Source organism: Caretta caretta, chromosome 3 (assembly GCF_965140235.1).
Source record: "Caretta caretta isolate rCarCar2 chromosome 3, rCarCar1.hap1, whole genome shotgun sequence".
NCBI classification, from domain to species: Eukaryota; Metazoa; Chordata; order Testudines; family Cheloniidae; genus Caretta; species Caretta caretta.
The window spans coordinates 81,682,054-81,754,142 of record NC_134208.1 but is presented as its reverse complement, the minus strand read 5'-3'; positions in this window follow the sequence as shown (position 1 = coordinate 81,754,142).

Sequence of the window (72,089 nt, the reverse complement as noted above, 5' to 3'; positions counted from 1 at the left end):
GTTGCCAGCCTCTTGGTTTTATAGAAGCCCCACTTGTTCCTTCACAAATTAGCTTTCTTCTAATTAAACCCCTCCACACAGCCTAAATCTCCCCCGTTTGCAGCTTAATTAGCTGATTGGGCCTGCTTGGCCAAATTGAGCTTTTGCTGGGCTGGTGTGGGGAGTACACCCCATCATAAGCGACCATGATGTAATTAAATTTAACATCCTTGTGGGGGGGGGGGGGAATATTAAAAAAAAAAAGAATCCACCACAGTAACCTTTAACTTCAGAAAGAGGAGCTACACAAAAATAAGGAAGCTAGTTAAATGGAAACTAAATAGCACAGCCAGAAGAGTGAAATGCCTGCAAACAGCACAGAAACTATTTAAAAACACTATAATAGAGGCTCAAACTAAATGTATACCCCAAATAAATAAATAAATCAGTAAGAGGACTGAATTTGTAGAGTACAGAAAATACAGAAATCCAGTCCCCACTGTAGTCAATGAGAGTTTTCCCATTAGTTTCAGAAGAGTCAGGATTTTATCTAGAACATTTGTCTTCCAGTGCCAAAATTAATGACATTTTATTAAACTTAATTTATAAAGGTTCACATTCAGACACCCTACCCTGACTCTTGTTGAATAGTACATACGATAAAAACTTCTTTTAGCACCATGTTCCTAATGCAATGTCCCTATAGTATTCCTAACAAAGTAAAATGTTTTTGAATTTCAAGCAATTTCCTGGTTTCAGAGTAGCAGCCGTGTTAGTCTGTATTCGCAAAAAGAAAAGGAGGACTTGTGGCACCTTAGAGACTAACAAATTTATTTGAGCATGAGCTTTCGTGAACTACAGATCACGTCATTGGATGCATTCAGTGGATGGAATCCACTGAATGCAGCTGTAGCTCACGAAAGCTTATGCTCAGATAAATTTGTTAGTCTCTAAGATGCCACAAGCAATTTCCTATTTTTGAGGGGTACTATATTGAATTCTTGCTTCTAATTGACATTCGGCAATGCTTCTGCTCTGGCACTAGTGTGATAATATCAGAAACCAAGAGAGCCTCTGAATGGAACTTAAATGCCAATATCTACCTATGTGTGAGTTTGAATATATAGACTTAACAATAACTGAAGGTATGTCATTTGTAGTAGGTATTTCATTTGCTGCTGTTGTAGTTTTAAACTGTTACTTTGGACTATGCCTATTTTGAGGGGTTTATAATTAAATACTCAAGGAGTTTACATAGTTGAGTGAATCATTCATGAGAGATAATTGATTTGTTGAAGTTCACCTCTTTTTCAGTTTGGAAAATAGTTCATGAGCATAATTTGTGTTTTAACCCCAATGACTGAAGATGGTTTGTGCTTGGCTCTCCTTGCAGTTAAATCATGTTAATGACCAGTTTTATTGTACCCATTGCTGAAACCCAAGGCCAGAGATGGTTTGCAGCCACATGCTGGAATAGTGAATGTGGAGGTTCTATGCTGTACAGCTGTGGCCTACCTGTGGGCTGGGGAGGTAAATTTCATGCCCCAATAACCATAGATTTCATATAAAATGTCTTTATTGAAAATAATATGCAAGGAGTGTCACAGCAATTCCTGCAACAACTAAAATAACTTGGATTTTACAGACATTGGCCCGGATTCTGCAATGATTTATGCATGGCCTTAATTTCATGCACTATGAGTGAATGGGACTACTCACACTGTGTAAAAGTGAGCATGTGCATAAGTCTTTGCAGGACCAGGGCCCTAAAGACAACAATGAAAGTGACAGAATATTTAGACTTTTGAATCTAGCCAAGAATTCCATCTTTTAATGCCTTGCTATTGTTTCTCAGCCTGTAAACCAGTTCTTCATTGGTGACAGCTGTGAGAATTTTGAAATCCATCATGCACCAGCAGAAATTTTTATGATGTCTATTGCATTGTGACATATAGAATTGTACAGGAAAAATGAATATGCAGTAATTTCTGTTTGTGAGGAAAAAATAGAGACATCTGAAGCAGGGATACACAAGAGAACCATTCTCAAAGTCACTGGAGAATTTTCATTTTGTTCCAACAGTTCATTCACATTTTTTTGTGCATCTTCGCAGTATTACTGTAGTTTTACACAATTCCATAGTATATGCAATAAGTCGTCATTTCCTCTATTATGTCTCCAATGGTCTTATGTTAATGATAAATTCTACCATTCTTAGAAGAATTGGAATGTTATGGAGTCCCCAGATATGTTTCCCAGACATGTTTCCATGGTTCTAATTTTTTATCCATCACATAGACAAATGCATGATAAACATGAGTAACAGAGCTAGTTATAACAGATGCCTTTGATATAAAATATTTTTCCCTGTTAGTTAGTGGGAGTGGTACTTCTATTTGTAAGTATTGATAAAAATTTGTATTAGGAAGAGTAAAATGAGTCCTGAATTGCTGAAATGATTTAAAATAAATTGATTTCAAGAGACTGACTTATAAATTAACATCGTCTATTTTCATTCATAGATATGTTTACATATAAGGTGGCTTGAATATTATGATTCGAAAACTGGTTTGAAGACGTAACTTTCCTCATACAAAGGAAGATGTTCTTGAAAAAAATATATATATACAGAGCCAAATGCTGAGCAACTGTGTACTAAGCAGCCAATCTCAGCATTTGGGTTCTTCACAAAACCATTGTGAAGGAATCCTCCTACTCCACAGACCAGAGCAGCTGATACTACATCATCCGATGAAGTGAGCTGTAGCTCACGAAAGCTCATGCTCAGATAAATTTGTTAGTCTCTAAGGTGCCACAAGTACTCCTTTTCTTTTTACATCCCTAAAAGCAATGATAGTGTCTGTGCTCCTGCACTTCTGCTTGTGTGAGGCAATGACCCATTGATATGCCTAGCAGCATTTTGCTCTTACTCTGCCTCTGACTTGCTGTTGTTTCATGCCTCCCAATATACAGGGAGCCCCCATAACCTATGCTGCACAGGGATTGCATAACTCCTATGCAACATTCCCTAACCTTGAATCTTTGCTCAATATGGGACCGTCCAAGGCTGTGGAGGGTGGGGGCATGATTTTCTCCTAGTCTATGTGTTTACACAAGCCATAGGCAATAATGTGATGGAATAGTGTAAAAGACATTCATTGAACTTTAGTGAATGACCATATTTCTATTCCTATTCATTGTAACAACAGCATCAAAAATAATGATGACAAATTACAGCTAAAGCACTGTATACTATTGTTATTACTATTGTTATTGATGGCAGCAAATATCATGTTAGCATAGCTCTGAGTAAGTTTTATGAAAGTGGGAAGGGAGTTAAAAAGTGACCCTTGATATAAATTTATCCTTAGTCAGATTTTGCAGACATGTGGAGTGGGATTCACCACTGTAATTCAACAGAAAAGCTGTCTTATTCTTACATATGGCAGGAGAGCAGAAAGCTTTGAAAGCTGTACAAGAGACTGAATACCAACAGCGTTATTAAGCTGTCTGATAGAGGGGATCAGCTGTAGCCTTGAACACCCTAAATACAGACAAGAGGTACATAAATAGTCAGAGATAACACCACTTCATATCAAGAGCCACTATTCAGTCTCACAAAAGAATTTCAACAACTACTGAGGGTCATTAAGTCTGAACTTCATTCATGCCAGACCTCTGATACCTCTTCAAATACTTATAAACATTCTCCACAAATCTTAGATTCTAACATACCTAAAATTAATGTTGTAAAAAAATACATGACCCCCAGAGTCGCAAGTGTCTTAGACACAGAATTACTGTTAGGCCCACTACTATTTTATAGATATTTTGGGGGATCAAACTGTGGGTTTCAACATTCTCTTCTTATATCAGGGACTCTTCAGGGCTTATTTTACACATGATGAAAGACATTTCTTTACCTGAGGCTAACTCCTTTGAACACAAAGAATCTCTGTATAATTTAACCACATGAGACACAGTCAAGAGATTTGGCACATTGTTTCAACCATTTGGATTGAAAGTCCTTGCTCCTAATCCTCCAGACTTTTTCTTGCAAGACCTGGCCCTATTTAGTTCCAATGAAAAGTGCTGTATTGTTTTATTGGAGAAATTTGATTTTTATAATCTAACTGGGCTGTTACAGTGGCATAAAAAACAACAATGTGGAAAAGATGCAAAGTGATGCGGGAGATGTCAGGTAAATGTAAATGGTAGAGGAATAAGAGAAGTATAGCTAAATAGAGAAGGGAGGATGCTGAGTGACAGAGAGATTGAGAGAGATGCGAATGCTGAAGTAATTAAGAACCCTTGATTCTGTTTAAATAGTTAAAAAAAGGGAAACATGTCTTTTTCCAGTCACAAGCAATTCTCTTGTATTGTATGATAGATGTAGATGGCTTAAAGCATCCAAAAGTACAGTTCAAAGTGTTTTTAAGCATTTTAGAGTACTGAGATCACTACATCAGATCTATTTTCAGAGTAGCAGCCATGTTAGTCTGTATCCGCAAAAAGAAAAGGAGTATTTGTGGCACCTTAGAGACTAACAAATTTATTTGAGCATAAGCTTTCGTGAGCTACAGCTCACTTCATCGGATGCATGCAGTGGAAAATACGGTGGGGAGATTTATATACACAGAGAACATGAAACAATGGGTGTTACCATACACACTGTAACAAGAGTGATCAGGTAAGGTGAGCTATCTAAATCACCTGAAAATGCAGAAATGTCATTAGAAGTGGGGGAGAGGGGAATCAGCTAAAACCAAATCCCATTTTCAGAATCTCCTTTTGCGATGAATGTCCTCTTCCTGCACAAGAAGTGTGGACTTTGTGTTATGTTAATTATGAATAATTATTTATCTATTTATACAGTGCCATAAATGTGCTTTATGGATGTAAATGGGTAGGAAGATCATATACAAACTGGGCGGGTTATGGAGTACTGTTTGCTTATCTGGATAACTGATTTTCTCCCCAGAAGACCTGTGCATCTGTCCCACTTCTCCAGTGTGCCAATATGTATTTCTTTCACCTTTTAAATATATTTATTGAAAATCCAGTGTGAATAATCCTCTGTAGGGGCACGATCTATAACCCATTGAACTCAACAGGAGTTTTTTGTCATTGACTTAGATGAGGTTTGAATGAGACTCTGTGTGAGAAGTGGCTTTAGTAATGTAATCTGTAATCCAGTGAGCATCCTAAAGATACAGTGCCTTTGACTGAAGCAAAAAAGGAACCCAGCCTCAATGAGAAAAAGGAATTAAAAAGATGTTGATGGCATTTTGCCAGCTGGGAGGCAACATCTGGTTGGCATTCTGATGCTTCAATGGCAGCTAATCCTGCTCTGAGCTGGATTAATTTTCAGGTTTTAAATATAGTCCCCATAGTCCACCCAGAGCCAGGATTTTGGCACTCGTGATGCAGATAGAAAGGACTAGGAAGGGGGCTGAGTGACTCAGTTACATAGCATTTCCATTTCCACTTGGGTCACTGTGACTTCAATGCTTTACTTGAAAAAAAGCCCCAGCTTTTAGATACATACTAAATTTCTATTTAATACATTTGACCCAACACTTCCCCTGCCCTCAAGCACTTTGGACAAGTAATAAGAAGTAAGAATATTGGACAGCAAAAAGTAAGAAAACTATTTAGAGAAATGTAAGGTTTTCTTTAGCCCCAGAGAGTGAGCTATCAGAGGTGGTTCTCAACCCCATTAAGAACAGATTAAAAATATATATATAATACACAGGTTCAGAAAAGCATGTCTATACATCTGGGTAGAGTGCTTAGATTATCCACAAATACAAAGTTTGTTTTAAAATTCAGATGATACATATAGTGCATAATCAGCAATAACCCAAATTTAGGTGAATAAATTTAACAATACAGTTTAGATATTAGCATACAAATATTTGGGTACATCACTCATGAAAAATTAGATAGAGAGTTGGTTGTGGAAAGCAAATATATCAATGAGTTAAGATTGTCCCTCAGTAATTGAGAATTTAGGGTAGATTGTCTGTTAGAAAATACAATCCATCAGGGAAGTATCCGACATCATGAGTTGCTATAGGATCACACCCTGCTTGCCTTATTCATGTGAGTATTCCTGTTGAAGGAAATGAGTTATATCTGGATAAGGACTGAAAAAAGGACCAGCATTTGGCCCTATAAAAAGAGTTTCAGAAGGGAAGACACGCTCTAAATATGGAACCAGGAGCCAGGAACTCCTGAGTTCACATCCCTCTGCTGACACTGACCCCCTCTGAGCAGGGCATGTAACTTCACAGCCTCAATTTTTTCCAAGATGGGTTGGAGGATTCATTCTTTAAGGCTCAGTTCTGCCATTAAGTCACAGCCCATGGAAGTGGTGTGGGGGCCAGTGCAGAGGCTCATTACCCTTCCAAGAACTTCAGATGGCACTGTGTGCACAATGCCTCCAGGAGCCGTAGGGGAGCGCAGTCAAAATGGAAGCCAGGGCTGTGTGCACTCTTGCAATGAGTGGCCGATGCTGCTCGCCTGTATGGAGAGTGTGCAGAGCCATGGCCATGCCCCTTCTCGGGAATATAGCAGCCATGCTTGACTCAAGCAGTCATTGCTCAATGGGGAGTGGAAGGAGGATGATTTTCTGTTTCCTCCAGTGCAAGGGTGCAATATGGGAAGTCTGCTTTTAGGGTTTAATTCAAAACCCTTGTGGATCCTTGCAGGGACCAGGTACAATCAATGCCTTAATGTTTGCTAATGAGTTCTGAAGATTGGAAGCACTAATATACAGTGTCTGTAACTGTGAGACCAAACCAAGAAGCATGAGACAAAAGTAAACTTCCTCAATATCCTTCTCTTTGGATTTGTAAAAACAAAAATACTGGTACAATTTCCCTAAAGAACAGCTGGCCAAATTGTCTCCTGGTGTAAATTGCTCTAGCTCCAGTGAAAGTCACTGGACACCTGTCAAAGCTTTGTCCCAGAATGCTCGCTTTTGCAGCCTGATAGGAATATAGTGCACAGATGCAATATTTACATATTCTTTCATTTGCATAGGGAAGAAGTGGACAAATAAAGGAAACATGCCACGTCTCACGTCTTTATATTTGTTTTCCATATCTCACGTCTTCTGAAAAATGACATGCCTGAAATGTTTTGCTATATCCCTCTTCTTCCTATTAAAAAAGAGCTGGAAAACTGGCAACTTTCCTCAACCACTCAGTGCACCTGCTGTTTACATTGAATTCCAACAGCAGTGGGGCTCCTTCTTTGGTCCACAGTGTTTCCTTCAGCAGTTGACACATCAAAGTAAAAACTCTGAAAGAGAGAAACAATGCAACCTATTGTTATAAGAAGACAAAATAAATCGTTTGTAGGATGAAAAACTGCTCTTAATTGGATTTTTGAAGTCAGAATATTGCTAGAAAGATCAAGCTGCTTAAGGTAATGTAAAGTGTGGCCATGTTGATAAAAGGTAATTCCTACAACCCCATCATATTGTCACAAGATGTCTTTTAACAGACTTATCCATAGCAGCAATGCATAACATGATTGCCACCTCTTAGGCCTGGTCTACACCTAAAACTTAGGTTGACCTAGCTATGTTGCTCAAGGTGTGAAAAGTTCACCCACCCTGAGAGATGTAGTTAAGGTGGTGTGATGAGATAACATGATTTTGGCAATTAATTGATCTTTAAATATTCATGGTAAATAGGCCCAATGGCCTGTGATGGGATGTTAGATGAGGTGGGATCTGAGTTACTACAGAGAATTCTTTCCTGGGTATCTGGCTGGTGAATCTTGCCCATATGCTCAGGCTCCAGCTGATCACCATATTTGGGGTCAGGAAGGAATTTTCCTCCAGGGCAGATTGGAAGAGGCCCTGGAGGTTTTTTGCCTTCCTCTGTAGCATGGGGCATGGGTCACTTGCTGGAGGATTCTCTGCTCCTTGAAGTCTTTAAACCATGATTTGAGGACTTCAATACTCAGACATAGGTGAGAAGTTTATCGCAGGGGTGGGTGGGTGAGATTCTGTGGCCTGCATTGCGCAGGAGGTCAGACTAGATGATCATAATGGTCCATTCTGACCTTAATATCTATGAAAAAAAAAAAAACACCAAGTATAGAAACTGCTAGGCTGATGGAACAATTCATCCATTGACTTACTGCTTCTACAGAAACAGAAAAACACCTTCTGTCACTGTAGCAAGTGTCTTGCTAGGTGCTGTAGCATTGCTGCACCTATGTCTCTGTAGCATTTGTACTGTAGACAAACTCGTAGTGTAACCAATTTAGTTATGATCATGTGACTTTTGCTTCCTGTTCAACAGTACCTAAATGCAGGAGCTAAAACCTCCACATTTCTTCCATCAGTATATCTACAGGACAGTGAAGTAGTGGATTTTAATGACTTATTCCTGTGATCCGGTTGCTTTGTTCTGATAAAAAAAAAATCACAGGCACAAAAATGAATGTGTTGGTCACTCCCTACTACCTTGATGCTGTGTGATGAGCCCAACTGCTAGAGAAAAAGAAACAGAGTAGGAAAGTCAGTCTAAGGCCAGGTCCACACTACAGACCTATATCAGTATAACTATGTTGTTCAGGGTGTGCAAAGTCCACACCCCTGAGTGACATCATCATACTGACCTAAACCCTATGGAGATGGCTCTATGTCGATCAGAGAGATTCTCCCAGTGACATAGCTACTGCCTCTTGAGGAGGTGGATTAACTGTGCTGACAGGAGAAGCTCTCCCATTGGTGTAGGAGCATCTTCTATGTTACTTGTCAAGGTGGTTTTATTTTGTTGGCGTAGCGGTGGCGTGAAATCGGCAGGAGGAGCATGGTTGTGTGTACTGCCCGTGCAGCTGCTCTGCTGTAGCGCTGTCTGTGAAGACAAGGCCTAAACTCCAGATCCACCAATAGATGATTTTAAAGAGTTTATAGTGTCCACCCTAACAGAGAGCCAAACACAGAATTGTTTATGCTGAATTGCAAAGTAACCTGATTAAATTAATGCATACTAAAGGGATAGATCTCTTAAAGAAACGAGTGAGTGAGAAATGTAAACCCCCAACTTTAATCAGTTTTTCTTATTGCTGATGCATGTGAAATATTGCTAACTTGTGTATAATAGCTACTGGATTTGTTCACATAATTGTTGCAATGCCAACCTAGTCCATTGCTCTGTGCAGCTCTTCAAAATACCCTTAGACTATAAAAGTCACTGTATAATATCAAATTCTAGTCTAGTCTAGTCTACCTTTTCACACACCAAACTGAAACATGCAGATACACACTGAAGTGAAGGAATAAACTACAAGGACGACAGTGACATTTGATGGCCTGTGACACAGAGGAGGACTAAATTCGGCCTTAAAATCTATGAATCCATGAACCTGCCAAAAGAACACCAAGAGTTTGCACTATTATAGAGCATTTGACTTGATAAAAGAATAAAACTGGAGTGAAGAGGTCCTTGTTCTAGTTTAATTACCTTCTGTATTTAATTACTGTGTGGTTCAGGATCATCTTTTCAGACTGATCTTCGTATGAACAAAAGCTGGAGATTCTAGCATACTTTCCCTTGTCATTTGGTGAAATATTACCAAAATGTCTAGATAGCAGACTTTGTTTTATACAACTGGATTATTCCTCTTAGAGTAAAAACTCCATCTTCATTTAAGGAACACAGATTGCAGGACTGTGTTAATAACACAATGTGCAAGACTTCAAACTGAACATAAGCTCTAATCACTGCGACTCAAAAACAAAAGCTAAGTCCCAAATGAATCTAATGTCTTAAGATATATTTTACCATCTAGGAAAGTATGAAATATTTGAAAATCCTTTTATAGTAGGGATGATCTTTTTGTTCTGTGTTTGTGCGACATCTGACAAATGGGGCGCTGCTCCATGACTGGGGCTCATTAGGCACTACTACAATAATAATACTAAATTTTATTATTAATAATAAATATAGTAAAGGGGAGATTTTCAGAGGCACACTTGAGAATTATATGCAGTGCAGTTGTGGCCATGTCTTTCCCAGGATATGAGAGAGACAAGGTGGGTGAGGTAATATCTTTTATTGTACCAACTTCTGTTGGTGAGAGAGACAAGCTTTCGAGACACACACAGCTCTTCTTTAGGTCTGGGAAAGGAACTCCCAACGTCACAGCAAAATGTGATCACTTCTGTGATCACTCTATATCTGACCTATCTGCCGTCATCCTCAAAGGAAAACTGCACAACACTTTCAAAAGATGAGCCTGGGAGCTTAAATTCATTACTCTGCTAGACGCTAAAAATCATGGACTGAACAGAGACAGATTTATGGCTTATTACAACAATTTGTGACCCATTAACCTCCTCTTTTGTCCTAAAACTACAGAGGTGTTAATAGGCCACTCTACCTTGAATGGTACCATACAATATGTGCTAACTACTTATGCTAAACAGTCTGGTTCACCTTGCATTTTGCTATGACCCTGGGAATACCTTTCCAGACCAAGAAGACGAGCTCTGTGTAAGCTTTAAAGCTAGTCTCTCTCACCAACAGAAGTTGATTCAATAAAAGATATGATCTCACTCACCTTGTCTCCCACATGAAAGTGAGGTACACAACTCCCATTGATTTTCAGTGGGAGTTGGGTACGTAAGTGCACTTTGTGCCTTTGTGAATCTCTCTGTAAACTCCCTTCCTCTACTCCCTAACCAAATGAAGATGTAAAGATTAGGGGTTTGATACTGTAGTCATTAATCAGGCAAAACCAGCACAAATGGGTGTGTCTCCATATGCGCTGATGGGTGTGTCTCCATGATATGTTCTGACACCAATAAACTTCATCTCTTTCTGGAGAATGTTTAGGAAGAAATTTGGTCACAGGCTTGCCTGGCTGGGACCCACTGCTGATAAGATCCTTCAAAATCTCATGCCTCTAAGACCTCCCTTGATCTCACATTAGGGTTCTTTTTGTTTTTTAATTTGTGGTCCCTGCAGTCCAATAGTTTGCTCTCAACAGGAAATCCACCTCCTGACTCCAAAACTGCATCCCTCCCAGCCCATAAAAATGTATTTCCCCCTTTTTTGTTCTGTTTGTTATTGTTAGCTGGTCTCTTGGATTAGTGTTTGCAGGTCTCTCTGGGATCAGGAAAGTTTGGCAGGATTTCTTGCCAGCTCACTCATCTTAACATGAGTTCCAGAATCCTGCAGTTTGCGTAATACTCATTTGCTTTTCAGTCCAACCTGACAATTAACATGTCGCTTAGAATATTTAGTAGCAAAAGGAATGCTATGTGCTCTGTCCAGAGCACAGAAGGAGATTAATTGGATAGATACTTACTACCTGAAACTGCAGCTAACCTAAACAAAGTGAATACCTTAAAGTGCTGTTGAGCTCCTGGTAAGAGGTATTAGAATGAAACTGTCAAAAAACAATTAATGTCTTATTTCCAAAGCTGTGATCATAGAATTTTCACTCTCATCATACGGTTACAAATACTGCTTCCTTCCTGTAACATTTACTCACCTAGCACCAGATCCCATCACTCTTACTCATGGTGAGTAAGGGTAGCAGAAATGGACCTTAATACTCTACTCTACTGGAGCTGTTAGACACGACAGGGTGTGGTGAGACTGAGATATCACCACACCTAAGGGCTGTTGCCAGTCATGGGCTACATGCCACACACTTTCATCCAACCTGGGCGTGGTGATATCTCATAGCGTTACCACATCTTGAAATGGCTTATTCCTGTTATATTACTGATTCTTTCAAAACAAAAAGAAACTCGAGAAAAACATCAAAATATGGTATATAGGTTTCTGTGATTCTAAGCTACGCTGATGCTAATGAGACCATAATTCAAATAATTTAGTGACCAAACAGACTCGGGGTTGGTTAATGAATGATTTCCTAATCAATAAAGGGAGCTAAATTAATAACAAATACTATTCACAACACATAGGTCAGCCCGTGCATTTTCCACATTCCATCGGACCACGTTTGTAAAGCAGCACACTGCTCACCAAATAATGAGTAAACATAGTAATGGCTTTGATTTGTCTACTCAGTTAGCTGGGAACCAAGTGTCACGACCAAAAGGTCATGCAGATTTCCTACTAGGAAGACAGTTTGTTTATACTTTGTGCAATTTGCCTGATTGCACGTTTCCTTGGTAAAGTCATTGCCACAGCTAAATCACTCCTGAGACATGCTGAGCACCCATAACTTCTAGGAAGGCTGACCTCTCAAGGTGAGAGATGCTAAGTGCACTCCATTCCCAATCTAGAGGAATTTAGAGTGGGATTTACAAAAGTTGTTTGCCACCTAAACCCCAGACTTAGGTGTCTTAGTTCAGGGGTGGCAGGTTTGTATAATGTTTGGTGATGCCCAGAACAGGTCTGAAGTGGGGCAGCTGCCCCACTGCTGAAGAACAGGGGTTAAAAGCAGCCCTGGAGAGGGCTGCGGCAGTGAAAGGCTAGGCTGACTGGGGAAGCAGCCACAGCTGGGGCCACGCCCCTATCAGGCCACAGCTGGCCCTATAAAAGGGCTGTGAGCCAGGAGTTGAGGATTCTCACTCTAGCCTTGGATTGGGAAGGATCTGGCTGCCTGGGAATAGGGTACCTGAAGTAGAGCAGTGCTGGGGAAGGGCAAGAGGAGCTGAGGAGGTCCAGGCTGAAGGCCTTGTTGAAGGCCAACAGAGGTACTGGGGCTGCAGAGATACAGCCCAGGAATAGGCAGAGGCAGCAGGTCCTACCTCCTTGCCAGTGATGAGCGACTATTACAGACTGCAGTCTGCCTCAGTGAATGGGGGCTAGATGATGACTGGCAATAGCCACTGAGGCAAGATGGGTTTAGAGGGTTGGGGTTCCCCTGGGAGGGGAGACCCAGAGTCTGGGGGTACTGCTGGGGCAGAACCCTGAGGTAAAGGGCACTGGGGTCTGGGAGGGACACGGGGCCAGTGGCAGGTGAGACACCTGCCGGCAGAGGGTGCTCTGAAGGCTGGAAAGAGTTAATTCCCAAGACAACCAGTGGGAGGCGCCACACTAGTGGGCTTTCACTTCGCTAGAGGGTTCAAGTCCTGCCCGCCCCCACACTTGCCTTGTAAGCTGATATATATATGTATGTAAAAATGGATTGGAAACAGGAAGCATTTAACAGTTTCCCAATATTGGACAATCTCACTATTGTAAGAAAAATTTATTTAACTAAGAATATCAACTTTATTAATACTCTTTTGAATACAGAAACAACCAAGCACTCTTGGATCAATAACCCTCAAAAGAAAATACTAAAATTAAAACAAAATGTAGCCCCTTCTTTTGTGATGTTCTTCAGGAGGCAGCAAACACTTTTTGTCGTTGTTCAGTTCTTGAAATGAAGTCATCCAGGAGACATGCAATGTCCAATTAAGAGATGGCATTTCTGCACATTCACAAGAATTCTAAGTGATTTAGATGTTCTTGGCCCATTGTCGTTCCCAAATAATTTTTCAGTCTGCGCAGGCAACTGAATGATCACTCAGTGGTGTAGGTTGAGTCAGGATTGTGTAGAATAATTTCAGGAGAATAGTAACTTCTAACAACATGTCACTCAAGCCTTTGTTTTGTTTCAGAAATTGCTTCACTTTGCTCACCGAATTAAGCAGGCAATTTCTCGATCTGCAAATATCACTCAACATTTCTAAATGAAGAGATAGCGTCTCCATGTTAATGTCACCATGGAAAGCTTCACTTATTGGAACAATGTCCTGTTTCAAGCCATTTGCTTCATCAGTTATACACGTCTCCAATTTTAGTGCAAATGTAAAGCTTTCCATTGGAAACCTCTGTTCAATGGCAACTCTGCAAGCATCAGTGATCCTGATATATATTTGATGAAAATACTCGTTGGGGTCACTGAAGTGTGAGGAAGGCTTACATGGTCGAGCCATGTAGGTGGCTTGCATTTTCTCAGGAGTGTAAGACAGTGGTGGACAATCTGTGGCCCACAGGCTGCATGTGGCCCATCAGGGTAATCTGATTACGGGATTCAAGACATTTTCCTGATGTTGACTGTCCACAGGCATGACCCCCCGCTGCTCCCAGTAGCCGTGGTTAATCGTTCCTGGCCAAAGGGAGCTGCGGGAAGTGGCAGCCAGCATGTCCCTGTGGCAGGGGCAGCTGGTAGGGCCGGGTGAGAGACCCGGCCCCAAACATTGGTTGAGCCGGATCCCCGGGCCCTGAATTTGCTGGAGCATGGGTACCATGGGCCCATACAACTCGCCGCCCCTGTCTAAGTCCCAGTTTTAGGCTCCTCTGCAGTCCACAGTGCTCCCTCTGAACGCTCTAGGCACGTAAATGCACTCAGCACCTGCATTTTCATGGCAAAATTTCCCTGCACATCTAATTTTCTGTCTCCGGACATGTGCACTGCTGCCTCCCTTTAGCATCTGGATACCTATCTCTCACCTAAGCCCTGAAGTAATCAATGAAAATTGGGGGAAGATAGGTATTGGCCCACCTAACTCGCGTGCGGAGATCAGTCCGGTAGGTATACTTAAAGGATGTCTACTAGATCTTATAACTTTTAGCTCACTATTAGAGCACTCACAAGAGATGTAGGAGAACCAGGTTCAATTTCTGGGGGAAAAAAGGATTTGAACAGGGTCTCCAGTGGCAGCCAGCATATCCCTTGGCCCATGCCACTTCCCGCAGCCCCCATTGGCCTGGAACAGCGAACCGCAACCAGTGGGAGATGGGATCGGCCAAACCTGCGGACGCTGCAGGTAAACAAACCGTCCCGCCCACCAGCGGTTTTCCCTGACGGGCCATGTGCCAAACATTGCCAATTCCCTGGACTAGGGGATAGTCTAATAGTCTAATCACTTGTTCATTATTTATCTACAGTGGAGCAGCTTCATCAGGAGCAGGGGCCCTGGAGCTCTGACCTGCTGTAGGCAGTAAGGGGCCCTGCAGCTCTGAGCTGCAGCACAGGGCCTTTGAGCTCCAAACTGCTGTGGGCGACAGGGGGGCTCCACAGCTCTGAGCCACCGCAAGTGGAAGGTGGGGGGACGACCCTGGAGCTCCCAGCCACTGCAGGCTGCCCCATAGTGCTGAGCCACTGCAGATGGTGTGTATTTAGGGTGACCAGACGTCCCGATTTTAGAGAGACAGTCCTGATTTTTGGGCCTTTTTCTTATATAGGCTCCTATTTATCCCTCCTCCCCCCCAGATTTTTCACACTTGCTGTCTGGTCACCCTATTGGGTGTTAGACCTCCCCACCTTCTGCTCATCTCCTCACTCCCACCCCCACTCAGGCTTCAGTCCTCCCCCAAGTCAGCCCCATTTTGTCATGGTTATTTTTAGTAAAAGTCAGGGGCAGGTCATGGCTTCTGTGAATTTTTGTTTATTGCCCATGACCTGTCTCTGACTTTTGCTAAAAATAACTGTGACAAAATCTTAAGCTTACCTGTGACTGCAGAGGTGTTAATGGACCACTCTGCTTTGAATGGTACTTTACAGTATGTGTTAACTACTTATGCTAAACAATCTGCTCCACCTTGCTTTTTGCCATGAGATGGGGGTTCCTCTCCTGGACCTGAAAAAGAGCTGTATGTGCCTGGAAAGCTTGTCTCTCTCACCGACAGAAGTTGGGCCAATACAAGATATTACCTCACCCACCTTGTCTCTCTAAAATCCTGGGACTAACTCCGCCACAACTACAGTGAATTCTAAGGTGATAAGCAATTTGGCAGTACAACAGACAAAGAAAGAAAAAGGCAAGGAAATGTTATTGCTGAAAGCTATAGAGAGCTGACTCTGTCATATTATTTAACCGAAATAGTTTAATTAGTTCTAATTCACTCACAAGGCTCATATTTGACCATACTGAACTCTCCTTTTCATTAGCTTTCACTTCGGGGTTCTTTTTTCCTGTGTCCAGTTTTGGGGTGTATTACATTGTCTAGTTTTCCTGGCTGATGGGATATATTATAACATATTTAACATTTGTATAGTAGTCCAGATGCTTGCCATACGTTCTGTAGATAATAATTTTTAAAATAGAGAAGCAATATTTTACTTTATAAATGGTTCTCTATGGGGAATATAAAAAATACTGTCCCAGTGGTTGCTATGAGAGCTCCTAGAAAACCATATTTTACATAAATTATAGTGAAAAGTAAAATATTATAGTCAATATAAAGAATATTTAGACACTACTTTTGAATTGGGGAGGGGGAGAATTTAAAAGTTCTGAAAAAATTATTCATTTTTGAAAAGGAAAAAGGTGGCCAAAATCACAGCTTCTATTAAACTACACCTTTTGGAAATCCCCAGAATGCTGAATCATTGTGATGATAAGCACCCCCTATTATACAGTAGAACAGGAAATTTGAAAGAGAAGTAGTTTGCACAAACACAGAGAAAGTAATGCCAACTTTACTGAAACTGCTTTGATTGATAATAATCAGGGAGAGGTGGGGTTTTTTTTGTTCTAATGGTGTTTCTCTATTCACACACCCATGTCCAGCATGAACATGACCAACTGCAGTGATTCCTGAAATCCTGTCATTCATCCTACTCCTTCCTGGACTAGAATGCTTTATGCAAGACCTTTCATCCTAGTCACACAGTTTTTGGACAAGACAATGGTGTTTTCACTGCAGTCTTAGCCCTCATGTGTAAACACATAAACATATGTTTAACTTTACTCACATGAGTAGTCCCACTAAAAGCAAGAGGGCTATTCATGAGAGTAAAGTTACTCTGGTGCTTGAATGTTTGCAGGGTCAGGACTTATTATTAGATTAATGCAGTGTTTTGGTATTCTTTATATCTGCATAATGCAAAAAACCTAACAGAACTACATTTTGTGTATGTATATTGTGAGTTATGGACATTATCCTGTAATAGCCTGAATAAACTTTATTGAATGAAGCCAAACCTTACTGAATTAAGCTTAATACCTTTGAAGTACAATGTATTAAAAATTCAATTGTGTATGTGTTGTTGTGGCATTGGATGTACATTCTCTAGTAGGGAAGGGGGGATGCTAATGAATTTCCTCCATTATTGGCCTTTGAAGCCAGCCCCCCTGGAAAGATATGCATATACTGGTTCAAACTGGATTCTCCAGAGACTAACAGACAGAGAAAAGACTTTTGGATAAATAGCATGAGTTTAGGCTGACTCAGTGATTTCTTCCTGATCCAGCAAATGGACAGGATCACTGGTCCACGGAGGTCTCCAATCCTTAGGGTAGGGTTGGAAGGATGGGCCTGCCAGAATCCATTATAGGTGATCTCTGGTGAGCTTATTAGCACGTGTGCAGGTTCTTTTATTGTTTTTCATATGTTTGCTCTGTAGTGCTTTTTACCTTAAGAATACAGTAGGCTTGCTGAGAAAGAACTCCCTTATCCCCTTTTCTTCCCCCATTGCCCTGAGCTCCCTTCCATGGCCTCGCACCCCAGGCCCACCCTGCTCCTTGCCTCTTGACTGCAGTGCTCCCCCTGACCACAGCACTCCTCTATAAGTTTGGCCCTGTGTTCACCTTATTTCTAAACTCCACTGCCTTCATCAATTGGCGTCAGTTGACACATGCCAAAATTAAAACTCCCAGGCTCAGAATGGAGTAAGATCTAAACAACAGGCTACAAGCATTAAAATTTACACTCCTCCTCTAGAAGCCAAGATTCATGCTCTCAGTATATTAGGATGCACCCAACAGAGCCATAATGACAAGATTCACATTAGAGAGACAAGGTTGGTGAGGTAATATCTTTTATTGGACCAGCTTCTGTTGGCGAGAGAGATAAGATTTTGAGCTTACAGACCCAAAGAAGACCTCTGCTTAAGTTCAGAAGCTTGTCTCTCACCAACAGAAGTTACTCCAATAAAAGATATTACCTCACCCACTTTGTCTCGCTAAGATCCTGGGACCAACAGGGCTACAGCTACACTGCGTACAAAAATGGGAAGATTCATATTAACAGCCCAGAGTGATCATCACAGCAGGGCACTGTTTTCAGGATTCATATTTCTAGCATAATGTTGTCCTTATACAGGGGCACAAGCACTACCAGCACAATGAGATAAATATAGCAAGGTGTGAGTGCCAAAAATTCACAGTACAAGCACACTGGGATCCACGCAGCAGGATAGCAGTGTCGGAGGGCATGCTCTCATTACAGTGGGGATGCACTCAATCCCTGAGTGTAAGGGTTCAGCTAAACACACGAGCACCTGCAAACAGCTGTACTAACAGCAGGATTTATACTCTTGGCCCACTAGGAGTTGCATGTCATGGCCCTAATTCATAATCCCAGTGCAATGGGATTCAGGCACCAGGTCTCTAGTACCAGAATTTATGATCCCAGAATAGTGGGGTGGAATTATAGACGTTAATGGAGAAAAAGGCCTCTGTGATTATCCCATCTTGGTCTATCTCCCTGCCAATGCAGGGCTGCTTCTTCCAACATGTCTTGTCCAGTCTCCTTTATAAAAGTCCCAACCCCTGGCTTTTCCAACCCTTCCCTTGGGAAACTGTTCCACAGCCAGAGATCGCACTGCCAGGAAGGTTTCCCCTGAGAGCTTTGAGTTTCTCCCTCTTAATTTCATCCTGTTACTCAAGTACTGGTTTGTGCAGAGCAGGGTAACAGTCCCAGAAGTCACCTTCCCAGCAGTGTGAGAGCCTTACACCAGCCCCAGCCAAGGGGAATCCTCATCTCCACTGTCTTGGGGGAAGCTGTCTGTTTCACCAGAGGGTGGGGGGGAGAAGGATGTCATGCTCTGGGCTCCGGAGATGGGAATGTATATGTGGAGGGGTGCAGACATGCTTGGCTTCTTGCAGGCAGTTTAAACTGCAACAGGGAGGTGTCACATGAAGGGAGGAGGCCCAGGTCAGTGAGACGGCTCTGGGTGTGCCCCCAGGGGACATGGGGGAGCCTGGACTGGGGACTGGATGTGTTCAGGAGATCCCCATCTGTAGAGGATGTATTCTCTGGGGAGGGGGGATCCTAGGCTCTGGGGGCAGGTGTCCGGGGGGATACCAGAGGTGCCCCAGGAGGGGTGGACACAGTGGCATAGATTAGCTTGCTGCTTTCTGGCCCCTGCACTGAAGACCACAGCTGCCGCAATCTGTGGCCAAAAGTTGCAAAGTCCTGTCCCAGCTAAGAGGGAGAAAAGCTCGGGGGGAGCTGGAGCCCTAGCACCACCTGGAGCAGAGGAAGAGAGCAAGTGCCCAGGAGCAGCCTCACTCCAGCAGCACTGTGGAGTGAGCAGCCTAGGCACTGGGGATGCCAGAGTCTGCTGGGACAGGTCTCCAATGAGCTGCGGATTTAAATGCTGTCTATGGGGCAGTGAGAGAGCTGAGGTGGGCCGCCGGGGCCAGGTGCGTCTCCTCCATAAGTATAGTTTGACTGCTATATTGTGGCGAGGGGGGCTGTGTGGGCATTGAAGCCAGTTCCCCTGGCTGACTGTCTCTCTGCCCCCACCTGGAGTGGTACCTGGGCTGCTGGTGCTGTGAGGGACAACTTAACGGGGGAAGGGAGCCGCTGCTGCGGCAACCTGGGTGCTGGAGCTGTGGCCACTCAGGCAATTCAGTCGCACAGTGCCTGCCCCCACCCCATCCCCCTTCCATTGCGCCTGTCCCCTCCCATCCCCCTTTCTCTTCCCACCCTACCCCCTGTCCCTTCCCACTGCCCCTGCCCCACCCCTCTCTTTTCCTCCCCCACTCTCCCTTTCCCCTCCCTCTACTCCCCCATTCTCCTCCCCCACTCGCTTATCCCCTTCTCTTCCGCCTGCCTTATCCCATCCCCCTTCCCCACTGTCTCTTCCCCATCCCATCCCCCTGCCCCCTCCACTGCCCCATGCCCTACCCCCTCCCCTTTCCTTCCCCACTCCCCCTTTACTCTCCCGCACTCCCTTCTCTTCCTCCTGCCTTATCCCATCCCCCTTCCCCACTGCCTTTTACCTCACCCCAGCCCCCTTTCCCCATTCTCCCCACCCGCCACAGGTCAAGCAGAGAAGCTCAGAGCTTGCAGATATTGCGGGGGGGAGAGGGAGGCTGGCATGTGTACCCCACATGCACCTCCCACATCTCATTCCTTTTTGGGGTTGGCATTGCCCCCCACAACTACATCCATCCCTTCCTTGTCTCCCAACACTGCAACACCCCGTCAGCCAAGCCAGGCTCCCTTTGACCAGAACAGGTCTCATCTGCTGCCTGTGGAGTCAGGGCTGAGAGCTGCAGCCACACACAGAGCCTGCTGGCCCCAGCTGATCCGGGGCTGGCACTGATGATAGGGTGCTCCCTGATCTCTCCAGACCTAAGACAGGTGTCTTTAGTTAAGAAGTGGGGGGGCTATGCCCTCTCACTTTTCAAAGTGATGGGGCCATGGTCCCTCTGGCCCCCCCAGTTCCAGCACCCCTGGGCCCCCGGACCTCCGCACCTGCCCTGGGCAGTATGCCCCGGGGGGGCGGATACACAGGCTAGGGGCTGCTCGAGGGCCTCCCACTCCCTCATCCAGGTCAAATGGAGGGTCTGGGGCTCCTCACAGTGACCCAGGCTCCCTGGGCAGCTCTTACCTTGGCCCAGCTCCAGGGGAAGAGGAGGAGCAGGGGGTGGGGCCACAGTTCCAGCGCTCCTGAGGGCCCCCAAATTGGCCAGGATCCCTGGGCACGGGCCCATTAATCCACAACTGGGTCTACACTTAAAATGCTGCAGCAGTGAAGCTGCACCAGTGCTGCTGAGCCACAAAAGTGCTTCAGTGAAGATGCCACTATGCCAACAAGAGAGCATCTCCCATAGGCATAGTTAATCTACCTCTGCAAGAGGCAGTTGGAGGGGGGAATTGTTAGTGGGTTACAGATTGTTGTAACAAGCAATAATTCCAGTGCCTCTACTCAATCCATGAATTTCAATGTCTAGCAAAGTTAAGAATTTAAGCTCCCAGGCTCATCTGTTGTTCAGAATTCCTTTGAGAATGAGGACTGAGAGGTCAGATATAGACTGAAAAGTGTTAACCCACAAGTGACATATGGTGGTTTTGTCTTTTATCATTTTCCTGTGTGAGTTAATTTTACAGCATAGTGATTGTCTGGTTTCACCCACATAGTTGTTATTGGGGCATTTGCTGCACTGGATGAGGTACACCACATGTTGTGATAGGCATGTTTAGCTAGGATCCATAGATCTTGAAAGGTGTGTTTTGCAGGGTGTTGATCATGGTAGCACTGGAGATATGTCGGCAGGTTTTGCAGATTCTGGCAAGGTCTGGTGCCGCTATGAGTTGGTGTGTCCTTATCTGTGGGGAGCTTGCTTCTGATGATGAGCTTGGAGAAGCTGAGCGTTGTTTGAAAGCCAGAAATGGGGGTTCAGGAAAGATTTCATTTGGGATGTGGTCCCCATCAAGTGTGGGTTGTAGTTGTTTGATGATACTTCGTGTGGGGTATCAGGTGACAACTAGAGGTGTGCAGTTGGAGGGGTGGTTTATTTCTGTATTGAAGCAAGTTGTCTCCATATATTTGGATGGCCTGTTCCATAACTTGATCTCCTTCTCTGGTGGAGTGTCCTTGTCTGAAGGAAGTTTTTAAAGTGTGCTAAGGTGTATATCCCATATTTTCTCCTTGGAGCATAGTCTATTGTATCTGAGTATCTGGCTGTAGATCAGTGGTTCCCAAAGGCATCTGGGCCCCCTGGGGAGGCCATGAGCACGTTTCAGGGGGGCTGCCACACTTGACTTGCTGGGGCTCAGGGTAGAAAACCAAAGCCCCACCACATGGGGCTGAAGCCCAGCACCCTTTGTTCCGCCACCCAGGCCTGAAGCCAAAACTTGAAGCCAAAGCCTGATCAATGTAGCTTCATGGGAGCCCCTGTGATGTAGGGACCCAGGCTATTGTCCTGCTTGCTACCCCCTAATGCCAGCCCTGGATTTTATATGCAGAAAACCAGTTATTGTGGCACTGGTGGGCCGTGGAGTTTTTATAGCATGTTAGGTGCGGGGGTGCAGGAGCCTCAAAAAGAAAAAGGTTGAGAACCCTTGCTGTAGCTAACAGATTTCTTGGTGTGTTTGGAGTGGTTATGGGAACTCTGAAGCTAGGTGTGGTGATCTCTGGGTTTCTTGTATATGGTTGTCTGTTGCATTCCCATGATGTGGTGTCCAGGAAGTTGTTCTAGTGTGTGAACATTCCAGAGAGACGGGTGGTGGCTGTTGATGTAGTGGTGGAAATCTATGAGGAAACTTAAGCCATCCGTCCAGAGGATGAAAATATCATTGATGTATTTTAGGTGTATGATTGGTTTCATGGTGCATTTGTCCAGAAATGCCCAAGAAGAGGTTGGCATATTGGGGAGTCATCCTAGTATTCTGGCTGTTCCCATGGTTTGGACAAAGTGTTTGTTGTTGAATGTAAAAATTGTTATGGGTGAGGATGAAATGAATGAGTTTGGTGATGTGCTTGGGATGGATATCTGAGCGTTATCCATTGTCTTGTAAATATTTGAGGCAGGCAGCCATGTCAACATTGTGAGGGATGTTGGTGTACAGGGAAGTGACATCCATGGTGGCAAGGATGGTGTTCTGAGGGAGGCTGTTAATGTTGTGGAGGAAGTCAGTTGTGTCCTGAACGAAGCTGGCCCTTTGTGTGGTGAGTGGTTTGAGGATGATTTTTATGAGTCCTGATATTCCTTCAGTAAGAGTGTCATGGCCAGATATGTTGGGTCTGCCTGGGCTCCCTTGTTTGTGTATCTTGAGAAGCATGTAGAATGTCCCTGTGGTGGATTCATGGGTGAATGAATTTGTAGAGTTTCTCTTGGAATTGTTTGGGAAAGGATTTGATGATATCCTTAAGTTCCTGGATAAATTGTGGAGTGGGGTGTTCTTTGAGTTCTTTATAGTAGGTGGTGTCAGAGAGTTTTTGGTTAGCCTCATTAACATAATCATCATGGTTGAGGACTACAGTGAACTGAACAGAGACACCTGATTTGTGGCTTGTTACAACACTCTGTAACCCACTAACCACCTTTTTTGTCCTATGACTGCAGAGGTATTAACCGGCCACTCTACCTTGGATGGTCCCTTAGAACATATGCTAACTACTGATGCTAAACAATCTGTTCCACCTTGCATTTAGCTGTGACACTCAGGGCATGTCTACACTACAAAATTAAGTCAACCTAACTTATGTTGGCATACAGCCACCACAGTAATTACAACACTTGTGAGCATCTACACTTTGCTCCTTATGTTTGTGGTGCACATCCTAACCAGGAATGCTTGCACCAATAGTTTTGTCAGTGTGGGGCATTGTGGAATGACTTCTGAAAGCTAGTAACAGTCAGTGTAAGTAACACAGTGTCTACACTGACACTGTGTCAACCTAACTACATCAACATTGGCCATATAATTGTCGTAGAGGTGGAGTTATTAAGTCAGCGAAGAGGGGCAGTTACATCAGCAGGAGCGAAATTTTAGTGTGGACACTTACATAGTTAGGGCGACATAAACTGCTTTGTTTCTCCCTAACTCTGTAGTGTAGACCAGGCCTCAGAGTACCTCTCCCTTCCTTGAAGAAGAGCTCTGTGTGGCTTGAAAGCTTGTCTCTCTCACAAAGAGAAGTTGGTCCAATAAAAGATGTTACCTCACCCACCTTGTCTCTCTAACATCCTGGGACTGTCACAGCTACAACTGCACTGCATACCACTATACTGTCTAAAAACTAGTTATTTCCCTTTCCGTTTAGATATTGGGCTGTAAAATACCTTTCTTCTTTTCTCAATCCTGGGGCTAGCTGGTGTGTGTGTGTGTGTGTGATGACACAACGTAGTCTGGGCAGAGAATCTGTCTCATTATTTCCTTTATGAGCCCGATCCCACATTCCTTGACTCCAATGTAAAGTATATTAAATTAAAAATTAACTGAAACTAAAAGTATTATTGTTGGTAGAAGCTGACCATGCAACGAATGAAAGACAGGGAGTTTAGTATGTCATATTTACTTTTTAGGGATCTGATTTTACAAGTGCTGCTCCTGCTCCTGTGGAAATCAATGGGAAAATTCCTAATGACATCAGTGGTTCAGAATTCGTCTCATTGTCCTTACTTAGCCTAGACTTCTATTGAAAGCAGGGGAGTAGAGAAATCCCATTGGAATTAAAAAAATACTTTTCAAAGATTATGATCAATATGAGCAATTTCTATAAAGTCTTAATGACTTGTTAGCAAACTGCATCTTATTAAGTTTCCTGTAATACAATGTGCCGACGGCTAATTGTCATCCCAATGATTCAGCTACTCTGGGAATTTCCAAAGGTGCGGTTGGCTAAGAACTGTACCGTTTGCCACGTTTTTCCATCCCAAGGCTAATCTTTGTCATGTAAATTTGTTTAAAACTATTTTTCTTAGCTCAGATTTAATACAGTTAATTAAACCTCATTAACTGCAGTAGCTGTCTTTCCACCATTAAGGTATATTTTTTGGGAGATGGGGTTGTCTCTAAAGTGTAGTAGGACCAGTATTTTAACCCCTATATCTTTGATTAAGAACTAGTATTGTTGGCATCAAAGAAGCATGTTCAACGTTTCTCAGCTGTATTATTGCATTATAATATTTCTATTACAGAAGTGACAGCTCCAGATAGCTCCATCCCAGAATGTATGACCGAGCCAAGATGTGATTCCATGGGCCCTACCATGCAAGATACTGAGTACTTGCTGCAGGCTGCTGACTTCCCTCAATGCTTATTAATTTCACTGGGAGTTGAAGGCACACAGTGCTGCACAAAAAATCTGTGCAGGATCAGAGCTGAAACTTTTAAGATATTAGGAGAGTAAATGAGAAATCAGAGAAGCTAAGGATCACAGAAGCCAGGGAGCTCCTAGACAGCCAGGTTCGGGAAATACCAGTACTTCAGCTCATGGAAGAATGGAGCTGATCACCAAGGAATTGAAGAGAGATGAAGTTAGAGAGGAGGCCTGGTGGTTTATAACCACCAGAGGCAAGAGGTCACGGCAGCATTCTATACAGATAGAGACAGATGAGAATGGGCAAACTGTGTCCACTAGAGAGAAGAGGACAAGAAGAATTCCACACAGCTTGAGGTTTCAAATCAATACCGGATCATCAACGTGGAAACTTTGAAGGATACCTCTCAATATCCAGCAAGTCCCAGGGAATGGAAAGATGTATGGGACACACGTGGATGGCAGCTCAGCCCAACCTGTAAGAAAATTAAGCTAGCCTGCAAAGAGTTCTCTAACTGTTCAAGGAAGACAGATGATCCTTGTTGGAGATTCCATACTCAGAAGAATCAAAAGAACATTCTGCAAGAGACAGGCGGACTACAAGGCGGGTACTTTCTTCCTGGAGCCAAGACACAAGATGTAACTGTAAGATGAGATAGGCTTCTGAAATCAATGGGCAAGGATCCATTGGTGATGGTTCATATTGACACTAACAACACTATGTTGTGGGATATCTTGCAGATAGTAGTTGACTTCCAGGAATTCGGAAACATGCTGAAGAAGACTGTCCAAGCAATCTTCTCTGAGATTCTTCCTGCCCCATAAGTGAAGGAAAGCAAGAGGCAAAAGATTTTGGAAGTGAACTGCTGGCTAGATAAATGGTATAGGAACATTTGTCCACTTTCTATATAGGGAGAGAAGCTGTATAGTTTGGATGGGCTCCACCTCAGTAGAAGGGAGACCATTCTCGGGGACAAGATGGCTAGAGTAATCAGGAAGGGGTTAAACTAATAGCAAAATGTGAGGGTAAAAAGAGGGAAAATATGAGCACTCAGCACAAAACTGAGATGTTAGGAACAAAATTAATCAAGGAACCAAAGGACATGAATTATCTATACACCAATGCTAGGAACTTGGATAACAAACAAGAGAAACTGGAATTGCTCATTTATGAGTACAAATTTTATCTAGTTGGTATTACTGAAACCTGCTGGGATGAGTTGCATGACTGGAATGTTAAAATTGATGGTTATAATCTATTTAGGAAAGGTTGAGTTGGCACAAGAAGAGAGGGAGTGGCAATCTATGTTAAAAATGGCATCACCTGTTTCCAAGTCACTGATGACTCAGAAGAAAGTGATCTTGAACGCTTATGGATCAGTGTCCTAACAGACAAAGCACAAGATTGGGTATTAGCTGGTGTCTGCGTCAGACCAGCAAATCACACTAGGGAATAGGATTGCCACCTCCTTACACACCTATCTATAGTGTGAGGGGGAAAAAACCTGTGTGATCATGGGGGACTTCAATTTGAATGACATATTTTGGAGGTCTCATGCTACCAATACTAAAACATCCTTGGAATTTCTAAACATTATAGATGGCAATTTCCTAACTCAAAAACTGTAGCAGCCAACACAGGAGAATTCTTTATTAGACTTTGTCCTCACAGATAAGAAGGAACTGTACACAGAACTAAAAATTAATGGTAGCTTAGGTACAAGTGATCATGACTTGATCACATTTATAATGTGCAAGCAGAATAAAGTCCAAACCAGTAATATATACACTTGGTGCTTTCACAGGGCCAATTTCACAAAGCTGAAAACAATTATGAGCCAAATCAGATAAAAGGAAGAATTTAATCAGAAAAATGTGAATGATATTGGGAATCATTTAAGTATACCTTACTACATTCCCCAAAAGCCACAATCGAGGAAGAAGGCTGTGCTGGTTAAAAAACCATCCTGGTTTAGAGGGGAAATGAAGGCTATAAACTATTAAAATCACTATATAATAAATGGAAGAAAAGGGAAGTTGATAGTAATGAGTATACGTCAGAAGTTAGCATTTGTAGAAAATTGATAAGGGAAGCAAAGGGACACAAGGAGCACTTTATGGCCAGCTGAGTTAAGGACAATAAGAAAGAGTTTTTAAAGTATATTAGGAACAAAAAGAACCCTGACAATGATTTGGTCCATTGCTAGATGGAAATGGTAGAATTATCAATAATAATGCAGAAAAGGCAGAAATGTTCAATAGATATTTCTGTTCTGCAGCTGGCGAAAAAACAGACGACATAGTCCCATCACATTGTGTTGATAACACTCTTTCCATTCCACTAGTATGTCTGGAGGATGTTAAACAGAGGCTACTAAAGTAAGACATTTTAAAATCAGCAGGTCCAGATAACTTTCATCCAAGAGTTTTAAAAGAGCTGACTGATGAGCTTGCTGGACCATTAATGGTCATTTTCAATAAGTATTGGAGCACTGGAAAAGTTCTAGAGGGCTAGAAGAAAGCTAATGTTGGTCCAGTTTTTAAAAAAGGTAAACAAGATGACCCAGGTTATTAGAAGCCTGTCATCCATCCCAGGCAAGATAATGAAGCGGCTAATACAGCAGTAATTTAATAAAGAAGTAAAGGAGGATAATGTAATAAATGCAAATCATCATGGGTTTATAGAAAATAGATCCTCTCAAAATAACTTAATATCTTTTTTGATAAGATTATAAGTTTGGTTGATAAAAGTAATAGGGCTGATGTAATATATTTAGATTTCCATAAAGCATTTGATTTGGTACTGTACAACATTTGGATTAAAAACTAGAATGATATAAAATTAACATGGCACATTGGATGGATTAAAAACAGATAGGTCTCAAAATGTAATTGTATACATGGAACTGTCATAGAGCAGTATTTCCAGTAGGCGCCTCAGGGATCAGTTCTTGGCCCTACGCTAGTTAACATTTTTATCAATGCCCTGGAAGAAAACAAAATAATCACATATAAAGTTTGCAGATAACACCAAAAATGGGGAAGTAGTAAATAATGATGGGAACAGGTCATTGATTCAGAGCAATGTGGATCACTTGGTAAACTAGGTACCCGCAAACAATATGTGATTTAATACGGCGAAATGTAAACATATACATCTAAGATCAAAACTTTACAGAATGAGGGATTCTATCCTGAGAAGTAGTGACTCTGAAAAGGATTTGGTGGTCATGGTGGATAATCAGCTGAACATGAATTACCAATGTGATGCTGTGGCAAAAGAGCTAATACAATTGTGGTATGCATGTACAGGGGAATTTTGAGTAGGAGTACAGAAGTATTTTACCTCTGTTTTTGGCAATGCTGTGACCACTACTGGACTGCCATGCCCATAGGCGCTGACTCCATGGGTGCTCTGGGGCGGGAGCACCCAGGTGGTAAAATTAGTGGGTGCTCTGCACCCACCGGCAGCCAAGCCCCCCACTCACCCCCCACCCCACCTCCTTCTCCTCCCCGTCCCCCTTTCCCTCCCCTGCACGTGCCGCATTCCCGCTCCTCTCTCTACCTCCCAGCGCTTCCCCCCTGGCCACCGCCAACGCTGTCTGGCAGTGTTAGCACGCTCTGGGACAGGGGGAGGAGCAGGAATGTGGCATGCTCAGGGGAGGAGGCAGGGAAGAGGCGGGGCTGGGGCGAGGATTTGGGGAAGGAGTTGGAATAGGGGCAGGGAGGGGGTGAAGTTGGGGTGGGGACTTTGGGGAAGGGGTTGGAATGGGGGTGGGGAAGGGGTGGGAAGAGGCGGGGCAGGGGTGGGGCCTCATGGAAGGGGTGGAGTGGGGGTGGGGCAGGGGAAATGGGGGGCAGGGGCAGAGGCGGGGGGTCGAGCACCCAGGGGAAAGAGGGGAAGTCGGCGCCTATGACCATGTCTAGTTCTGGTGCCCACAATTCAAGAAGGATGTTGATAAATAGGAGAAGGTTCACATAGGAGAAGAGCTACAAGAATGGTTAAAGGATTACATAACATGCCGTATAGTGACAGACTCAATTTATTTAGCTTAACAAAGAAGTTAAGGGGTGATTTATTTACAAGCTGTAAGTATCTCCCTGGGAAACAAATATTTCATAATCGGCTCTTCAGTCTAGCAGAGAAAGGTTCAACATGATCCAGTGGCTACAAACTGAAGCTAGGCAAAGTCAGACTGGAAATAAGATGCAATTTGTTGACAGTGAGGGTAATTAACCATTGGAACAATTTACTAAGTGGAGTCACCATTATCGACCATTTTAAAATCCAGATTGTCTGTTCTTCTAAAAGATCTGCTCTAGGAATTATTTTGGGGGAGTTCTACAGCCTGTGTACACCTAACAGGTCAGACTAGATGATCACAATGGTTCCTTGTGGCCTTGGGAACAATGAACTGGGATGATTTGAGGGTGAGACCCCTGCTTTACATGCTGACTAGTATTTTTCATTTTGTTTCCTTGCGCTCCCTCATCTATCTGCACCCCTTAGTGTCTCTTGTCTTATATTTACGTTGTAAGGTCTTCGAGGTAGGGACCGTCTTTTTGTTCTGTGTTTGTACAGGACCTAGCACATTGACGTTCTGGTCCACGACTGGGGCTCCTAGATCCTATGAGGATGATAAATAAATAAATAAATAAATAAAGTAAATATTATCTTTAACTCCTAGATTTCCTTTGAAAGAATGTACTCATATACTTCAGACCGATGCAGAAATAGCATTATGGACAGCTAGTAAATGTCCACTTCTTTCTCTGCACAAAATGCTCTTTTCCTGCTCTTTACAGCACTGGTGCTTATTTTGTTTTGTTTTGTTTTGTTTTGTTAGCTGGCTTGTTTTTACCTTTCAAAGCTGCATTGTTAGGCAAGGGCTGTTTTTTAAAATGTTTTGAAGTTTCTTCAGTTAGCAAAGTATTTGCCTCCACAATTAAGACATGGACTGGATTAAAGTTCAAAACCAGCTCTCGTCAGCAAGTGAATGAAAATTGTTACCATCTGACAGCTGGTGGCCTAAAAAGAAAATTTAAAAGTCACTGCCTGTGGCAGTGAAAGAAATACTGGTTCTGGGCAGCGCCATGAGAAACTATATAGCTTTGTGTAATGTTCTCAATTCTCTACCAAGCTCCATTCAAAGGAAGTGGGAATGGGAAGGGGGGCATGGAAAACTGGTTGTGGCTCCCTGATCCTGAATTGCTTGGCCCTTGCACAAATTTGAACTAGACGGGAACAGCTGTAACTTATGCCACTGATGTAAGGCCCCTCAGGAACTGAACACCAGTGAATAATCAGACATAGTTCTACTCCTCCATCCCTCTTTCCACCTCACTCCAGAACACCTCTTACATGCTTCTCCTTTTGCCTTACCCAACTTTACACCAACAGAACATTCACCTACGGATGGGAAATCCTCCTCTTGTCATCTCTGACTGTTTTAAGGCTGCTTAAAGGCCTTAAGGCCACTTTATTATTCTATACAGCAGTGCCTGGAAGCCCCAACTGAGATTGGGGCTTGTATTAGATACTATACTGACACACCGTAAGAAGGTCTCTACCACAAAATGCATAGAGGCTAAATTGATAAGACAGGCAAAGGGTGAGAGGGGAACCTGAGCTAAGTGACTTGCTCAAGACCACAATGCCACAGATCAGTGGCAATGCCACATTCTAGGTTTCCTGAATCTCAGCCCGGTGCCCTAACCAGTGAACTGTTTTGAAAAAGGAATATGATATGGAAGTCCAGAGAAGAATAGGATAGGCAGAAAAACAATACTTGGAATCTCAGAACCAATTAAACAGAACTAAAATATAACAAATGGGTGTAGCAAGGTTTATCCCTGAACTAGAATGTTTGGGGAATGAAAAGGAGTCAAATAAATAGTTGTCTGAAATTGCTAATTGCAGAAAACGTTTTTCAAAGTTATACTAATGTCATCCTGACTATTTAATCAGACAGATCTCATGTGCTTAAAAGCAAATCCTCATATTTGAGGAAGTACATGTTTCTGAAGAGGAAAAAATAAATATGTGTGCTGATTGAGTAAGCTACTATACAGTAGTAGACCCAAAAATATCATCTTTGGGAAACTACAGTAGCTACAAATGGAAAAAAGTCTTCATGGACCGAGAAATATTGCTGAGTGCAGTATATAGCTGGGACACAGCTAACTTTTTAACATTAGTGTCTAAGTTGTGCCCACAAAATATGCACATTCATATACAAAGAGGTGATTGCTCACACAAAACTACATGTACATGTAGAAGTGTAAAGTATGTGAAGACAATTTGCGTTTGCAATCAGCATCGACAAGTAGCTGGTCTGCATGTATATTTCTGTATCTGAATGCATATTTTGATGTTTCCCAATGTTTTGAAATTTAGTCTCAACATTTTAATCCTAAAACATGTCCTGCCCTGAAGTTGTTCTGATCTGATGGAAAAAGCTCTCCAACTTCTATCAATCAAGCATGTAACATAGTAGTCGCTCAATTTATAGATCATACAAATGCATATTTTCTTTTCTTCCTGTTGGCTCTGCAGTAGCATGCCATCATAACTATTTTCAATATCGTGCCTGTGCTTGTCAGTGAGGCTGGAACATCATAGAAAGATAATTTGTCAATAAAATAGCTGGGTCAGCGGATTGGTAGTAGGGTGCCGAATATTTTCTCTCTGTATCGTCAGTTCACACCTCTCTCAAGCTGGCGGTGATTGAAAGTAGGGTGATCAGATGTCCTGATTTTATAGGGACAGTCCCGATATTCCGAACTGTGTCGTATATAGGTGCCTATTACTCTCGCACCCAATTTTTTACACTTGCTGTCTGGTCACCCTAACTGAAAGTCATTAGCAACTGAAGGTTCTTTGGTGGCCTTTGTGAAATAAGCTGGTGATCTCATTCCATTTTTTGCATGTCACAAGAGTCAACATTATATTTGCCATTAATTAATACTCCCTAATCTTCCCAAAAAGGCTAAGGAGGGAGTGAATATAAGAATCGGATTATCATCTCAGCCCTATCTCTGCTCCTTCTGGGTCAGGGCTAAGGCATGTTGGACGTTGCGGGAATGCTTGCACTGCAGTTATACCTGCTCTATGGAGAAAGTGAGGGCTTGTCAGCCTGGCACCTTCCACAATTCATAAATTCACTTATTATAATAATTGTTTAAAAGAGAGTAAAAAGTTAAATCTGATCAGTCAGGAACTGTTTGAGCAAGACTTCGATACTTCATTTCTATATACAGCCTGGATGGTAAATCTTCAGAAAATCAGACCTTTAATGGCACCCAAGAAACTTAGGATATTATCTGTCTGCATGTAAGGGCTTCTTCTCAATGAGTGGGTTCTGTTAACATTCCATTGTTTCTCTTCTAGTCCAGTGATATGGGGAGCATAGAACTGAGAAAGCCATGTACATAGAAGTTATTATTTATTTTTATTTATATTATGGTAGTGCCTAGGGGCCAGCTATGGGGTTTCCTTGTGCTAGGCAATATACAAATAAAGTAAAAAGACTGTCCCTGCCTTTAGTGAAAGTCAGGACAAAGAGGTCCAAACTAAGTAAATTAAGCTTTTAGCCTTCCTTTTTACTCCACTGCTTTGACTTTGGCTTAGGCTTAAACTGTTCTGTTTTCCCCTTTTCCTACAAAACATTCTATAACAATTATGCTTTACTGTTTGGTTTTTTTAAATCAACACCGGTTTGGACTGGACAGTAAAGCAGGCCTCAGGGTCTATCTCTGTAGAAAGTCTAGCGCTGAGCCAGTAATGTGTGGATTGCAAGGTGGCTTTGGAGATTTGTTTGGAGGGGGTGCAAACAAAAGCACCGTAAAGTTTATGTATATGTGAACCTTTCAATGGAATTTTAATTTTAATGAAAGATGTGTCTAAGTACCATAGACTGATCTGAAAACCTTATCCTATGCATTTACACTGTTGAAGTTTATATTCTTATTTATTTATATTTTAAATAAGCACTGAAATGTATGTACAGTATAATGATAATGGTTGTGCTAGGCATTGTTAATAAGCTACTAGCACAGCCTCACAGATGACAGAGATGAAATAAAAGAGTGTTACTAATGTTACTAATTACAATGAATACCAAAGGAAGCAACTGGCCACAGGAGGATCTCCCAGTGCAGAATTTTCTTTTGTTGTTAAATTAGTCCCAATGCTAGCTGTTTGAAACGGTGGAAATCAACGTGTGGGAATCAGAGGGAAAGATCAAGAAATCTGGGTTCTTCTGTTGGTTCTGCCACTGATTCACTGTGAGACCGCAATCACTCTCTTAACCTCGTTATGCCTCCATTGCACCATCTGAAACATGGAGATGGGGTAGGGGTCCCGGGGACAGTCAGGGGCTGTCAGGGGACAGGGAACAGTGGGGGTCAGATAGGGCAGGAATCCTGGGGGGGCCGTCAGGGGGCGACAACCAGGTGGGGTCAGATAGGGGGTGGGGGCCAGGCCAGGCCTGGTTGTTTGGGGAGGCATAGCCTTCCTTAACCGGCCCTCCATACAATTTCAGAAACCCGATGTGGCCCTAAGGCCAAAAAGTTTGACCGCCCCGTTCTATGGCCCTACTTCTAGTGCAAAGCCATGGCATCTTAGCAACCTCTAATGTCTAACTCTTCTTAGAGTTATGGACTGATTCATCCCTGGTTTAAGACCACTGAAGTTCACCAGGGATGAATTTGACCCACAGAATTTTTTCTACTACATAGTTAATCTAAAGGTTCCCTCCTACTGTTGAAGTCCTTTATTTCATGTTCTGTCCAGATATTCTTTTATGTATTTTTAGACAGTTGTCATGCCTCCACTCAGTCTTCTTTCTACATTCAACATGCTCAGGTCTTAAAACCTTCTTTCACTGGCTTTATCTTTGTTATTGTTCTGAGAATCCTTTCTAATTGGTCTATGCATATTTTTTAAAATGTAGTGTCCAGAACAAAATACAGGAGCCCTAATGAGGCCTAGCCAGAAGCAGTATGATCTAGATATTGGGGAACATTAGACTTTGAATACAGTTTCATTCTCACAACATAATCCAAGAAAGGCTCATAAATGGATGGGTAAGAATAGGAAAAATACAACTACAATACAGCTCTTTAAACCTCCCATCTGCTTCATCAGCTGACTTAGAAGAAGAAAAAGCAGACTCTAGTAGGCTAATTTCATATTCACCTCAACTCACAGACTCTGGTGCTGCTCTCTTGTATACAGATGTGCATTATAGTAAAGTGTAAAATTATTGCCACCACACTTGGTTATTCAGCTTTAGAATGCTCCCAGACCACTCATTCATCTTTAGAGTATCTTTAAAACATCTTATTTAGATTTATCAGATGAACATATGGTAACAGCAAAAACCTATTGAAAGGTAAAGTATTTTTATAACGTGGTAAATTAGGGTATTTAATCCACTTTAATTTGTTCATTAAAAAAATCAGTATATGCTAATACATACAAGAAAAGGAAAAATCCTGTTATAAAATATTCATTCTTTTGGACCTGGCCTATCTAATCATTTCATATTATAGATAAGATTACAGAAGTTAGAGACAGAAAGGCTGTATTAAGTCCTCCAGTCTTTGCTCCAGCTAAGACGGATTTGCTATATTTTTATATAGTATTGTACACAGCTAAACACACTGTGCTTTTTAGCTTTAGCCAAACTGCCCCAGCCCAGTGATACTAAAGGGATTCCATTACAATTTCCTTTGTGTTTCTAGGACTTATTAATGGCCAGATTGCACTCATTTAGTTACTACTGTCTTGATCATCAGGAATAACCACAGGAGAAGGAAACATTCTGAAAATAACATAAGTAGTTGTTTGTGGTTATCTCACCTCATCATCACAGAACTGGAAGGGGGCAGAGATGTTCAGGCTCTGGATCTGGAGAAACCATAATCCCCAAACACATGGATCTTTGGCCACAGCTATGGAACTGATGTCTCTCCATGCAACCTGATGGCAAACCCCACCCACTCAAGCACTGAGGCTGGCATTGGCTTCCCCCCTCCACCCCACCCTCAGCACCGAACAACATCAACCATAGAGATTTAAAGCTGATGAGGGGAAGTGTACTTGTTTTGGACCAGAATTAAACTGGGAAGCAATTTGTCATTGCCTTTGGGGTGCATATGGTGGCTCTGCCAAACCATAAAACCTCAACCTCCCAATATTCCTGCAGGGTGATTTCCATAGGCACAAGGGAAGCAGGAGCATGGAGGCAGAATTGCTGCTCTCCCCCCCCCCCCACCGTGTTTGGGGCATAACCCCATTTGCACTTGCTCTCACTCCCCTTTTCCCACATCAGTGGAAGCAGTATCCAGCCCTTAATTCTGAATTAAGGGTAAACAGCATTGCTGACAGCACGAAATAATTTCTACTGCAGGTTGCAGTAGTGGCAATGGAGAGGCCCTATCTTTCCATGGCCTGAGAGGATGATTCCATCATCTTACCGAATTCCCCTGCACCAACCCTCTTTGCTCAGGCTGTACCTAGAGATCAGGACTGGTCCTAAGGGAGTACAGCAGAGTTGCAGTCATTAAGGTGACAGGTTACAGTATAGAGCCAGCACACAACTCAACAAGGTAGGGAATGCTGGGAACTGGTTGGGCCTCAACACAGGTTAGAGCATCCTTGAGGATTACCCTAACTTGTGCCCTTGCTGCTATAGGCCTCTACAGACTACTGCAGCACTGCAGAATGGTCTGGCTGTAAGCACACTGCACTCATGTCTTCTCCTTCCCCTGGCCGCCACCTGTCACCTGCATCTGGGGCTCCTACAACAGGTTTGTATAGTTGGCAAGCCTGGCTCTGAGCTCAGTGGTGAGGTCCCCTACACAGAGGAAATTGCTCTCCCCACTACTACAGAAAACTGATCAGTAATTTTTTTCCATTCTGTTCTTCCCACTTGCTCCATCTTCCTGCAGATATTTCTGCCTTTTGTCAAATACTGATAAAATAAGTCAATTTATATATATATTCTTACTATATGTTCCATTCTATGCATCTGATGAAGTGGGCTGTAGCCCATGAAAGCTTATGACCTAATAAATTTGTTAGTCTCTAAGGTGCCACAAGTACTCCTGTTCAATTTCCACTAAGTCTTTTATCCTTGTGAACCACATTCCTATGGTAGGTATTTGTTTTTGCAACCATAGTGATGAAACCCATTTACTGGTTGCAGCACTTACAGGAATTCTAAGCAACTATCTGTGTTTGTTTAATTTCAGTAAATCAGGACATTTCTTTTCACCATAATAAGAGGAATTTCAGGAATACTAGGTCCCCATGAAATAATTCCTGCAGCAATTTTCTTACATCAGGCCAGAAGACTGTCAATTTAGGTCATGCCCAGAAGATAGGAGAAGGGTTTGTTAAACAATAGCTCTTCCTGAAGCATTTTATTGTGAGTTTTACATCTATTTTGTTTTGCAGCTTTGGTGTGTGAAACCATGCACTTATAATTTTCTATTGCTTGTAAATGGTACAATTTATAGTGGCTAGCATGATATCCTTCCAAACTTACGGAATTATTTTTTGGTTTGTTTCCTTCTCCCAATCAGAGCTCAGGTTATCAAGATTGCCCTATATTTCCACAGAAAAATGCATACACCTGATCTATATCTATATATATACAAGTGATCTAATTAAATTGTAATTTCCTTATATTGGCTACTATTGTGGATACATTTAGTTCAAACTGTCCACATTGCTTATGATTTTATGAATATTAAATAAAATTCTGGCCACAGGTGCAGCTGGATATCTCCTCTGTACTCAATAGAATTGAACAGATGTAGCTGAGAGAAGAATTTGGTGGTGAGAGTAGGTGGGTGAAACTGTCAGTAGAATTTTCCCAATGTTTTATCTTTAAGAAGATACTGTTTTCCTAATGTATGTTTTTGTTGCCATTGTTTGAAGGATGTTTGTTTAGTTTGTCAGCTAATTCTCTAAAATATATTAAGCCTGTATATATTTTCCCGTGCACTCCTTTTTAATTTGACATACTATCTGGAAGTATAAATGCTAGCCAGTTTTGAAATATAATTTGTAAGTGTTAGTAATTTTCTTATATCTTCCCATATTTTCAACCCATTGCAAATCCAAGGATTATTTTCTGGGAATTTGTTCCCTCACTGAATTGATAAATGACACACTTTGAAGTGGCACATAGATTCATAGATACTAAGGTCAGAAGGGACCATTATGATCATCTGTTCTGACCTCCTGCACAATGCAGGCCACAGAATCTCACCCACCCACTCCTGCGAAAAACCTCACCTATGTCTGAGCTATTGAAGTCCTCAAATCGTGGTTTAAAGACTTCAAGGAGCAGAGAATCCTCCAGCAAGTGACCCATGCCCTATGCTACAGAGGAAGGCAAAAAACCTCCAGGGCCTCTTCCAATCTGCCCTGGGGGAAAATTCCTTCCCGACCCCAAATATGGCAATCAGCTAAACTCTGAGCATATGGGCAAGATTCACCAGCCAGATTCTACAGAAAATTCTTTCCTGGATAACTCAGATCCCACCCCATCTAACATCCCATCACAGGCCATTAGGCCTATTTACCATGAATATTTAAAGATCAATTAATTACCAAAATCATGTTATCCCATCATACCATCTCCTCCATAAACTTATCGAGTTTAATCTTAAAGCCAGATAGATCTTTTGCCCCCACTGCTTCCCTTGGAAGGCTATTCCAAAACTTCACTCCTCTGATGGTTAGAAACCTTCGTCTAATTTCAAGTCTAAACTTCCCGGTGGCCAGTTTATATCCATTTGTTCTTGTGTCCACATTGGTACTGAGCTTAAATAATTCCTCTCCCTCCCTGGTATTTGTCCCTCTGATATATTTATAGAGAGCAATCATATCTCCCCTCAGCCTTCTTTTGGTTAGGCTAAACAAGACAAGCTCTTTGAGTCTCCTTTCATAAGACAAGTTTTCCATTTCTCGGATCATCCTAGTAGCCCTTCTCTGTACCTGTTCCAGTTTGAATTCATCCTTCTTAAACATGGGAGACCAGAACTGCACACAGTATTCCAGGTGAGGTCTCACCAGTGCCGTGTATAACGGTACTAAAACCTCCTTATCTCTACTGGAAATACCTCTCCTGATGCATCCCAAGACTGCATTCACTTTTTTCACAGCCATATCACATTGGCGGCTCATAGTCATCCTATGATCAACCAATACTCCAAGGTCCTTCTCCTCCTCCGTTACTTCTAATTGATGCGTCCCCAGCTTATAACTAAAATTCTTGTTATTAATCCCTAAATGCATAACCTTACACTTCTCACTATTAAATTTCATCCTATTACTATTACTCCAGTTTACAAGGTCATCCAGATCCTCCTGTAGGATATCCCAGTCTCTCTCTAAATTGGCAATACCTCCCAGCTTTGTATCATCCGCAAACTTTATTAGCACACTCCCATTTTTTGTGCCGAGGTCAGTAATAAAAAGATTAAATAAGATTGGTCCCAAAACTGATCCTTGAGGAACTTTACTGGTAACCTCCCTCCAGCCTGACGGTTCACCTTTCAGTAGGACCCGTTGTAGTCTCCCTATTAACCAATTCCTTATCCACCTTTCAATGTTCATATTGATTCCCATCTTTTCCAATTTAACTAATAATTCCCCATGTGGCAAGGTATCAAACACCTTGTTTTAAAGGTGTACCTGAACATGTGGGAGGTCCATTTATAGAAAAAGTAGCTCAATTTTCATGGGAATTCAAAGGAGAAAGAGGCCAGCTTTGCTAGTTCAGAGGTGGATCATACCTAATGGATCTGGATTTTGCCAGGGCTACATTTTGTGTGCATCATCTCTAATACCCTGACTGAAAGCTCCTCTACATGCACATATTATTGTGTGTCATTATTTAAATTCATGTAATAAATTGTTCCCTAAACTGGTCAACAGTATGCTCCATATTTCTCATAGGCAATAACAGGGGCTTTATCCTGAAGCCACCATGCTTCGGTAACTCCCACTGAAATCAGTGGGAATTTCTTACGAGAAAAGACTTCAGAATCAGGCCCATTAAGTACAATTTCTAATGCTGTAAATTGTACTGCATTGTACTCTCTGTCACTGTAACATGTGACAAAAACAATATATACACTGGACCCTATTGTTGCTCCATGTGCAAAATTCCCACTGAAGTCAATGTGGGCACTCTGCAAAGAGAGGCTTTAGAATCAAGCCCATTGTGCATGTGTCTCTGTGTTTGTATATGTTTGTGTGTGTTGAGTAATAATTTTCCACACCAGAGAAGAAAATAATAAAATATTTTTCTCATGCTATCTTACAAGAAAGCTAGTTTCACCCACACAGAGTTGAAAGCACATACCACTCTGTGAGAGCACATAAACACAGCTATCACGCTAGCTGCAGAAAGAGCACTGCTATGGGGACATTTTATAGGCATGGGCTTTTATACTATCCAGCAAGCTATTGAAAATTAAAATGTAATTAGTGCAGCAAAACAATAGTTTTCATCTTTTAATTACTGCTCTTTCTTTCTCTTTTTTTTGACAGAATGTTTTAATTATTGTTTTTTTCTTCTGTTCTGTTTTTATTGATTTGGTGCCAGTTCAATTGTGTCATCAGGACCTCCCAGTACTCAATAAATTTACCTCAGGGGATTCTGCCTGCTTCATTGTTTTAAAGTAAACCAGATCTCCAACTACCTACAAAACAAAATCAGAAGTGAGGGAGATTTAACAAAAACAACAAGAAGAACAAGAGAAAGAAAGAAAGAAAGAAAGAAAGAAAGAAAGAAAGAAAGAAAGAAAGAAAGAAAGAAAGAAATTTTGTCTGTTGGTTCAACACACTCGGATGTTATTCATGAATGTGCTATTGCATAGCTTTTGTTTCGTAGAGTATCAGGTTTGTTTAAAATTGGTTTTGGTCAAACTTAGTTGTAGCGTATTGCAATGTAACAGCACTCCTAGAGAAAGTTGCTTGGGGCACTAGCCTAGGATTTAGGAGACCCATGTTCAATTCCCTGCTTTGCCACTGACTTCCTGTGTGCCCTCGTTCAAGTCACTTAGCTTCTCTGTGCCTCAGGTCCCCATCTGTAAAATGGAGATAATAGCACCTTCCTACCTCAGAGGGGCATTGTGAGGGTAAATACATTAAAGACTGTGAAATGCTTTGAGATCTACTGATGGAAAGTGCTGTAGAAGAGATAGGTATTAATCAGGACATGTGCAATCTCCTTATGAAAATATGGAGGAAAACTGGTACCAGCTTTGCTGAGAAGGCATTATTTATCTTATTTTGCACCTGTCACAAAAGAACTTATGAACTGCACAGTAGTATTAAAACATTCATCTTGAACATTTCCATTTCATTTTCTAAATATCATTTGTCCTCCCAATAGTGATGAGATATACCAAGGCCGATTGTTCAGCTCAGCCTCCATATTTACCCACACCATTTTTTGTGTGCACAGAATGCTCAGGTGCAGATTTAGAGGCCATTTCTGAAAAGATGGACTAAAGGTCGAACACTCGCCCCTGCAGAAGCAGGAGATAATAATAGGGTTGGGGAGGGGTGCTCTTTCTGGGACAGAATCCTCCAGCCGAGTGCTCAGTGTAGCAGCCATCTAACTGCCACTGCAGCCTCAGGGGTCGGTAGTTCATGAGCTCCTTCCTCCTTTCCACCTTAGGAAAGGTGTGTGCAATCTTTGGATCCATGGAATCAAACATCCCCTGAGCATGCCCTCCCCTCATCTATCCCCAACCTCTCTCCCCTGCAGAGCTCCCTGGATCAAAGCTCTAGAGCAGTGGCCCCCAAACTGTGGGGCACGCCCCTCTAAGGGGCAGTGGAGGAAATGTTCGGGGGGACTCTCATGGGGGGTGGGGAGGGAGTGTGACCCAGACCCCCTCTGCCCCCAACTCTGCTCCAGACCTGGCTCTTGGCCGTGGCTCCGCTTCTGGCACCACCCACACCTGTGGCCCCAGCCTCGGCCCCTGATTTTTGGCCCAGCTGAGGTCCCAGTCCCGCCCCCAGCTTCAGGCCTCAACCACAACCTGGCTGCGGCTCCACTCCCAACCCTGGCTCTTGCCGCACTCCTGGCCACAGACCTGCCCCCAGCTGTGGCCCCGGCCTCGGCCCCTGGCTCCTGGCCCAGCAGCAACTCTGGCCCCAGCATCAGGCCCTGACCGCGGCCCTGACTCCCAACTGTGGCTGTGTGTGTGTGTGTGGATAAGGGCAAGGGGGGGTGTGAGGCAAAATGTTTGGGGACCACTGCTCTAGAGTGTGCAGAGTCCCTGTGCAAACTCCCTGCTTTCTGACTTCTCCTCATACTATGGGGCTTATGTGCCCTCAGACAGACAGGACTATTTATTATTATTGCTATTCGCAGTCTGGTAGTGCTCAAAATATGGAAGGCGCTATCCATAAATATGATGACAAAGTCCCTGCACCAAAGAGATCATAACCTAAAAAGTCAAAGGGGTAGGGGTGAGGAGGAAATAACATACCAATTTCCAGTTTTAGCTTTTCAAGTGTTATGGCGGTAAAATGTGGGGTGAGGAGAAATAGCAGGAAAGATGAGCAAACAACTTGTCAAATGTCATTTCTTACATGAAACCTGCTTGAGAAGAAAGTGTCAGTCTCTATTAAGCTTCTAATGGATATTTATTTTCATGACATTACAAAGATATCCAAAGCTTCTCTCTCCAGCAGAGCGTGCTCCTGGTGGGAGACGTGCTATGTCAACTTTCAGCTCAGCTCACATGTTTATTTGAATGCAGTTTGGTGTAAAACGGTTGTGGTGTGAAAGGAGGCATAGATGCTGGAACTAGGAGTGCGGGAGGTGCTGCCACACCCCCTAGCTTGAAGTAGTTTCCATCATATACGGGGTTTAGAGTTTGATTCAATGACTCTCAACCCCCACTATACAAATTGTTCCAGTGCCCCTGAACAGAGGCCCCACCACGGCAGTAGGGCGTTGATCTGCCCAATATTGTTTGTATCACTAGGGCCCCATCCTACTTGTTCTACCTGAACAGACATGTTGCAGGATCAGGGTCTGTGACATGGCCAGGAACAGCCTGAAACTCGGATTACAGATCCCACCAGCATTGTAGAAGAAACTGGCTTTTCCCATAGGGCATGATTAAGGGAATCCATAGCTCTCGGAACACCCTATGGGCCTCTGCCAAATTGCAGCAAGGCAGAGATAGTGGCATGGGGCATGTTTCTTTTTCCGAGAAGCAGTGGCAGGGGCATCTCTCCTCTCCAAAGAAGGGCTGGCAGCTGGAGAGTCCCCCCAGTGCTTTCCCCGGCAGCAGGGATTTATCCAGTTATTTAGATAAAACAGGCCCACTGACTCTTCTTCTCCCATTCACAGGGTTCCCTGTTGGGGTGGTATTGGCAGGTTCCCCCAGAGCAGTGGGTCTAGGAGTTAACACCTTATTGAAATCTCTGTGTGCAGTTCACATCTTTAGATCTATTATTTCAGGCTTTCTGCAGACTCGGGCCAGCATCGGTTACAGCTCCAGTCACATTTTCAAACAGTGAGAGTTAGTAATATTTTCTAAAAGAAACCAACAGCTGCGATTCTGATGCAATCATGTGACTTGAGAAGCTGGGGCCCTTAACATGTGCCTGTAGTACCCCATTCAGGAAAATGAAACCCCATCCCACCTCCCCCATGTGTTGCTAAAAGCCTACATCTTTTAATTTATACATCTTGAAGCACCTCTTCCCAGCTAGTCCTTCACATCCCACACTTTGGGAAACACTAGAATAAACCAAAGGAACTTTGGTTAAATGCTTGTGCTGGACCCACAGAGTGAGTTCGTTCCATGCATACTTTCCCCTTTCTAAGCTTACGAAGACCAGACAAGGATTAAAAGCTTTAGATTTAAATTCCTAAGAGCAATACAACACTAACTGCCAAAATTAGCTGGTAACTCATTTTTGGGTAACAAAACACAACATACGTTTGCAAAGATGGATCACCTCTGGTCCAATGCACGTAAAAGAGCAACACAGAGAGCTGTCAAGCTCTCTTACTCTAGTGGCAGTGCAATGAAGGGGTTTGCTCTCTATTTGACTATCGACAAGGCAGAGCTGCTTGTCCTTGAACAAAGCAAACAGTTTGTCCATTGGGGACCATCCATAATTTTTGTTTATATTTGTGATTTGCACTCTGCAATGGCACCCCAAAAGGCATCAAATACTTGGAAAAACAAAATAAAAACTATTGTGTAAATGCTGGACAATTTCCCTAAAAATGAACAACAATATGGAGCAAAGTCTACCTCTTATGCAATGTTTATATTAATAAGTCCATAAGTGTTTTGGAGGCACAACCAGAGGGGATTCCCTACTGTAAGTTAGGTGTTGTTACCTATCTTAGGCCATGTCTACACTACAAAATTATGTCAATCTAATTTATGTTGGCACACAGTCACCACAGTTATTAAATCTCTTGTGTGTGTACACACTTGGCTCCTTGAGTTTGTAGTGCAAGTCCTCACCAGGAGTGCTTGTATTATTGCAGAATGCAGTGCACTCTGGGTAAGTACCCCACTGTACAACTCACTGCCATCTAGCACAGGGTCTTTGGGGAAGTTTTTGCAATGTCTGATGGGACTGAAGTGTGACTGGGAGCATGGGGCCAATTTCCCATAATACAGTCAATACACCTATTAATATTGCTTGTGAATGATGTTATGGGTTCTGTGACACAGTGCAGTAACAGAAAAGTGATGGCTGTCAGACCTGATCATCACCAGCCAGCATATGTTGTGAACTAATAAAGATTAATTATGTTAAAAAAAATAGAATTTTATTCTGTAACATGAACCAGGCAAATAAAAAAAAACATTTAGAACTTAATAAATTAAGGGAACAGAACTTATGAAGGGTAAAGAACAGTCATTTCCATTTCAGGTACACGTACACCAACCATGTCTTTCACAGGTTAGTGTATGTGAAGCTGTGATTGTCTATAAGGTTCCCCTGGAGTGGAGTTCTCTGTGGAGTACAGAGGGAGGCAAGCATGGGACTCTTGAACCTGCAGGTCCTCCAAAGTCTGCAGCATCTCTGTTTGCTGCCTGAGAAGTGCAAGCATGTCCTGTACCTTTCTCCTCTGCACTCTGTCCTTGTCCATGATGTCTGCAAGGGTGATCCTTCAGGCCCTGTACTCATTCTCTGATGCAGCACTGCTTGCAGGATCTATTGGAACATGTCATCTGAGTCCTCTTCTTTCTCCTTCTTATCTGTCTCCGCGGGTGTGGAGGGGAGAGACCCTGAAGGCCGGAATGGCAGCAGCTGCAGACAACACACACAGTACCATTGTCAGTGTATTCATGAAGGAAATTAAATGTAAGATGCTGAATTCACTCCCCTTGACCCTCAGTCACCTGTCCCTCATACTCCTCTTCCTCATCCACCTCCTCTTCCTTGCTGTTCATGGTGGGGTCCTGTGACTCGGGCTTCTCGAAAGTATCCATGGAGCTCTTGGGGGTGGTGGTGAGGTCTCTGCTGAGGGTGGCGTGCAGCTCTTTGTAGAAGTGGGGCAGGTCTGCGGCTCCGCAGATCGATTGTTGGCCTCCCGATACGCTTGCTGCAGTTCCTTGGCTTTCACATGGCACTGCTGCTGGTTCCTGTTGTAGCCCTTCTCCTGTATGCAATCTGCTCGTAGATGTTGACATTTTGATCAGCTGGATCTGAGCTGCGCTTGCACAACCTCTTCTCCCCACAGACCCAGGAGATCCAGCACCTCCTGTGTACTCCAGGCAGGAGTGCACCTGCAGCATGGAGCCGGCATGGGCAGCTGGGCAGTGACACTACATTGGAGAGCTGCGAGGTGTGCTTGCCACACCAGGCAACCAGGAAAAGGAATTTCAAAAATTCATGGGGCTTTAAAGGGAAGGGCAGTTTCCTGACTACCTGTTCCCCTGGCCAGTGGAGTTCACAACAGTGACCAGACTGGTCAAGGTGAGTCATTGTGGGACAGCTCCTAGTGGCCAATAATAGTCGACACAAGTAACACAGTGTCTACACTATTGCAGCGTTAACCTAATTACATTGACCCTGACTCTATGCTACTTGGGAAGGTGGTATTATTAAGTCAGCATAATGGGCACGTATGTCAGCAGGAGCAAAATTTAAGCAAAGATACTTCCACAGCTAGGTCAATGGCAGCTGCCTTGTGTAGACCTAACCATGTAGTATAGTCCAGGCCTTAGGTACTCATATGGGTCCCATAATCACGGTATCTGATCACCTCTGGGAGACAGGTAAGTATTACTATCCCCATTTTACAGATGGGGAACTGAGCCACAGAGAGACTCAGTGCCAGATTTTTAAAGGTATATAGGCACCTAAAGATTCAGACAGGCACCAAGTCCGATTTTCAAAAGTGGCTAGATGCCTAACTTCCATTGATTAGTTGCTTTTGAGCCCCCCTCCCCCAATGTTATCTCCCCCAATGTTATTAGGTGCCTAAATACCTTTGAAAATCTGGCCCTAAGTGACTTACCAAAGGTCACACAGGAAATCAGTGTCAGAGCAGGGATCTGAAACCTCGTCTCTGGCATTGCAGGCTAGTGCTGTAATCACTGGACAATCCTACCTTTTCTGTACCATGTCATGAACATTGTAATATCCGAGTGGCGCACCTAGGTATGCAATCCACAGTGAAGTTATGCTTTTCTCACGTACTTGAATATGGCAATTAGTTAAATCTTTGATTGAAACATTCAACTCAGGCAGGGCCAAGCTGTGATTATCTTACTGAGCAAGCAGCCCCATTCACTTCAAAGGGATGGTGCACATGAGTAAAGCCCCAAATCTTAAATACCTGTTTCCTTTCTTTCTTTCTTATAAAATTTGGGAGCGAATCCTGGGCTCAAGGAAGGGACATCTTGCATTGTCTTGAAGAAGGCCTAATAAATAAGATAATGGGATATCTTCACACACTGTTCTGCCAATTCACCTCACACTTCGCTAGGAGCACCCTGGCTATTCCACACCTATGTTTCTGTTGATCAGAGTAGGTTAGAATCTAGTTACAACCATCAATTTGTGTTTGTCATCAACATGCGTCAGTGGGCAGTCTCCATTCTGCACAGTATGGACTAGAAAAACTGGCACGGGGAGGTGTAGAGTACAAGCACCAGTTAATTCTTGTGGACACCACTAGAATTTTAACTTCCACAGGACCTCCATTCGCAGAAGCCTCAGAAACAAGCTCTGAACAATGCACTGCCTAGCCTCTTTCGCTGCACCACTTTTACTGTCAGCACGGTCAAACATTTGGGCACTAGTGGCTCGTATGGTCTCTCTTCCCTTCCACCACAAACATGGCCCATAGCAGCTGACCCTGGGGACAGCTCCCTGGGCAGATGCTGGTATCAATCTACATTTTTTCTACAACACCTACTACAGTAGCACAGTAGTAGCTAAGCACTAAACAGGTACATCAGATTTGCATGGCAATCTTTAGAGTGGACTTCGTAGGGGATTCTGCTCTTTATCCTCCTCCAATTCCTATATAAGGTAACATAACCCTGGAGTGCATAAACATGCATTGTTGTTCCAATATGGAAAGACTTGTTTTATTCCCACATCATTCAAAGGACCCACTTGAACCAATTTCCAGTCTCTCATTATTGATGGGATTTGTAAACATTGTTTCCTAAGCAAATACTGAAGAAAACAATCCTTGCCAGTGTTCCTTGTGGGAGCAGTTGACATGAAATATTCTGTTCATGAGCAGCATAAGCAGCCACTGTTCTTTAGCTAAAATGTGTTCTGGGCATCTTCTATAATCAGCATCATGAATGAAAAATATGAGCACAGGTTGTTCTTCCCATTTTCCAAAGCATTTTTATTGAGAACACTGAAGAAAGCTCTTGTAATTAATTAGACAGAAATTGGCCACTGCCTCAGCCTTTGCTTTCACCCTTTTCCCATGGTTTAAGGCTTCTTGGTTTAAAACCATAGAACTGCAGAGTACCCTTGAAATGCCTTAGCTCTGCATTTCTGCATTCTGTGGGCTTGTGTGTGGGTCACTGTAGCAGGGTGTCAAAAGCAAGGGGGATTCGCATGGGAGACATTGTTTAACTTGACAATTTTGAAACTTTTCTTAGATCTTTATGTTTCCCTTCATGTGTTTCCATTCACACCTGAATCATTCATTATCCTGGCAAGCTGGGAAGACCTCTCTCCTCTTCAAGGTAACCAAGCATTTCTGAAGTAAATTATAGGTTTGGAGACTATAAAAATTTGTCGTCTGGGCACACACCCTGGCTCCTTTCCTTTTCCAAAACATGTAATATTGGTTTGTTTTTCTTTTCCCCCAAAGCTAACATATGCCTAATGTGTGAACAGTTGGTTTCTTTGTTTTGATGGAACATTAAAGCAGGCTGTGCAACAAGGGAGGAATCTAAGAAGTGGCATTTTACTTTTAAACACAGCTTTAAAAATAAAAGCAAGTCAAGAAATCAGGATACATTGCTGCTAATGCCTTTGTGATCTTCAGCTGGACTGTTAACTTTTCTTACTTACTTTTTTTTTTTTTATAATTAGGGATAGGTGAAAGGCTGGAATCTTGGATCTGATCTCTTTTTAATTTCAGATCTAAATTCCCAAGATCCAAGCTCCCTGTATGATTATGAATCCAGTTCAGACTCCAGGCTAGAAGTGGTCTGTTTTCCAGTTCAAATTGGATGGGACCTCTAATGCCTGAAAATACCTGTTCTGGTGATATTTCAGCCCACGATGATAAAAATGTATGAAAACAGCTGATTTTATTAGATGGATATCATGGAAAGCAACCTGCCTTTTCCCTGCTTGTGAAGCCCAATCCCCTAAAAACACCCATGCAAGGGTTTCCAGAGGATTGAAGGAAAAGAGGTCAATATGATGGAAGTAACACTCTCATTTTCATGCATGCCCCCTCCTTAGATCACTAGACCAATCACCTCTGCAGAAGTGGAAGACATGATCTGTATAGTACAGAATTCTCACGGCCATTATAGCTAGCATGCTTCATGGAGGAATATGGGTTGGCATATTCCCATGGGGGAAGAAATATGGATGTTGTCACAGGCTCAGAATTACTTAGAGCCTGGGAAAAGCATCCAGTATACGGGAATAAGTTCTGTTTGCAATTTCTTGCAAGGAGTAGCAGAAAGCAGTAACCTGCCATGTGTCTGACTTCTCTCTTAAAAATGCTTAAACATCTATCCCACCTGGTATTCACCTTGGATGCTCTGGTTACCTTCCCCAGGCTTGAAGAAGAGCTCTGTTAAGCTCAACAGTTTGTCTCTTCCACCAACAGACATTGGTCCAATAAAAGATACAACCTTACCCACCTTGTGTCTCTGACTTCTGTGAGCCCTGTGGCCACAACACAGAGAGACGACTAAGGAAAAGGTTCAGCATGAGAAAGGGATAGAATATTAGACAGAGGGGAAACATCACCACTGGAAATTACACAGGACAAGTATTCCTGTGCCATCAGAGAAACAGGAATGAGAAGGAAGAACAAAAAGGAGACTCAGCAAGTTAGTATTTTTAATCAAAAGTTAATTGAAAAATAATAAATGAAAGGTCCAGTTTTTGTGGAAAACATTGCTGTCTCTGGAAAAATTATTGGGTTCTGAGGAAGCAAATTAAAAAAAGAATTGCAAACCTAATAAAAGAGGACGGTGAAAAAATTGGTGTGTGACGTGAGTGTGGAGGGCAAGGTGAAAAAAGCAAGGGTAGGATAAGCTGCTGAAAAGGGCATGTGGGAGGAGGTATGCTTCTCTGCCGTGAACCAGAACCTGGGAATCCTGGCTTAAGCTGTGCTTGTACCACATACAGCTTCTGTCCACAGAACTAGCCCCTCCTACTGCTGTGTTACTGGAAACACCCCTGCACGATCGCTGGGAATAAATATGCACTGAACGGCTGGGAACAAAAGCTTCTGGGCAAATTAGACCCAGAGCCTTTGTTACAACAGAAACTCGAATGGGACACTTTAAGCCTAGAGATAGTAATCGGGCATATTGTACACGTCAGTTCATTATTCCTGCAAGTAATCCTTTCAAATTCTTTACTCCAGAAAATGACCCTTCCAAATTCTTCCATCAGAACAGCTGCTATAACCTGATTGTATTTGCTAATTGCTCTGTAATAAAGTAAAAGTGTTTATTAGGTTAAGCTGGTTTTGCAGCTTCAGTGTTTCAAAAGAGGATATAGAGGTTATTAAAGTTTGTTGTACCCAGGAATGAAAATTGCAGTTCCCTCCCCCCCCCCGTTTTTACAGTGATAAATTCCAGAAAAATACAAGTTGGTTCCCTCTAGTCTGATCCATCCACAGATGCATGTTTTCTTTCTGTAACCAGCTGTAGCTAATTGCATCGGTGCCGCCTCTAGTGCTATACATGAAGAGGAAACCTGTAATTTATTGCAACAGACCGTACCATTTCTGCTGTACATCTTGCCTTTTCTGTCATTTCAGTGAACGGATTTCTCATGGTACACTGGCAGTTCAAAAAGTGGAAAACAACATCACTAAAAAGAAAGCCTCCATATGTTACATCCAGATATTGACAAAAGAACAAACAGAAAACATACTATTTAGAGGACCATGATTTCCACATCAGCCAAAGGAACACTGAGCCAAATTCATGTTTCATGTAACTCCCCGGTTAGTCAACAGAGTTACACCAGTCTTGAATTTGATTCACTAACTTCATTACTGGTTGAATGCCAGCACAGTGCTGTACATGAAAACAAGCATTGGGCAGATCCTCATCTGGTGCAGATCAGCATGGAAATCAGTTGAGCTTTGCCAATTTACACCAGCAGAGGACCTGCCTAAGGAATTTATCAATCACCATCTAATTTGGAGAAGATATTCAATCCCTTTACTAACATTTCTGAGGCAGCAGAAGGCTAGAGCTGAGCCCAACCTCAGGTTCTATCAGGGGCACAGAGAAGGGCCTTTCATAGGTCCTATTTCAGGCGAATGAAGTTGCAGGGAAAGGAGTTCCAGAAAGATGTTTAGCTCACAGCTGCATTAGCTGGAGTTTGGAAGCTGCATTGCTTACCTTCACTTTGTGCATTTCTGATATAGTTTATCCTCAGTATTAAGCAAATGGTTGGTGAAGTTAATAAACAGTGTAAAGTGTTTTGAGCTCCTCAGATGAAAGGCAGTACGTAAGTGCACAGTATTTATTAATTCCCAAATAGTTATTATTAAAGCTTCAATCTCCTGTCTGTGTCTGTGTGTGCATCTCCATTTTTTTCAGTACAGGTAATAAGGCCACCTGGATGAGTCTTCTCATGGTTTTGCTTTATCTTGCTCAGTGACAGAAGTTTGCTCAGACAAACTTCCCTCTGGCACAGCCATAGCCCTGCAGCTCTCAGCAGCTGTTGGCACTGCAGTCTCAAGCATTAATTAGACTGGTGTAAAACTGAAGTGATGGAATGGAGAATCAGGCCCATTATCTTTTCATTTGCCCCAATTAGCCAAGCATTAGTAAAACAATAGCTCTAACAAAGACTCAGGTAAGAATGTTTTGCACTAATATAGGACTTTTAAGACATAGGGTACATTTACATACACTAAGACACCTGGGGCACCAAGTCGCAGAGCCTCCGTCAATTGTCTGGGCTTGTGGAGATCAAGCTGCAGGGCTAAAAATATCAATGTAGTCATTTAGGCTTAGGCTGGAGCCCGGGCTCTGAAACTTTGCAAAGGGGGAACATCTACACTGCTATTTTTAGCCCTCCTGCCTGAGTCCCGCAAGCCTGAGTCAGTTGACCCAGGTTCTGAGACTCGGTGCCACAGGTTTTCTTTGCAGTGTAGACGTACTCTTAAAGGCTTAGGGCTAGATCCACAATGGGGACATAGGCTCAGTATTGCAGTGCTCAACTTTAGGTGCCTTGCTACCCAGTGGAATCTGTAGCCCCAAGTTAGGTACCAGGCTTCCTATGCAATCCATGGGGGCACTTAGACACCTAAGAATGGGATTAACAAAGACCAGCAAGATAAGTGGGGTGCTGCCTAAGCTAGCTAATAGGAAATGCCAAGGAGAGGGGTGAGGCCTAAGACCTGCCCCTCAAAGGGAGTTCGGCACTGAACTCTGGGCTAACTTGGGATTCTTGTGAGCCTGGACCAGGATTTAAGTGCCCCAGCTAAGTCAGCCCTGTCATGCAAGAAAATGCAGAGGAACAGGTGCCACCACTGCCCTCATAGCCTGTATTCCAGTGGTTAAAGTATTCACGCAGGATTCAGGATTCACGCAGGATGTGGGAGAGCCAGATTCAAATCCCCACTCTGCCTGATTCAGAGCAGGGACTTGAACCCACCCCTCCCATCTCCCCCCAGAAGTGCACTAACCACTAGACTCTGTCTTTCTCAAGCTCTCCTGTTTAAGCTGTTACATTATGTAAATAGTTAAATATTCAGTGGAGCAAAGATGCAAACATGACTCTCCCACACCTCAGGTAAGGGCCCTACCCACTAGGCTATAGAGTGATTCATACTCTCTCTCTGGCCCCGAAGGGGAAAATCTTTATTCAAGTCCCTTTTCCAGAGCAGGGATTTGAACCCAAGTCACATATAGCCCTAGGGAGTTTCCTGACCACCAAGGTATTGGAACAAAGGGGTAAGAGAAGGACAACAAGGATGGTACCATCACCTCCTCCTCCTTTGTTTTCCAAATAGCACCTAAACCTCCTTGTGATTCTAGACCCCTCCCCCTAATTTGAAATAGTTCCATTGGATAATATAACAAATCATTTTGACATTTCAGATTTTTTTCCATTTCAACCAAAACAACTTGCCAAAACTGACACGATTTCACAAACTGTTTCAGTTGACCCAAACCTGCTTTTTTTGGCAAAAAAAAAAAAAGTGCTGGCCACAAAATTTTGCCCAGCTTTACCCACATCACCCTGGGGAGATAGATGTTTTTTGTACTATTTATCTGCAAACTGAAACACAGAGTGGATAAGAGACATACTCAAAGTTATATAGCAGGTCAGCAGCTGATTCCCAGAATAGAACCCAGGTGGAAAATATTCCATGATTTGACATCTGCTTTAGGCCCAATCCCATGCTCCTATGGAAAACCCACAGCATGGCACACTGGAGCACACCAAGAGATGAGCAGGCACCAATGCAAATATGCTCTGATTGAGGTGAAGGTGGTTGTGACTCTAATATATTCACACCAAGGAATGACTTATGTGTGTCTTAATGTTTAAAGGTTCTTTTTGCAGCTTATAAAATAGCTGAACTGGGTGAAGATAACCAAAATAATGCAAAAGGTGAACGCAGGGCTTGTTGTGACCCCGGGTAAATATGGTGATGATTATGTGAGGGATATAAATAAAAACATGTTAAAGTCCAGGACTACGTAAGATGCATATTTGCTTTAAAGAGAGATGAAGAAAATATTTACTACCTTATTAAATCAAAAGAAATATGTAATTAAAAAGCAATCACTAGCTTCAGAGCTCCAGTAAGTCTCTTTATTAGGTGTTAATACTTTTATTAGGTACTGAATCGCTGGAGGGCTGAGACCATATGAGTCAGTAATAAGCCATCTTGATGCATCATGGGGTTTTTTTCAGTTTCACCAATATGACATTTACTGGTACACAACAGAGATGATATACATATGAATTGAAACAAACCAAAGGAACCTAGCTATTCTGGACTCTTCTCACCTTAATATCTAAAGAAATATGGAAGTTAATAATTTGCTAAGCACTAAAGATACATTTTGATATATATTCACATGAAAAACCAAGGCACACACTAAGGAGGATTTATGCAGAGGAACTGGAAACTCATACCTGAACCCCTTCAAATTTGGAGAGTATAGATTCAAATCCAAATCCAGCTCGTGGGGGTGGGGGTGGGGGTGGGGGTGGGGGTGTGTATTTTCTGGTTTGAATGTAGCCAAACTCTTGCAATTATCATGAGAGAGCAGCCCAAGATATCGGAAAGGATTTGAGATTTTGTTGTTATCAAATCCAAAGTGAGCCCTGATTCAAACTTGAATCTGAACCACAAACCAAAACCAAACCTAAACTGACTCTGGATCCAACCACAACCTCTTTAATTCATCCCTGCTGATGTGTCCTAGAAAGAACAGGGACTACTTGCAGCTTCAGATGCACAGATCATTATCCCCACACAGAGTCCTACTGAAATCAGAAAGAGCAAGGGCCTGCAAGTGCGGATTCTGTGTGAGGATAATAGTCTGTGCATCTAAATCTGTTTGTAAACTGAGGCCCATGAATTAGAAGTTCCATTCTTATGATCCTACCGTAATTAGGGATGTTTCAAGCAACTCAGTTAAACGAAGAACGTATCTCAATCTCCAGCCAAAACTCAGGCCAACTGTTCATTTGAATTTTGAAAAAGTTCGGTTAACTTTATTGTCCTTGACATTATAAAGCACCAAAATACAAACCATCACTTATAGTAAGGATGACAAAGCATCTTTCTAAGCACCACCTTTTTTAAGATAAAATACTCAAACAAAAATTTTTGCAAACATTTGCAGCTCCATGGTTTTCAAACAACTTTCATCTTCCAAAAGTGCATCTCCAATATTGATACACAAGAACGCATGCTGCCAAACAGAAGAATTAAAACACACCTCCTTTACCACCAAACCATCTTCATCTGCAAGAGGCTTGTAACAGGAACTGAAGCAGTGACATTCAAGAATCATCAAAGATCATTCTGGACTTTCCACTACATTAGTAACTGTGTGGGTGGGGCAAATTAGAAAGTTTTTTTCTCTTTTGTTTGCTCACAGAGACATATTTACTTTGAACTGATGTATTTCAGTATTTACTATATTTAGGGTGACCAGACAGCAAGTGTGAAAAATCGGGACGGGGTGGGAGGTAATAGGTGCCTATATAAGACAAAGCCACAAATATCGGGACTGTCCCTATAAAATTGGGACATCTGGTCACCCTAACTATATTCATAAATATGTCTCTTTCTGGGATTATACTCAACCCTTTGAAATCTTGTAGTGTAACTTGTGTGGGAAGGTATAAATGTAGTGTATACGTAGCTGAGTTGTCAGAGTTGCTGATCAAGCAAATAGTGATCTCTACATACAGAAACCTCAAGGGTAAATACATCTAATGGTCATAGGTGTGACAGAATGACAACTTGTCTGCTATGCTGTCATTGTAAAGTTGCACTTTGACTGGTCTAACTAAGGAAAAGGTAAATTATAGATTTGTTGGTATATATTCTTCTAGTAGACTGAGTTTCACTGAAAGGTTATGCATTTTTAACACTGTCATATGATCAACACTTTTCCCCAACTTTCTATTATATTGTAAACACTAACCCTATGTTTCCCTCACCCCAACCCCCCATTTTCTCATTGGTTGTTTTTACAGTTATTTTGTGAATTTGATGCTTGTGTAAGTTAGGGGCAAATGGCACTGGTCATGACTAGCGATAACACAGTGAAACATCCTGTGCCATGGACACTCCCCTACACAGCTCTGCTGATGTACCCAGTCCCGACTTGCACCCAGTCCCGACTTGAAGATAGGGCTTCTCTTGAGCCTGGATCACCAGTCATTCTGAACTCATTCCAAAGCAAACAGTTTTGCTCTGTGGACCTGGTCCACAAGAGACCAAGCTCATTTTCACTTGTGACTTATTGACTTTGATGGGCTTTTGATCAGGCCCGAAGTGAAAATTTGAAGAAAGAGGAAAATCCTGGTCATTTAATCCATGGCGCCACCTTGCAAGACAAAACAAGAACAAATATGTCATTTCATAAGCAGGCATGTTCTACAGCACAAGCAACCACTAAACTGCTTATCGAATTATATGGCAATCATTGTGGCATACACAATTGTTCAAACCACTGCATATGTTCCCCCATAAAAGCAAATAAAAAGGAAAAATATATCTTATAACATCTCTTCTCACATTGCTACATCATCCTGGGTAGTCTTTCATTTGATGGTTAAGTCATAATGTCAGTATCTCTGTTCATTCTTTGGTCATTTTAGCCATTAGCTATATTAACTGTTAAAACACCTGATGCATGGTCAATGCACAGACTTGGCTAGGAGATGGGGATATTTTGTAACAATATAAAAGAGAATTTCCCCTTGCTTAGTGTTTCTCTCACGCACACATACTCAATGCCCGGGCTGGACATTCCCCAAGCTGGTGTGTTCGGAGCCCACCTCAATAGTCCCATGTGTTCTTGACTTTAGGCCTCCTGAGTCTGACCAGAGTCCAGGCACTGCCCCTGGCTTGAGGTTTTAAGGTACAGTCTTGGAGTGCAGATCCTCTATCTCGCACTCCCCTCTTGTGACCTGAGATGCCACAGTCCAACTGTCTATCCCCTGGGACTAGTGCTGACCCCTCAGACTTTCCTGTAGCTTAAACACCCCCTCTCCCAGAATTCCACACATGTGGGCATTCTGGGGTTACAGTTTAACTCTACACATGATAGTGAAAGCAAACAGATTTTGTAAAAGGCTCTAAACACAATTTACTCTTTACTTAGCAGCACAAAAAATGTACAGATCAATACAAAATAATAAATACACCTGTACACATTTCCCTGCCACAGTTTCCTCACCACCCTGGAGAGATCTCTGGGCTTGGGCAGAGTCCTCTGGGACCTTCCCCTGCAGCTCATGATTTCTCTTCAGAATCTTTGGCTGGTCCCTCAGTTAAACCAACCCTGCCCCGCTACAAAAGCATGCATGTCTCTTCCTCTCCTCTTCCCAAAGCTTCATGTGTCTTCCTCTCTGAGTCCCTTGAGTTTATATATTCTCCTACCAACATCTGGTTTCTTTGTCTGCTGCTGGTGATTTTCCATTGTCCACTTTTCCAATCCCCAGCAGAGAAACTTGGTCAAACTCATTTTCCCACTCCAGCCATCTCCTTAGCATACCTATTGTTTGGTCAGAACAGTAATTAAAGTTAATGACTCTCCATTATCCCTGATCTGATAGGTATGTGGTTCAACCCTTGTGACATCCATATAGTGGCATTCCATGATAACAACAACTTATGTTAATAAAATATTAGTCTAAGTGTAAATATAGGGCAATGTAATGGAAGGTATGCACACATGCATGCGTGTGCATATGTATTACCAGATTTCAAAAGTTGTACACACACAGATACCCCTAATCATCACACCAGGAGTCTCTACTTTCCAGGTTTTGAAGTAAGATATTTATTAAAAATCAATTTCTCAGCTGCCTGAGACATTAATATTTAAACTCATTCCCTACCCTGTGCAAAAGTATACACAAATTTAATTTTAAATAGGTCTGTAGAATCCATTCCAGCTTCTTCTCCTCTTTATTTCAAAGACATTAACACAAGGAAGGGTCTGTTAGATACAGGAACCCTGTTCACCAAGGCCAAGATTTTTTAAAATGGATGCCTAAATTTAGGCTTGTAAGTCCATAGTTGGGCACCTAAATACGTGGCATGATTTTCAAGAGTGCTGAGTATCCCCTGACTTCAGGATTTTAGAAAAATCAAGCCCCACACAGCTTTTGTATAAAAAATATTATTTGCGGGTAAATATTCTTTATTAAAACCATTGTAATGATTGGGTTAGTACAAAAAGTATTCTTATCTCTCTAAAATAAAGAAGCTCTTAGCTAGGATGGGCAGGGATGGTTTCCCTAGTTTCTGTTTGCCAGAAGCTGGAAATGGGCAGGCAACTGGGGATGGATCACTTGATGGTTACCTGTTCTGTTCATTCTCTCTGTGGCACCTGGTATTGGCCACTGTTGGAAGATAGGATACTAGACCTTTGGTCTGACCCAGTATGGCCTTATGTAGGAGTTTCAATAGCATATCTTCGCCTTTTCTCTGAGTCAGCCTTTGCCCAGAAGCAAACTGAGAGGAGATCAGCAATCAAAGAGATGATTCCTGAGGTAGGGTATGTGCAGAAAAACTAGTTTTGAGTACGATATAGACTGAACAAGTAAAACCTCTCATGAGTCAGCAGTAAATTGATATTCAACTTAAGATGGCCTCCTGGGTTTTTAGTTTCATAACCTTATTCATTATTTGTATTTCTGTAGCACCTAGGAACCGCCATCGTGGACCAGGAACCATTGCGGTAGGCGCTGTACAAACACAGAACAAAAAGATGTTCCCTTCCCCAAAGAGTTTACAATCTAAGGATAAGGTAGGAGACAACAGGTGGATACAGACAAAGAGGGGAGCACTAAGAAATAAAAAACAAACAGTTCTTCACTGGCTTAACCAAAAATATGCAGTCAGAGTTTGTACCCTAGCCATGCCAATCCAAGTCTCTTGGGCTAAAACAGGGAACATCTGTCCTCTCATGTCCCAATTTCACCCAGTACTCATCCCTAGAAGAAGCAGCCAGCCCTTTTTACCTGACTTGCTAGGCCCTGATTGGCTTCTGCCTTTTCCAGCCCCTTCTTGCCTCTGGAAGACCCATCCCCATTGGTTCCACCAGCAGCTGATCCTGAGTGCCTTCGCTAAGTGAAGTTAGCCCTCCAACAACTGCCATTTTCCCTTGAAAGGACACTTTTCTTCAGGTAAGGTATGCCAAGGTAGCAGGGTCTCCAGCAGGGGGCATCAGCTGCCTGGTACACCCCATCATACCCAGATTTCACTGTATGAGTAGTTAGCGGCTAATGTTAAAGGAGACTGGGATTCTGAAATGGTTTTACCAATCAGTGTGTACAAACTGAACCTTGTGTAAAGCGCAGGAGACATCGTTTGGTCAGTTTCTCTTAACTGAAGTGCCTTATAAGAAAATGAACTGATAAAAAATGTTTGACCTTGGGGCCTGGATAGAGTAAGTTAATTGAATCACTTGATAAGCAGAGAAAGTAAATACTCTTGTATTGAGTAACTACCAAAGGTTGTGGTAGATTCTCCATTGCTGGATATTTTAGAATCAAGATTGGATGTTTTTCTAAGAGACATGCTCTACTTCAAACAGGAATTATTTGGGGCAGTTCTATAGCCTGTATTACACAGGAAGTCAGACTAGATGATTACAGTAGTCCCTTCTGGCTTTATAATCTATTAATCTATTTGGCCTCAATGATGCTAGATTGATAAAGCAAGAACAAAATCATATAGTTACACTGCTACTTATTGACAAATAAAGACTTTCCGAGGTTCTGTCAGTCATGGTTCATAGTTAGAAATTCTGTGGATGCCTTTCTTCAGGAACAAAGGCACTTCCTTGATAAACAGGAACAAATATACAAAGTGAGTCAGATATAATTGGAAATAAAAGATAGATTTTGGTCCTCAATTAAAGCTGATTAACATCTGTAATCCCTGATTCAGTTTCCCTCGCCTGCTTTCTATACATTTTTTTTCAAGTTTACCCATCGATTTTATCATTTTAAAAAACAGAGTGAAACGTCCATTCGCTGCTTAGGTAACATGCAAATCTTTCTCCTAGATAATGATAAGTGAAACCATTAGGGGATTCCCCTGGGTACAATAGTTATTACACAAGACCACTCTAGAGTAGTTACCTACTACCATTTTGAAAAGACTCTTTTTCTTTTCAACTACATGTATTTTATACTGGGCTTCTACAGCAGTTTCAGTTTTTTAAAAATAAACCTCCTTACTGCGTGGTCACCCTATATTTTCTTGTTCTGTAGATTGCACTGCGGCATTCAACTTGACAAAGTGGAAATCTTTGCCCCAACTAGATCTTTGCATTTTCTTTGCTATTATTATTAACTATTTTATATAGCACTGCAAAAGTGAAAGTACTCTAGAAAACACAAAATAAGACATGATTTCTCCCCCACAGGGCTCATAATCCAATTTAGACAGAAACAAACACAGGGCAACCGTTCCAGTGGGGGAGGGTGGAGGGACATAGAGCCATCACTAGTACATAGGAAGGCTTTGTGGAAGGAGTGGGAAGAGGCTGCCTCCCAAACCTTGCCATTCCAAACCATCATAAGAATGGATATTGAGGTATTTATGATCGAGGGTGCGGGAGAGGAGATTGTCCACTACACACTGTCCAGAAATTACCAACAAATACATACATAGGCAACTGACCAATCATCAATGACATTTGGTCACAGGTATGCAGGTAATACTATAAATGGGAAAACCTTAGAAAGTTCTTTATTTTTTCCTCCCCCAGTCCCCCACTTCTTTTTAAATGTTTGATGTGCATTTGGTGCTCATGAAGTGAAACACTAATAACCCAGGCTACTATAGCCAGGAAAGGAAAGCTGTGAGTAAACCCTGTCTAAGCTTTCCAGTGTAGCTATAGATTCTCATTCCTTTTGAAGTAAAAAAGCTTGCAAGGGTACATGGTGTTCCAGAGATTACCCTGAAACAGGAAAGTTCAAATTACATCCTATCATTCCATCAGAGTTGCAGCATGAGCACCAACGGGAGGGGTATGGTTTCTGCAAGAGAAGAGCTTTCCTATGCAAAACAGGAATTGCTTATCTAATTACTCCCAAAGCACCATCACTTACAGCACCTATAGCTTCTGAACCCAACTAGTTGTCTGTTAATAAAAACAAAACACTTTTTTTAAATTGAACTCTTTCCTAGACTGTCTCATGCCACAACGTGGGGGGCGGGGCGCAGATCCTTAAGTACACTAAGGCTGGCTTAACTGGCTACCTGAAGAGATTCCTCTCTGTATTGGGATCATCAGGTAGAAGAACCAACTTAACAACTCCCGCATCACTAGAGCTAGGTGAAAAAATGGGAACATTTTTTTCCAAGAATGTTGTCCCTGTGTTTAAATGAAATGTTTTGAAATTTTTAAATCAACTCTTCACATAAGCATGGCTTGAGTCTCCTTAAATCCTGGCCCAACTTGAGCAATTCAACTCAGCAACTCACTCAAATGCAAAAGATCTCAGTTATTCACAGCACATATGTAATGGAATCCACTGGCATAGTTGAAGCAACTAGACAGTTTGAATGTAGAATAGGAAAGGATCAGAACTGATAACTCATCTCCAAAGGTGAATCAAGAATGTTTCATAAGATATGCTCAGCTGGATGTGTACTATCAACAATATGTCCAACAGGGCTGCATACACAATATTCCTTTTATTGTACCCTTCTCTGTCAGCTCTAGAATGTTGTTTTGTGTGTTCATCAATGCATGTTGTTGGAAATGTACTGTATGCTTGAAACAGGGGTCATACCCCTCCATCCAACAGAGAACTTGCCAGGGGCCAACCATGGTGCTACAAGTAACTCCTGCCTCAGTTTCCCCTACTGTCCCCAGGGCCAACCAAGTTGCCTATCTTCTCTACCATAGAGAAGACCAATGGTCATTTCCCCTCAACTGGGAAAGGGATGTTGTCCCTGTGAGTCCAGTTCAAGCCCTGCTTCCAGGCATAATTTATCAGTATAAGTGCCATCATCAGCAGACCCCCCAAAGTAAGATAGGTTAAAATGCAGCAGTTCTCTATGCCCACTGCAGGATCACTATCTCCAGGCTCCCCACCCAAGAGTCAACCCTCCCTCTTGTCCAATTTCTATGCCCCTACCCCAGGGGCAATCACACCTCCAGCAATTCTCCATGCTTCTTGTAGCTTTTCTCCCACAACTCTCAACTCGGGTCTTTTGCAAGACTACTACCCACAGCACCCCACTCCTCAGGTCCTTTTACTTGCCAATCCTACCTCTACTCATAGGAGCCTCCCTTCAAAATCAACCTTCTTGTTCCTGGGCTCAGCCTGCCCTTTCTGAGCTGGTTCCTCCCCTTTACCTAAGCTCTTCTGCACAAGCTTTCTACTGAGCACAGTTTCCCTATTCTGGACAGTTCTTTCCAACAGCTCCCATCCATAGCACTCCACCAACAGTTCTCTCTATGCACAAAGGCCCAGAGCCTCAGAAGTATTTAGTTACATAACACTCATTGAAATCAATAGGAGTTCCAAGGATTTAGACCAAAGTCTTTTAAACCAGTTCCCAACTATTACTCTCCAGTCAATTCTCAGCAGCTTTTTACTGCCCCTTCATGTTTTTTTTCTTTTCTGCTGCTGCCTGGGTCTTTATAGAGGTCAGGTGCCCGCTATCAGGCACCATCAGGAAGCAACTAACTAGTCACAGGTAAACTGGATCCATTCCCTATGAAGGGGGCCAGTCACCCCATGACAATACTTAAATTCAATCAAAGAAACTCAGCAGCACAATAAAGTGAAAAGGAATAGAATGAATCCTTAACAATTATCTGCCCTATTCAGAAGTTAATCTATAGGACCATTTTTGTCCCCCACAATTTTAGATGCCTGGGCACCAAATAACATCCATACTAAAGTATACAGTTCCTAATGTACATGTATGGTGTCAAATCCAGGCAAAGCATCAAGTTTGAGTAGTGCACTAGGTATCTCAAGGAAAGCGCAGGGGGGGGGGGCGGGGGAGGAAGAATCCTCCCTGCAGGCTGTGGAATCACTCCATAGTGGCTACTTCAGTTCAGTCATGACAGCCCTTTGTAGTCCCAAAGTGTCATTCTCCTTACATCCATGTAACAGCCTTAGCCTGGCCTGACCTTGTGCTGTGCCTTCACCTCAGCCCTTGACTTAAATCTAAGTCTCCAGCTGTGACTTAGTCATGATACTAAACTGGGAGGAGTGGTAGATACGCTGGAGGGGAGGGATAGGATACAGAAGGACCTAGACAAATTGGAGGATTGGGCCAAAAGAAATCTGATGAGGTTCAATAAGGATAAGTGCAGGGTCCTGCACTTAGGACGGAAGAACCCAATGCACAGCTACAGACTAGGGACCGAATGGCTAGGCAGCAGTTCTGCGGAAAAGGACCTAGGGGTGAAAGTGGACGAGAAGCTGGATATGAGTCAGCAGTGTGCCCTTGTTGCCAAGAAGGCCAATGGCATTTTGGGATGTATAAGTAGGGGCATAGCGAGCAGATTGAGGGACGTGATCGTCCCCCTCTATTCGACATTGGTGAGGCCTCATCTGGAGTACTGTGTCCAGTTTTGGGCCCCACACTTCAAGAAGGATGTGGATAAATTGGAGAGAGTCCAGCGAAGGGCAACAAAAATGATTAGGGGTCTGGAACACATGAGTTATGAGGAGAGGCTGAGGGAGCTGGGATTGTTTAGCCTGCAGAAGAGAAGAATGAGGGGGGATTTGATAGCTGCTTTCAACTACCTGAAAGGGGGTTCCAAAGAGGATGGCTCTAGACTGTTCTCAATGGTAGCAGATGACAGAACGAGGAGTAATGGTCTCAAGTTGCAGTGGGGGAGGTTTAGACTGGATATTAGGAAAAACTTTTTCACTAAGAGGGTGGTGAAGCACTGGAATGCGTTACCTAGGGAGGTGGTAGAATCTCCTTCCTTAGAGGCTTTTAAGGTCAGGCTTGACAAAGCCCTGGCTGGGATGATTTAACTGGGATTTGGTCCTGCTTCGAGCAGGGGGTTGGACTAGATGACCTTCTGGGGTCCCTTCCAACCCTTATATTCTATGATTCTATGTTTCTCATGCTGAGTCAGAGAAGTGTTTTCCTCTCCTGTTGTGTTGCAAAATGGTCTACAAGCTGGATATCTAATGCATTATGAAGGATACCAATTTCATATTTCATTTCTCTTTTATATGTTATTAGAAAAAGCACCATTAGAAGTAAATCCATGGCATTTTCTACTAAATTTTGAAGATTATCCTTGGTATAAATGTACCTAGGAAATGGGCTGTACCTATGGCAAGTCCCTGTGGCTTTCTGTCTGAATGAACCACAACTGATCAAAATGAGAAACACTCTGGTGTTAGAAAGTGATTAGAAGTTTGGTGTCCAGAACTCAATCATGCTTTTAGAGGAACAGTTCTACTCCCGAGAGTGTGCCTTGTCATTCAGCTGCATGGGCTTTTCAGAAAATAATCTTCCAAGATACTATAGAACTCAGGGGCCTATTGGGTGTATCCTGCAAGTTGCTGAATACACCTCAGCTTTCACTGAAGTCAGTGGCTATTGAGGGAACTCAGAATCTTACAGAATCTGACTTTAAGGCTACAATGATGAATTAAGTATGGAAATTGTTCTTCCCAATCTGTGACATAATGTCGATATGCACAACACAGAAGCAGCACCTTCCTTGGTGACATCCTGGTCCTGCCAACTCCCTGCAGTGTTGTCCTCCTTTAGGAACTTTTTTCACAGCATGCCTTTCTGGAGCTGGTCCTTTAAATTTGATAGACATAAGCAGCTGTGGCCCTAAGGAAGCCATTTTAAAAATGGCTATATCTTGCTTTCTGCTGGTAAGTCCCTGAGCTGTTTCTCCTCAGTTTTCCCTTACCTATTGTTGGGGAGATGGCCCACTTGACCAATACTTTCTAGCTTCAGTAGAAGCAAAAATGAGTGGTATAGTTTGCTGCAGTTGGAATGTCATAGATACTGAAAGAGAAGTTGTTTGGTGGTCTTTCCTAATTTGCAATTTGATCCTATGTTGCTTTTGTTCCTTTAGCACTCTAAACAACCTTTATTTTTTTTTCCAAATGTCATGAGCATGTTGAATAAACTTGATATTCCTGGTTTTGGATAACTGAGAGGAATTTTCAAAGCTATTTGTAAATATCAGCATGATGTTAGATAACTGAGTTTTGAATCATAAAAATTCTGTTGGGATAGGTCTTCAGCTGTTGTAGACCAGGTAGCTCCATTGACTTCAATGACGCTATAGTGATATACACCAGCTGATAATCTGATGCACTGTAATTACTATTATGTTTTAAGAATTATCTTGGATTTTCATGTTTCATTTTATACTGCCTTTAGAATCAAAAGTGGCCTCAGCATCAGCCTAAGGGTGAATCAAGAATATTTCCAGCTTTTTAAAAGCTTCTTAGTGCCTGGTGTTTGGATAGTAAGCTCTAATGAATTTGGAAGGACTTTCAGATTGCATCTGCCTAGAGTTAATATGTATTTGTGCATTTTCTCCAGAGGCCTATTACAGGAAAACTGAACAGATTGAACTAGCACTGCAGATATGCCACTGTAGCGTAGTCACTTTTTACAGCAATGGAAGAGATTTTTCTGTCACTGTAGTAAAATCCACCCCTCGAGGTGTTAGCTAGGTCAACGGAAGAGTTCTTCCTTTAACCTCGGGGTGTCTGTCCCAGGGCTTAGGTTGTCTTAACTATGTCTCTAAGAAGGGGTCTTACCTATGTCGCTGAGCAATATAGCTAATTTGATCTAAGATTTAGGTGTAGACCAGGCTTAAAAAAAAAATGGGGCTGCTCACATTCTAACCTCCAAATATGTCAAGAGTGAGCAGAATGCTCACATTTGCATACAGTGTATCTTATCCATCCTCCCCGTTTCACCTGTGAACGTCTATGCATTTCCTCTGTATTGTGTCACAAGGCGCGATAAAGGTTATTTTTCAAAATTAAATGATCTGTCATTTCAACTTTTCAGCTCAATTTGCACCCAACAATCTGCAGCCATGACACAATGAAAAAGTCAGTTAAAATCTAACTAAAAGCACAGCTGTCAGTTGCTGGGTTTTTAAAAAAAAAAAAGAAAAAGAAAACAAATTCACATAGTTTACCTTAGGATTTATCTAGTGTAGACATTGCATCATATATTATAGGACCACCTGGAGTAATTGCACACAACATGAATTTGGTATTCTATATCTTTTTGTGCACCTTTAGTACACGACTGTTGCAGATACTAAAGGATACCTCCCATTTCTGCCATAACTGAGCAAGTTGGCTAACTCTGCCATGTATTCTGGGGCCTTAATCCTTCTTCCACTGAAGTCAGTGGAACATAGGAATTGTCACTCTGGATGAGACCATGGTCCATCTCTGAGAATGGCCAGCAGCAGAAGTTTTCCCAACGACTTCAATGGAATGAGGAGCAGGCCTGTAGTGAGTAGTTCTACTCGTCTGTTCCAATTGCCATACAAAGCAATTTAATCCTCCCCTGATCCAGGCCAGTGGTAAAACAAGGTTTTCTGTAGAAAGCAGCAACTTGGCATCCCTGTGGACGTCTTAATTCTCTTGTGTTTTAGGAGTTCTTAAATAGCAAGCCAATCATAAGTTGTGTAACCGAGTACTCTTTGAATAAAGGCATTTGTTTTAGCAGCTAATCAATAACATTGGCAATTAGTCTTTTTGCTGATTCTTCTATCTTGTCACACCTAAAAATGTGCAGTTCAGGTTCTTGAGAAAAATCCTCCCTTCAGTGGATGTGCCTGGTTTCATGATAAGAACAGTTACAGGTGACCTCTCTTGTTTAGTTATCAGTGCTGATTAATGTTAAGGAGTAAGTAGACAAGCCGAGAAAACACAGCGGGCTAGCATTATTGGTTCTACATGGCAGACACGAACAGTGTGTGTGAGACCTGTTCCATGAATGGGCAATGCCAGGGAGTGTCTGTGTGTATTGAGTACCTCATAAGTCCATGTCTTAGTAATTGCAGTTTTACTGCTCTCAGTACTAATTTCCAGAACGGTATATAGTAAATCATTGCTACTACTTGCTGCTTTTTCTTTAAGTACAAATGGACTTTTCTGACCCACACAGCAAGAGGATATGACTCTACATCCATGGAAAGTGCCTGCATGAAAAAATCCAAGTTTCCCCTGCTTAAATTTAAAGACAACAGGAAAAAATATCACTCTAGCAACTGGATTATATGATATCTCTGACTTTAATATAATTCTAAAGTTGAAGTGAAGAATCTGTGAACAACTCAGGTGGAAAAATGTCACACTTAGAAGAGGTACATACATATCAGTTTTAAAGGGACATTCTACAGCTGAAAATCAGTTGTGGCTTTGAAAAGCCATCATTTTTGTTCCATAATGAACTGGGTGGATGGTTCATAATTCGTAATTTTGACTAAATTCTGGGCTCCCAAGTTTCTTTAACCTGCATAAAAGTTGGGACATAAATGTTTGACAGATTTTGCTCTCATGTATAGAAGTCTAATTCCACAGCATGTAACTCTTATTGAGTTCAAAACAGTTACTTTGCATGTACCACTGTACAAATGAGGTCAGAATCTTGCCTCTAGGGTAGGTACATATTACAAACCTAAATAAATAAATACAAATAGAACTGTCAACCCATTTATATGTCTCATGCCTATTTTCTTGCTATTATTTGTTTAATGCCAACAGTATATAAAGAACAAAGAAGGAAATACCTATTTCCTCCAAATAGCTTATAATAGTAGGCCTCCGTCCTGAAAAGAGCATTGTGTGAGTGGATCCCTATTGACTTCATTGAGGTTCCATGTGGGCCCAGGGATCTGTCCATGTAAAACAGGGCCTAAAATACTGTCATAAAGCTAGACTGTCATTTATGAATTGCCCAGACTGAAGGGCAGCACAGTGGTGTGCCATTCCTAGAACAACCTCCCAGGAGGGAGAATGTGATGTGGGAAGTCAGAACTTCCCTCCTGGTGGCCCAGCTGGCCCAAGAGGGAGTGAACTGAGTTGAGTCTGCCTCTGGCACAGCATATGCTCCCCAATATACTGGCACAACCCACTTGCAGGAGGATGGTACATAGCAACTCTATGGTATCTGCTACTCCTCAGGTGCTTGAAGTGGTGGTACAACAAATGAGTACAGTGAAGGAAGGGGGAGCCTCCTGCCCCCTTCTACCTTGCAACCAGATAGAGAATGGGGTACAGCCTGGCCAGTAGTTAAGAAAGAATACAGAGTGTGCACCAGAGAAAGGAATAATTCTAGTTTTGTTTTTAATTTTGGAATTATGAAGTCTCAGCTTGTGGCCATTAGTTTTTACTAAGCAAAATATGTTGACGTTAACAAGAAGACACTCATGAGAAAAAGTTAAACTGTCTGTTCAAAAGCACACTAAAAAGTATTACCAAAGGAATCATAAACCTTAGGCAATGGCACCTACTTACTGAAACACATCCTTTATATACATTTTTTTCCTGTTTAAAAAAACAACACATTGCAATAAAACCCAAGGATTTCATGACATGTTGGCATGTCTATTTCTGGAGATCTTGTTTTGTTTTTCCCAGGCATACCATAGCCAATATAAAGTAGTTGCTCACAGGGGAATATCAGCATGTGATAGGATATGCCAGCAGATGGGTGAGTAAAGCCTTGTACTCTGCATATGTGTAGAAATAATTGCTATCCTGGGGCTGCACTAACTTGCACAACCTCTTTAGAGTATGTGTGTTTTCTTAAGGAAAAGTTATTTAAAATAGGAAGAATATCTTCTTATGAAAATGGAAATGCAAACGGAACACACAAATGGGAGAATAGCAGTCACCTCGGCTGTCTGAGCGTCTCCTCTCTGATACCCCACCTCCCCCTGCAAGTTCACTGGAGCACAGGAAGTTGACCTACTGCCAGTCTCGCTTCAGGAAGTATGTTAAGTGTTTTTGGGAGAGACAGCACCGTGTTGTCCAACTGAGCAATGATTTACCCTTTCGATTGCTCTGGGCCTAGACTAAAAAAAACTCCTGAATCTTGATCCAGGGAATCATAACAAAATATGCAACCCAGTCAAATCAAATAAAAATGAATAAAGTTATGAAAAATCATCTGTGCCATCCCTTCTCTCTCATATCTGTTGCATGTAGTGGCGGTATAGTCATGTTGGTCCCAGGATTTGACACACAAAGGGGATGAGGTAATATCATTTACTAGACTGACTTCTGTTGTTGAAAGGAACAAGCTTTCGAGCTTGTTGGTCTAATACAGACGTTCTCAACCCGCAGCCCATAGGCCGCATGCGGCCCAGTTAGCACCCAGCTGCGGCCTGGCTGGGTGCTAAAGGCCATTGGGCTGTGCAGTGGAGTCTGGGTTCCTGGCTGCCTGGTGTGGTGGGGTCTGTGCCGCCTGGCCCTGCATGGTGGGAGTCCGGGGCCTGGGGTCCAGGGCTGCCACCCAGCCCCACGGGATCTGGGGGCTACCCCTCAGGGTCGGGGTCCAGGCTGCCTGGCCCCCTGCCCAGGGCTCCACTCCTGGCCCCACTCCGTGGAGGGGTGGCTGGGCATAGGGGTCTGTGAAGGGGGGGTTTGAGGGGACGCACATTGTCGTTCTCAACCTATGGCCCAGGTAACACATTGTGGACCGCATATGCGGCTTGCAATGATAAATAGGTTGAGAACCAGTGGTGTAATAGGTGAGGTAATATCATTTATCTTCTCTTTCTCATATCTGTTGGATGTTGACTATGGTTTGCTGTTGCCATGGGCTTTGGTACATCCAGCCCACAAGTAAATGTGGCACTGTCAATGGGCTAAGGTCAGTGATTGTAGCATCATACCTGGAATTTTCTCTTCATAACGGCACACATGTGCATGTGAACTTAGTTTTTCCTAGTGAGTGTTGGTGGGTAGAGCATCAAATGTTCAGAGATTCAGAATAAGTCATACTGCTCAGTGAATTATTGGCAGAGGCTCAGATATTATGGGGATGGGTACTGTATAAGAACAGAGTAGAAAAATAGACTATCTGGAAGGAACTTTTCCAAATACCTTTCATTTGCCATCTTTGCCTTATTTATTGCTGTTTTTTTCTATGAGGCTGATCAATGTTGTACTTGAACACCTCACCATGGACTAAGCCTTATAACTCTCTTTTGAGGTAGAGAAGTACTCTTAATTCCCGGTTTACAGATGGGGACACTGAAGCCTGGAGTGGTTGTTTGACTTGCCCAAAGTCACGCACAAAGTCTGTGACAGACCTGAGAAGAGAACCCAGAATTCCTGTTTATTAGTCTAGTGCTGTAACAATGAGAACATCTGTCTTTGTCTTATCCCTCTCCTTGCTCTTCCTCCCCACACCCAGCTCCTTCTCCCTTTTTTTTGACCACATCATTTCTTTTTTCATTTTCATTTTTCAAACCCCAAACGTGCAGTCCCACACTGTTTTACTGCTAATCCCCTTTCAAACCAGTCCCTCAGCCAATAAGTCACACCCCTCGACACCAAAGTGATAGTTCTGCAATACTCCATCTGAGGATTGTGCATAGCTGTTGCACTCTCTTCTGGACTCTGGACAGTTGCTCTAATCAAGTCCCATGTACTCAGATTTTTTTTCCTCGAGTCTCAAATGCTCCCCAAAGTCATTTTACTATGCAATGTCTTAAACAATTGTTTTCTGTAATTTCCGGTGAATCACACCGTCACTGTTTTGTAATTTTTATTGCTGTAAAGCAGCTTGCATGAAAAGATTATATAAAATTGTTTTGTGTATGTGCAATACATGTAAGAAGTTAATATAACTCTCATTATTGGATCATCTGACTAGTTTAATGGGAGAGAAGGAGGATATGACACTGTGATGATAAAGAGGAATTACTGCAGTGAATAGTATCCTGCTGCTTTAAGAGGTAACCTTGTAAGCCAATAAAGCTAGAAGGCTAGGACCCAATCCTGCAGTTACTCTGTGAGCAGAACTTCCTCTGAAGTCAGTGGAGTTCTGTTCGTGGAATAGCTGCAGAACTCAGCTGATGGACAGAGTCTGGAGCTGGCTGTCAGGCTCAGCAACCTCCCATGTGAGCTGTTCCTATACAAAGCTCAATTCATGACACGCTCCTATGAATTTATGAGGGACATCCTTTAGAATATGGATGGCCTTGGTAACCCTTTATTTGCATGTTCTTCCTTGGGTCTGAATTGGAAGTAATGACATTGAGGAGATCAGTTTTCTCACACTCATTCGGGTTTTTGTTTTACTCAAAACATTTTTTGAAAAACTTTTTTTTAATGCATTGATCAAGGAGAGGTTGTGGCAGGTATTCAGTATTTGAGATCTAAAATTTTACCTGCGTTGACTAGATGTTTGTGATTGGTGACATACGTCATATGGTATTGCTTAGCAAAACAATAATAATAAAAATTCAGAAACTATTGTAATCAGGCTTGAAGAAGCCAATGGTGCTTTGAATATCTCTAGAAGCGGTAAATTTAGGAATTGTAAATGTTTTCTAATTAGGTCCAAGCAGGCCTTGAACTTAGGAAAATTTATACTTGTACTTATAAGAATTATTGTCTGGATCTAGAGTTTGAATTCAATTTTCTTTTGTTGCTTTTCTACAAAATAACTGTATGTTATATAGTTGGATGCTTGCCTGGCTCACTAGGCTCTGATGTGGGTTTTTCTGGCAATTCTATGCACCTGGTGTGTCAAGTAGTATCCCATCTCTCATAAAATATGAATCCAAAGAAATAAAATACATACTACTTCTGGTAACTACTCCAGTGTGCAAGCTTACTATTTATTTTTCAGTGTGGATCTGTGCAAATAAAGCTCAGTCACTCTAATGTTCGCAGGAAGCAAACACAAGAGATAGAAGTTCAGCTGTAGGGAACTGATTTTTAAATTTGAGTTCCAAATGGTGTTGCCCATGCTCACTCTTGCGAGTTTATTGTGAGCCTTGTGATGTTTGGACTTTTTCTTTCCAGCTCCTGGAGGCAATTACATGGGGAATTCTGCTTTCATTTTTTAAACAGCAGGTTTCTAGCCCTAATGGTTGCAGAGAAATGCCTGAAAATGTGAAGCAAACATTCCCCAAAGGCTCAGAGGCCAGAAGCCAAATAAAAGAACCCCACCTTTTTTTTTTTTTTTTTTTTTTTTAAGTTCTGGGACTATTTTTTAAGACGTTCTCCTGATTTTGGGGGCCTGACTCATGATTTGAACTCTTGGGGTTGGCATCATGGGATGCTCATCAAACTGATCTTGCTCTAAACAGAACCTTAGTCTGAATTTAAGAAGATTATACTGAAAATGAGATGTATCCAAGGAATCTGGACAATTGTGAAACTGCAAATCACTTGTTTCCATTTGTCTGATCTTAGATTATCACTTGAAAAGCAGAGTGCCTTGGAGGTATTCTCCATCCCTTAGATAGATGACTGTCAGTGAAATAATCTACCCAGTTATGAGGACGATGAAAAATAGGATTTAATGAATCACTGGCATGTGATTTTTACATGGGGGGAAAAAAAAACATGTTGTTGCATAGTGCACTCTTCTTTCCCATAAAGAGTAAAACGTTGGGAAATATGAACATGTGGATGCTGCCCACAAAAATGCAATGATCTGGCCCTTATTTTCCACTGTTCCACACGGGAACCCTTTAAAAGGTAATAAAAAACCCTACCACTTAAATCTTACAGTATATCGCATTATACATGTTGGTAATAAAATATGAGTACACTTAAATACACAGACATCGTTTTAACCAATACAATTTATTGTTATCCTTAGCTGTGCAGCTGTTAACTGCTTCAAATGTAGGAGCCTTTCATGTCATTTCTGGCGTCTGTGGGCTGGTTTTCCATCCAATGTTACTTCTGTAAACAACTTTATTAACATCAAAGAAAGGTGAATCAATTAAGAATTAAAATGAAGCACCTCCATAACTATTTTTAAGTGAGTTCAGATTAGTGCTTTGGCACAATTTAATACAGCTGTAATTATCTGACTACAAAGTGTATGTTAGCCAATAATACTGTGGATTGTGCAAATCAGAGCAGTTTGGCCATCCCAGGCCCACACAATTGCCATCCCATGGGAAATTCTGACACTTCAACATTTGTTTTTGTCCCGAACCGAGAAATAAAAATATTGAAAAATTTCACGTAACAAAAAGTTCGAGATAGTTTTTGATCTGGAAAATCAAAAATGACAAAAAAAATAGACATTTTCAGTTGCAACAAAACATTTTGTTTCTAAATGTTGACATTATGAAATTCTGATATTTCCAAAGTTTCAAAATGTCAATTAGAAACAAAATGCTTTTTTCAAATGTTCCTTTAAAATAATTGAAAAAAATAATCAAAATTGACACTTTCCCACCCAAAACATTCAATTATTCAAATTCTGTGTATTGTCAGTAAAATATTTCCATCCAGAAACATCGACTAACATCAAATGTTGCTCTTGTATAATTTTAAAAAGCTCTAGCTGTGTCACAAAAGATGTATCTAAATAAGATGGCTGATGTCAGTGGCTGGGTATGTAGGATAAAAGCTAATGTAACCTTGTCATATTGTTCTGGAGTGAAATTCACCCCTGAGCATAGCCTGCACAAGGCTTATGCACCTCTTGAACACAGCACAGCTGAAATGAGACGTAAGTGATGCATTGGCCTAATGCAGACTTTCTGTACAGGGCTGCGCTATACCCTTAATGAGCTCATGCTTACAGCTTTATTTTGGTCAAGAGGGAGTCTTGAAGGCTAGGTGGCTTGCAGATTATTGCACTCTGTCACCTCTGCAGGAGATCTGGTTTCTGAGGCAGAATTTCAGTTCATGACTGAAAAATGTGATGGCTGGCTTGCAAATGTGACATAGCAGGTTGGATTGTGCAAAGCCCACCAATTTCAGTGTG